This window comes from Cryptomeria japonica, chromosome 3 (assembly GCF_030272615.1).
Source record: "Cryptomeria japonica chromosome 3, Sugi_1.0, whole genome shotgun sequence".
Lineage (NCBI taxonomy): Eukaryota > Viridiplantae > Streptophyta > Pinopsida > Cupressales > Cupressaceae > Cryptomeria > Cryptomeria japonica.
The window spans coordinates 230,861,724-230,933,812 of record NC_081407.1 but is presented as its reverse complement, the minus strand read 5'-3'; the positions used below and the strand labels follow the sequence as shown (position 1 = coordinate 230,933,812).

The following is a 72,089-nucleotide window of genomic DNA, read 5'->3' as shown; positions in this document are numbered from 1 at the left end:
GCCTGAGTATTGTAGACACATGGTTCACCTTCAGCTTCAGCCTGAAATTCTTTGCACAAGAAGGTATCGACCAACATGGCAGTATTAACCTTATTGGGTTCATCATTGGAACAATCTTTTGGCTGAGAGTCCGCTTGAGCAATTCTTATGATCTTCTCGAACTGAGCACAATTAACCTCAGAATGCGCAACTGTATCATGCAACCTACACCAATTTGTTAGCAAATTCATATCCACAAGGTTAACACTTTGTGTGTGGTTTGGGTTATCTCGTGCGTCAGGGTGATCATGATTCACCCCACAATTATTCAGACCCGTATTCCACTGCCTATTATAAGGTTTGTTGTTATACCTTTGATTTTGGTTCTGGTTATTGTAGTTCAGATGATTATTATATGGTTGGGATTGATTATACCCTTCTGGAGGATTCATTTTTAGCTAGCTCAAGTCCGAAGTAACTTGTGAGATCATTTTCTTTAAGGCTTCTACTTCAATAGATATATGAGATCCTTGATTCTCAGGCGCCGTAGTTGGAGGTTGGTTTGTTGTGTTAGTATTACCAAATTGTTGACTTCCCCCTTGCGTTTGACCAACATATTGCATTTGAGTGGGGGCGGTATTGGTATTATTTTGCCAAGTAAAAGCTTGGGGAGAAAATTATTGATTCGCATGAGGTTGGGGTTCATAGATTGGCATCGGGTTCATTGTTGGGGCAACTACAGATAGAGGCGAGGGTACGCCTAGGAGTTGGTTGTAGTTCCCTTGATTCACCTTTATAGGTAGATTATATCTGATCCCTCCTGGGGTTTGATTCAACTCATGGTTCATACTAATTGCTAGCGCAAAGACTTTTGCCAAAGTGTCCCTTTGATCTTGGGGAACCCTCTTCTTAATAAACATAACAGTCCAAGGGTCGATAACTCTTAGATATGAGTTGATGGCTACATTAGGTGCTACCTAGTAAGGATCTTGTATCCTCTTGAATTCCCTTTGGAAGCTAGTATTAAAAGTTGTTAATGGCTCATTTGGTGACTTCTTAAGAGAAGCGAACTGATGCTATAGTGTTCCGGGATATACGTACACTCAAAATTGATCGATGAAAGCCTTCTCCAAGACGTCCCAGCCTGTGATAGAATTTGCAGGTAAGGTTAAGTACTAATTGTATTCATTCTCCCCAAGTGAATATGGGAAGATTCTACATACTACATCTTGGTGTTCAATATGGTTATGAACGACTGCATCTTTGAATGCTTCAATATGTTTATCAGCCGTTCATCCCCCCAAATAATAAAATTTGCTGCAAAATTTATCCAGGTTTCTAGGTAGGTCATGTATACCCCTTGGTATGGTTCCTAGTGGTGTGGTGTCTTGGTTAAATTAAGCCATTGAAGGTGGTGACGGTGGACGTTGAGTCACAAAAGGTGCAGCGATAGGCTAAGGATGAGGAATTAGTTGATCTTCTATGTTGAGTATGGATGACTGTACTGGTGAGGCTATTGAGGGTTGTTTCTTAGCTTTGTTCCTCTTTCTCCTAGTGGCAGGTCCTAACTCTACTAAGTCAGATGGTGAAGAACTACTCCTAAGGACTCGATGGAATCTCTCGGGAGAGAAAGATGATATACGATCTAGCTTAGTACCTCAACTCTCTGGTTGAGGAGGTGGTTGTGGATTTTCTTGTGGATTCTCCTAAGGATTAAGTTGTCTTTGTTCCTCTGCTTCTATATGTATAGCCTTTTGTCTCTCATTTTCCAAGACTTGTCATGCTCGTAACCAATCATTATAACCTCTTGTACTATCCCAACCAAAATCGTATAGTTGGGTAAGAATGTCGTCTTGCTCGTTGTTGAGGTTAGGTTGGGTAAAGGGCATCAATCCATCTCTTGGAAGTACCATATGTGGTTAACCAGCGAGGGGACTAGTCTAGGCCCTCCTTCTAACGCCAATTTTTGTTGACGACTGTTTTGATACACCCGCCAACAGTCAGGTAGCCAATGTGAACACTCACCACCTCTCCTGAAAAGAAATGAATTTGGGAAAACTCACTACCCAAGGTCTCTATAGTCAGGTCATGACAGTGATGGGAAGCCCAATGGTTGATGTGGTTGTACCTGTAAAGGGGGCTTGCTGGTTGAAACTAAATCTCGCTAGTAGTGAATGGTTGAACTTCCTTTTTTTTTGTATTTTATGATTTAAGATTCTTTGGAAAATAAAATACGAAGAGTAAAAGGGAACAAGAAAATAATAATAAAGCAATTACAATAACAACTTAATGAACTACTCAGTTAATTCCCTGCAATCCAAAAAATTATCAAATATTATCAGAGTTAGCAATTCAACAACGGACCTCAAGAAAACCTGCAAAATCATCAATTTCACAGACTTATGGAAATAAAATCATCAACAATATGACCTATCACAATAATTCTCATACACCACTGACATGCGCAATATGATTCATAAAGTGATAAAAAAAAGATCAAACCACTTTGCTAACTCCAAATAATAGACATTACCAGATTACACAGAACAATTTAGTAGAATATAGACGTAGATTAGACAATCTACAAGCTACTTCTTATATTAATCTCAATGAATGTATAACAAAATAACTCAAATTCTTAACAATCTGCAAAATATTCTAAAATCTCTAAATGGGCCACAAATCATCAATTTGGGGACCCTTACAAATGAATCCAACTTCTCAATTTATAGAAGTTTGCTGCCCTATTATCTAGGAAATAAATCTAACCTAAATTAAGAATTGAAACTAGGAGTCACAGTTAACTTGCAAGTTTTTGCCTTTGATTTCCCAATTAACTACTATGAAATGGGGGTTGCATGAGCACTACAAAGACCATGCTGGATGAGCCACATTTTTGTAGTCATGCAAAATTTTACTCAAAATTGGAACCTGAGTTGGAGCTGTAACTTGAAAATACAAAATTGGGGTCATGCAAAAACCTGCTATTTTTAGTACCTGTATGTTCATCCTTCACTTTTTAATAAAATCTCTATAATTATCCACTATGCATGCGACTGCTTGGACATGAGGATCAGCTACGTGTTTAATTCTAAATTATACTTCTTCACAACTTCATCTGCATGCTTCTTTCCTTTCTCTAGCTCCCCTATTGTCTCTGCCACCTCTTGACACTGAGTGATCAAGTATGTGTACCTGTCCATGAGGGCGACATCAAACTGGGCTGAAGGTCCTAAGCGTTGAGCCTCGTATGCATCCCACTGATTCAAAACTTGTTGTTGCTCCATTATTCCAGTACTAGTTAATCCTAAACCGAAGGCTCCAAGCATATGTTTTACAAAATTCTCACATGACAAAATTTCTCTGAGGAGAGAGACCCAAATCTCTGCCATATCCTTCATATACTGTTGAAAAATTTCAATCTTCAACTCCAAAATGTACACATAGGACTGCAAGTTTTCACAATTGTCCCCTCCTAAAAGGTCTCCCTCCATTATTGTCTCTTCCCCTAACCGCAATACTTTATTCAAAATTCGGAACTGCTTGTTAAAAATGCTTAGCTTCCATTCCCATTGCGTAGAACAAGAAGCTAAAGCTCTGCTTGCTTGTACTACCCTCCGGTATATCCTCATAGTATCCTACAGAAATAATCTAATCTTAGCTACATTTACTTGGTTCCATGATTTGGCTGCAGCGACCACCCGTCTCATCTCCACTAGTGCCTTCACTTCTCCTTCTAGCAGTGATGAGGTCGAAGGTAGGTTATCGGTGCCACAAGAGTCTAGAGGTTTTCTCATTTCAATTAGGATTTTCTTGTATTGCCCTAGTTGAGCTTTGAGTTCCATGTTTGAAGTTTGCTATTTTTCAACACACCCCCTGACAACACTTGTGGCTAGCTCCAAAGTATCTAGCTCTCCCCACTTGGTTTGTTTACCCAAATTTACCTAGGATATTTGATACTTGGGGGAAGCTTGTCCCTCAACTTGGAGTGAAACTGCCACATCTTCAATCACTTCACCGGAGCCTGTTTTTGATAAATGATGAATGGTTTTTAACTTCTTAGCCTTTTGTGGCTCCTCGGTGATTACTTGCTGCAAAGTGACCTTAGGAAGCTCTGCTTTTCTCTTTTTCTTCTCAAAAGTGAACTCAAGCCATTGCGGTATATATTCATCCTTGTCACCTTGATGTGACATTATATCTACGGTTATAACATGGACGTCCACCTGCTCCGCTGCTTCATCTCTTTCCTCTGCCTCTGTTCGCCCGAGATCTTGAGGTGAGGTAACTTGGCAGGCTAGATTGGTTTGGAGAGCCTGTTGCTTATGTAACTCTCCCAATTTGACACTGACCTCTTCATTGAATGTCATCTCTTCCTCACCTACCTCTATTTCACCTTGCTCAGCTGCTATATCCTTGAGAAGGTCCTCTTGATCTTGAGGGGTTAGAAATAGTCTTTCATTCAATAGATCCTCTGCCTCATCCCCTTCTTTCTCACCTTCTAGCAACTAATGTTGCTCAAGATCCTCTTCTTCCTGATCTAAATCAGATTCAATGTTCCTAACTTTTATTCATTCGGTGGTAGACCTGAAGACTTGCACTTCAGGTTGCCCTGCGGGTATATTAACTGGTGGTGGTGCAGGAACATTGGTACCTAGATCCTGTGTGGCATTTGTTGAAGGTGGTTGAGTAGGTATATCTTTAGTAATTTCTATTTCTTCTTCCTGCTCTTGGGTACCCTCTCCTGCAGTCTGCCCTATAGCTATCCTTGGTGGGAGGACTTTAGCCAGTGGTAATGCTCCTAATCCATCGGCCACTCTGAGATCCGTTGCCTTCTTTAACAACTTAGACTCCTTCATCTTCTCTTGGAGTTTCTTCAACAAGTCCTCAGTGCTTTCTTGAGGTTTCTCCCCCTCATCAGGATTGGTGGACATATTTTGTCTTGAGCTTGACCACGTCTTCCGAGCACACTCCTTGTAACCCCTTGATTGGGGTACCCCTAAAGTGGATTCCTTGTGTTTTGCCTTTGAGGCACTCGACCTTACCCTCTAGATTAGCCATTGCTTGGTCCTATTGATAACCACTTGAGAAACCTTTTCAATATTCACATCCTTATTTGCGGACCACCTTATTGGGGAGAGGGGCTTCTTATCAATTTCTAATCCTTTATAAGCCACATCGAGTAGGTCTCCATCATCCTTGAGGTCTTTAGGGAGATTGGTCTAAATTTCGAAATCTCTTATCTGTGGCACAGATAACCTGTTATAGTTCTTCTCTCTGACCTCAAAACTGTCCTAGAGGTTGGCCCAAAAATCCTCCAGTCTCAGCCTGTGTCCCTCATATGCCTTAGGCATAGCTTGTTTGAGCTTCCCGTAGGGATCGTAAAGCTCCCTAGCATAATCATACTCTTTCAAGTTCAAATCTTGAAGCTCTGGCTTTGCTAGCTTTGTAACCTGTATCTTAGAACATGAGAAGTATCCAATGGATATTGAAAAATCAATGCCTATTTTATGTTTTGAAGATAAGAGAGATTGAAGGCCCAATAGTTGCCTTACATATTCCAATAAGATTACTCTATCATTGCAGTATCTGGGAAGCAAGATTGGGTTCCTCGTGAATCCACTGACCCTAATGTAGGTAGAGCATGGGTTCTGGATAAACCAACATGCTCACTCTCGGATAATAGCCATGACCTCTAGGCTAATCCAGTATCCTATGTCTCCTGTCAATTTAATTATTACTAGAAAAATGAAGGCATCATTAATTCTTTTGAAATGAGCCTTTGCATTGGCTAGGGGGAGTTGGGAATAATATTCCCATACCTTCTTCTATCCTTCCTCATCCCCTAGATGACCCTCTACTTGTAGTCTCAGAAACTTTCCAGCTATGGTAGCCACCTAGATGACATAAGATGTGAAAAAGAACTTTTGAGTATGGTGGACTTCCTTCATTTGTTTGCAAATGTTGTCAGAGAGGATCTACGACCAATCAAAATATTGTTTTCCAGTTAGGATAGTGATCATAAACTGGAACATCCTTGAATTAGGCTTGCCAAAGGCCCTGCTCAGCATAATAATCAAGTCTCTTTGAGGATCCTTGAATTCTGCTCTCAGGATCTTTGTTGCCTTGAGACCTATTTTCCTCTCTTCTTCTAGCCAATTTTCATTCATGTGCCTTTTATTTGCTGCAATTTTGTCATTTCATGCCTTCAAGGCCTCCTGTTTAGCTGAGAGGAATATCTCTTCTCTGGTTGGGATACCAAACATGAATCCCAACATATCAGGAGACAAGTCTATAACTGTCCTTCCCTGTGCGTCAGTACACTTTCTAGTGTTTGGGTTGTAGAATTGAGCAATTGTCATTATAAATTTGGGTGCTTGCACTGATTGTGGAAAAATAGTTGTCTCCACTAAGCCTGATCTTTTGATTCTCCTGTGTAGGGCCTCTAGTTTGGGCTTATTTAACTAGGTTCTGGTATCTTCAATTTTAATATGGCCAATCTCCATGTCGGTAACCCATTTGACTTGATCATCCAACTTTGAAGAGTAGACTTGACTTTGATAGTGGTACTTCATGGTAGGAAGAAGTCTATCAATATCTTTGCTTCTTTTGCTAGAAGATGATTCCATCTAAGTACCTGAACCTGTGAGAAGAAAACGAGGATCAATTTTTTACAAAAAACATAAAAAGTTCCTTCACTTCGGGACTTCGGACTTCCGGAGTATGGAGTTTTTCTTTTTTTTAAACAGTGTCTGGGGTTCCGGGGTAGGTACTCATGGATGTAGTCCGGAACTCCAGGGTTCTGTGGTTCCGGGTTGGGTAGATAGCACTTGATTCTGGAACTCCAAGGTTCCAGGGTAAATGATAGGGCTCCCTCGTAAAGAAGTAATCTGGAACTTTGGGATTCCAAGGTTCTAGGGTAGGGAAGAGAAAACCACCCGGAACTCCGAGGTTTCAGGCCAAGTAAATTAGGGCACGCGGGATATGTGAAAGACACAAAAAGGAAAAGAGAAGAAAACAAATAAAAAACAACAGAAACAACAAAGAAAGAAAATCTAACCTAAAAATGATGAAAAGGGCAAGAAAAATCACCTACTTGGTGGATAAAAAATGCCCAAGAACACAAAAGGAAGCTCAACAGTTCAGAGGCTCGCGGTTAGGAGGCAAGGAAGAAGGAGCTCTGAATGCACAAATGAATTTTTAAAATTTCATCATTCCTATTTATACCCCCTCCCAAAACCTGTCCGTACGAGTGATTTAAACAGGACCTCGGGACTCCGGGGTCCCGAGGTTTTGAGCTCAACAAATAAAACACCAAACAAAACATCCTACCTCGAGACTCCGGGGTAGGAAGGAAAGCAAACCAAGATCCACTTTAGGACTCCAGGACTCCGGGGTTCTGGGCCGGATCAGACACACATACCTCGGGACTCCGAGACTCTAGGGTTTCAGGGTAAAGAACTCACACACATACCTCAGGACTCCGGGGGTCCAAAGTTCTGAGGTAAAGGATTCAAACACACATAAGACACATACCTTGGGACTCTAGAATTTTGGAGTTCCAAGGTAAAGAACAAGCAAACAAAAGACACACCTCGGGACTCCGAAATCTCGGAGTTCTGAGGTAAAGAACAAGCAAACAAAAGACATAAAGAGGGAGACCAAACTTGGGACTCCGAGGGTCTGAAGTTCCAAGGTTAGTGAAAGCAAAAGAACAAAAGAGAGACCTCGAGACTCCAGGACTTTGGAGTTCCAAGGTAAGAACAAAAAGGAAAAAGAACAAAACAAAAGCGAGCAACAACAGGGGACCCATATTGTAACACAAGGAAACTAATGGGGAACAGATATGCAAGGCATAAGAGAAAGGTGGGGAATATTGTAACAAAGTCAAAGTCATAAATCCCTACATAACCATTAAGAGATTCCCACTTTAAGAAATTTGTAGTTACATTAAATTAAAGTGGGGAATCTTGTAACAAAATCAAAGCTATAAACCCACCTATTCATTACGAGAAGGGATTAATTTTTTTGTTTTCAAATATTATTTTAATATTCTAATAATTCAAGAGCAGCAACATCAATAGAGAAGGCGTTGTATTTAATTTTAACAAAGGTAAATGTCATTTGTAAATAAAATTCTTCCTTCTATTTTTAATATTGTTAATCTTGTTGAATTCAATTTTAGTAAAGATAAATAAAGATATATTTTAATTTTATATTAAATATAAAATTATTTATAAATATTATATAATTTGTATATTTGTGAAAGAGAATAATTTTTTTAAAATTTAATTTAGAATTGAATATTTAAGGTGAATGTTATTGTGTAATTAAAATATAATTTGTTTGTTTAAATAATATGAAAATTAATTTAATTAATTATCTATTTTTTTTATGAGATATATTAAATTAGTAGTTTCATGTATAAGGATTTATTTTATGACATTTGAAAATACTTTTCATTTTTTAAAGTTTAAGATAGTGAAATTTATTTAATTTTAGAATGATATTTGTAATATTACATGTTAAAAATAATTTCTATCTTTTTTAATTTTGAGATAGTGAAGTTTATTTACTTTTAGAATGACATTTTTAATTTCATTAAAAAAATTATGTGATTTGTATATTTGTAACAAAAATTGTTTTTAAAACAAAATTATTTTATAATAATTTAATATATTATTATGTAGTGTTACTGTACTATGGGAAGTGAACACTTACTAATTTCCAAAATAGGTATCATGTAAAAATCTTGGTCACTCTTTTTGTCATGCGTTAGACATGAAACAAGACCCTTGATTTGAACCCATATGCGATGCTGAGGTAAAATGGTGGTTAAAGAGAGAGCAGGCATGTGGTTGGCCTAAAATATTTCAAATATAGTAATATTTCTTCATTCTAAAATAGAATATGATGATGTTTTCTATCTTAACAAAAAATAATATAAATTGTTCCTTTTTAAACAAAATAGCATATGTATAACAGAAAATCATATTTAAAATGCATACTCTGTCTTTTGTAAAATAGAATAATATACTTTAATTTTAGAAAAAAAAAAAATAAAAATTTATTTTCATACATATAAAAAGGGAATCTTTACAAAGCAACCTTCTCTTCAACTTATTCATATAAAAAAGATATTTTCCTTTTCAACCAAATTTGCAATTCTTTACAATTATACCAACTTACACATGAACACAAAACTCTACAGAGGTCATTGGATTCTCACCTACCAACTAAAAAACCTACTCATAGGCCACCCTCGAGCTAGAAGATCTCCAAGGAAAATGATTTACACACAAGCTAACACATATCTTGCAAACAAAATAAAAATGAACACTTCACACACATATAATCTAAAAAAGATTCACTAAGGGGTGGGGAGTGGTTACTCTCCAAATGAGAAGATACAATTTATATTTCTCAATAAACCCTTCTTTTACCACAACAAAATTTATACTTCCAATTTTTCGCTCCACACCAATCACACAACCACATACAATATGATTACTCATAGCTAACAATTCTCTCCTTCTCTAAAGAGGAAAATTACTTCCTAAGGAGGATCCTACCCCTCTCACCCCATACAGTAATATTTCCCTTTCCATAAGGGTGAGCTTGAACTTCACAACCCATACCCATATAAACTATACACAACAATATTATAACCAAAACAATGCACATAATACAATACCCACAACAAATAATTTTGCATAATTTAGTTTTAAACATATACAATATATAAGTCGGGAAGGATTACCTTCTCAAGACTTCAACAATGGTGACAATTACTCGAGGATGACCCCAACCATAATTCCTTCCTCAAATTTCCTTCCTAAGCTCTTCTTTGCTTGAATGCAAATGTTATGTAAGTGGAATATATGATACCTTTCAATTTCAATACTTCACTTTTGAAATTTCCTTCTTGTGTTGCTACATTGGTTGGAGTATGGAATTCTATTCCTAAGAATAAAGAAGGTGATTCTTATAGGGTTTGGTGGTCGAAAACTATATCTCAATGTGACACTTTTTATGATCTTTTGGTAAAAGAATGATTTGGCAACAAAGATATAAAGACAACAAACTCCCACTCAGCACAAAAACTAGCTTCCCCAGTAGACGAAACCAAAAACAAGCAAGGGGACATAGCACACCCAACACCAAGGCCACGAAAGGAAGAGAAACTCTGCCAGAGCCAACAATGGAGACAAGGCCCATATCAATGAGAAAGTCCCTCCACCACCACACCAACACTGACAAGAACAATAAGGAAAAAACAAAGCTCTTCTACAACTAACGATCTAACCAAGCAACAACAACATGAAAAAAGAAATGCAACACCACATAAAACCCATTATGCATCAAAAAGATAATAGGAAAAAATAATAGAGAACACTCTACCATGATAAAGATCATCTGCTTCTGGGTCATCCTCTCCCTCAGCATCACCAAACACTCCAAAAACCCCACCCCTTGCATCTACGCTCTAACTCCCGCCCCTCTGCCTCATTTCAAATTTTTGTATTCCTTTTGGTTATAGTAAGTGGGAAACTTAATTTTCCAAAAAAAAAAATTACATATTTTTATACATTCAAATTATTAATTAAAATGTTGGTGAAATGACATCTCTCAATGAAGAATATGATCACAAATTTACTGTAGTATAGATCGAGTATTGTAATTATCTTGCATTGGAAAAATACATTTTTGACTCCTGTTTCAAGAAGACAACCTACTTAGGTTAGATAAAAAAATGCCTTGAGCATAAATATCACGATCCTCCAAAAAAAAAAAAAAGTAAAATTAAAATACTATTTAAATTAAGAGTGATTATTTCATCATGTACAATTAATTAAGATATAAAGTAGAATTTTCTTGGTTTTCTTTTTTAATCTCATATGATTAATTTTAGTGTTAATCCAAATTGTTCATCTATCCAATATCTTAATTTTAATTATAATTGATATATATAATTCAATAAATCAAATCTTCTAAACATAAAATTTAATATCATAGAACAATGTAGACATTATCTAGATATTTAAATTGATGACCAATAATTTTATAGTAATATAAATTAGAATGCATCACTCTAAAAATTAATTTATAAATTTTTAATTGATTTTTTTTACTATTCATAAATATGGAATGTAATATATTTAGAGGAGGTGTGACCACTCAAAGACATGTCACAACAAAGAATATTATTAGTATGTATAATTGAAGAAATAAAAAAGACCATAATAAAATCTTAAATACTTTTATTTATTAAACTTGATGAAAAGCATATCTTCTATTATTCTTTCTAAATTTTGTAAGTGACCTAGATTATGACTAGGTACACATCCCTTTATAGTAAATATATTTATGTAATTTCTAGTTCAAATACTTATATTCTAATAAAAATGTAATAGAAATATGTTCAAAAATATTTTATGTCTCATTGTAACTATCTATAAACACATATATATTAATTGGACGACTTTATAGTGCAATCATTCAAGGAATAGTAGCTTCTAATTACATGAAACAATCATAACATTATTTAGTTTTCAAGCAATTGAATTTTTCTTATGAACAATATCATTTTTCTATTGTCATAGTTTCTTATTTCATAATTGTAGTATTTTTTGATGTGACTTTTTATATAAGACTCTCATAAATTTCTCTAAATAGTGCGATTAATATAGAACATGATAAAAATATGATTTTTACATTTTTTGTTTAATTTTCATATGTATTTTTGTATTTTATTTCTATTTTTAAACTTGAACTTCACAATAAATATCATAAACTAAATGATAGAAATTTTATTTTAATTTTTACAATCAACATAATATTGCAATTGTGTTGCTTGATAATGTGTCCCAAATTATTTAATATCTTCTTCCATTTCTTTATAATAGTAATATACTTAAAAAAGCATAAAAAATACTAGAATTATACTCAACCCTCGAACTCCCATATCTTAATATTGTATGCAAATCCATAGAAATATTAATTATTTTTATATATAATTTGAAAAAAAAAAATTTCTATTGTATTGACATAGATGTCTTAAGTATATTTATGTAAAAGGTATCTAAAAATACATATCTTTTTACAGTTTTTATAATAAATTTGATAGTTATTTATACAACAAAATATTAATATTTAAAATTTTATTTAAGCAAAAAAATAAATAAAATATTTTTAAATATAAAAGTTAAACTTGTAGCTTTAATAATATTAATATAATTCATTTTTAAAAATAATTTTATTTGTTACACAATTTTAATTTTCTAAATTTAATGTTTAAATTAATTTAATTATATTTATGTTCAATTTAATAGTTATTTTATTTGTTTTATTTTCATCTCTCTCTCTCTCTCTCTCTCTCTCTCTCTCTCTCTCTCTCTCTCTCTCTCTCTCTCTCTCTCTCTTTCCCTCTATATATTTATCTCATACATCTTTTATGTCCCTTTGTCCTCTGTCTCTCCATATCTCCCTTCATCTCCATCTTCATATCTCTACTTTTCCCTCTAACTATTGACAGGAACTTGACGCATTATGTCCCTTGTTTCATATATAGAGTACTTCATCTTGGCCAAGTTTGTATTGCCCACTATTACTCCTCTTAATATTCTCTCAGTGTATGGGGAGCTTCTATTTTTAAATACAACATTGGAGTTGTTTTCTTCTATTTTGATGGTTTTAGCCTTGTTATATGTACTATTTTCATAGAGTTCCTGTTAGAGTAAAGTAATTAATTAACTTTACTCTCCTCTTAAGATTTCTCTTTATGCTACATTAGTCATTTAATAATTAATATTTAATTATTAAATGCTCACACCTTAGGGTTAGGTTTTCCTTTCGGTGTTGATCTCCTTTATAAGGATTGATCTCTTGTATTATTGTTATTCTCTTGATTCATTTTTTTCTCTGATAATAAATCTTTCTCTTTGTTAGAGCCAAAACCCTTGTATTCGTTCTCTCTCTCTCTTTCTCTGTGACAGGTTTCTTTGGGTTCCGTGGATTTGTATTTCTCAAATCCTACATGGTATCAGAGCCAGATCTGCTGTAGCTTGTTCAAATTTTTTGAAAGATTTTGAGATCCAGGTTTTGGTTGCATCAGATCTGTGTTTGTCTTCTATTTTTTATTTTGGAATAGGGGTATTTTTTTTCGGTGCACTTTGAGCCCAAACGGACCTCACCGTTGAGCTCGTAGCACCCAAAAACCCCTATTTCCATATAAAATTCATCCGATTTGGACATAGTTGCTCCAGAAGGCAAATTTTTTTTATGCCCCTAGGCCGTAAGGCCCTAGGGCACGCAGAACGAGGCAAAAATTCAAAAAAAAAAACAAACAAAAAAAAACGCAGTTTTTTTGTTTTACGGCAGGCGCAGCCAGTTCATTACCAGCGCGCTGCCGGCGCGCAGCCCGGCGGCCATTGCCCGACCACCGCCGCCGCGCCGCCCGCGCGCCGCCCACGCGCCGCCCGCGCGCCGCCTGCGCGCCCCCCGTCCTCCACCGCCGCCCTTGCGCCGCCCCCTCGCCGCCAGCCCCTGCAATAGCTCTTGGTCGCCCAACGGACCAGGGGCTTATTTTTTTAAGCCCTTGAGGGCTATAAGGGCCTATTTGGGCTCTTTTGGAGCTGTTTTACAAAATCGGGCATAACTTGGGCGTCCGATCTCTGTTTTTTGAAAACAAATAGGCATTGGAAAGCTGACTCTGAGCCCGTTCTAATGGTGGATAAATTTTTTCAAATTTCTCTATTTTAATTACATTTTTTCGCAGTCAAAGTCTGAAGAGCCTTTTTGCACTCCGAGGGGCATAACTTGCTCGTTTTTGCTCCATTTTTTGAAAGAGAATAGGCGTCAGAAAGGTGGTTCTATGCTCTTTCCAAATCTATAGTCTATTTCATCAGTAAAATTCTTCAGGTGCTCCAAATTTTGTCTCAACCCTTTATTGCTTTCTATCATTTTCTGGCTTTTAGTTTGTACTGGGGATTAGTTTTTTGCATTGTGGGGGGGTGTTTTTCTCTTGATTTCTATTATTTACATCAGAAAACTAGAATATACAAACACCAATACAAAACAATCAAACCCCTTCTACATCTTCTGTCTAGTTCTGAAAGACCACTTAATCATAATTAAAACATTCAGAGCAGTTGAGACACAAATCATAGGATGGTCGACAAACCTATTGACTCTCTCACACTGCATAATTACCACACTTGGAAGGGTCACATGATGACTCTTCTCTAGTCTAGAGGGTTATGGTCCTGTTTGGATGAGATTCAACCTCAGTTGACACGTCCCTTTGAGGTTATGCAGCATAGGAACAATATGGATCAGGCTATGGGATTGATGGCTTTACACATTTCTGACAGTCTTCAGTTTCATCTTGAGGGTTGTCTCACTCCTCGAGCCATTTGGACCAAGTTTGAAGGACTTTTTGGCACAGTCAACGAGTTCAGAGCTTTGCAGCTTGAGGCAGAGTTAACTTCCTTGGTACCTGATTCGTTTCCCTCTATTGAGGACTTTTTGATGAAGTTCAAACAACAAAGATCTATCTTGCAGGGTTGTGGTAAGACTAAGATTGATACAAAGTGCATTTTCCTGATCCTCTCCAAGCTTTGGGGTCCATTTCAGATCTTCTCTTCGACCTTCTATTCCACCATGGATGCCTTGGGTGCTCGACATGTCATGCCTTCTTTTGAGGTCTTTTGTGATCGTCTGACTCGTGAGCAAGCTAAGCTTAAGCAGTTGGATTCACTTTCAGGTTCACAGAACCAAGCATTGGTAGCTCAGTCCTCCAAAGGAAAATAGAAGCAGAAACCGAAGCCTAAGAAAGATTCAGAGGCTAGTGAGAATCCCTCCAAGCCACCACCTAAGTTTGATTCAAAACCACAGTCCAATTCTAAATAGGGCAAATCTTCAAAGTCTGGTGAGTCTTCCTCCAAGACTAAGAAGAAATCTAATGATCCTTGCAGTTTTTGTGGCAAGGAAGGACATCCCATTTCCAGGTGTTGGAAACATTTAGAGGCTTTGGAGGAAGCCATGCAGCAACATAATATCAGTGCACCACAGCCTCCTTCACAGCCCACAAGGAAAGGTCATGCTCTTTCTGCATGAGCATTGTCCTCCGCATCCACTTGGATTCTAGATTCTGGTGCCTCTCACCATATGACACACACAGAGGATTTGGTCACCGCTCTTGCCCCTACTGGCACTAGACATATTGCAGTTGGTGACTCAGCACAACTTTCCGTTCAGGGTTCTGGTACTGTTTCATTGGATGGTGGTTGTCTTCAGGATGTGCTTTTGGTTCCTGACATTTCGACAAACCTTCTATCCGTTTATCAGATTTGCCACTCTGGCTCTGGTAAGACAGTTGAGTTCTCACCTCATGATATGGTTATTCGAGATCTTCATGATCCTGACTTGGTTGTGGCTACTGGGAGTGTGGATTCTGCATCTCACTTATATAGTTTTGATGGCTTTGAGAGTTCAGACACTGTTGGTTCCTCTCTTATAGCACATGCAGATTTCATGAGCAGGCTTTGGCATGAGCATTTTGGCCATGTCAATTACACATATATACAACAGATGAGTACATAGGCACTTGTGATTGGGCTTCCACAGATTTCTTGTACGGATGGTGTATGTCGTGGTTGTGTCCTTGGCAAACATCATCGAGATCCTTTTCCTAAGGGTCGAGCCTCTCGTGCTAGGGCAGCCCTAGAGTTGGTACACAGTGATCTTATGTCCTTTCTGACTCCTTCCTTTTCAGGGGCCCGTTATGTACTCACTTTTATTGATGACTTCTCCAGACGTACATGGGTGTACTTTCTTAAGTACAAGTCTGATGTCTTTGACTCATTCAAGATTTTAAGACATTTATGGAGAAGCAATCTGGACTTTCTATCAGGCGGATACGCACAGATAATGGGGGGGAGTATGTAAATCAGGCTTTCAGAGATTTTTGCATTGAGCATGGTTTACAGCATCAGTTTACAGTTCCTTACACCCCTCAGCAGAATGGTGTTGTTGAGAGAAAGAACAAAACCTTACGGGAGATGGCAAATTGTATGATACAGTCTCGAGCTATGAGTTCCTCATTTGGGCTGAGGCAGTCAATTGTGCCAATTATATTCAGAATCGGATGCCTCATAAGGCATTGCGACATATGACTCCTGAGGAGGCTTGGACCCATGTCAAGCCTGATGTTTCTACATTCTGAGTTTTTGGTAGTGAGGCTTGGGCATTTATTCCTGATGCTCAGCGGAATGTCATGGAGAGGAAGAGCCGACCACTCATATTTGTTGGCCACTGTGAGGATGTTAAGGCATACAGGTTGTTTGATCCTAATTCCAGAGAGGTCTTGTTTCAGTGGGATGTCCAGTTTGATGAGTGCTATCCTCTGATGGATTCTCCATCACCAGCTTCTCCCTCATTGCCTACTCCTTCCTCTTCATCTCTTGAGGATTACTTATCTCTTGAGGATGATGTAGATGATGATCCACCATCTCCACCACCACCAGTTGCTCTGTCTTTACCAAAGTGGGCCCGTGATACTGTTGATGCAGCTGGTTCTTTGGCAGGTGATCCTTCAGATACTCGTCGCACTTGTGCTCAGACATCTGGTTCTAGTCTTTTGAGTCATGCCCTTTCAGATGATCCTCAAAAGTTTTCAGAGGCGACAGGACACCTTGAGTGGGATAGGGCCATGGATGAGGAGTATTCTTCTTTGATGAAGAATCATACTTGGGATCTTTGTCCTCTTCCTAAGGGAAGAAAGTTGGTTCGGTGCAAGTGGGTGTATCGTACCAAGTATGCTGTAGATGGTTCTATTGATAAGTATAAGGCCCGTCTTGTTGCGAAGGGGTTTTCTCAGGTAGAGGGTATTGACTACTCTGAAACCTTTGCTCCTGTCGCCAAGATGAATTCTATACGCTTGGTACTTTCACTTGCAGCTTCACAGGGATGGACAGTGTTTCAGATGGATGTGAAGAGTGCCTTCTTGCATGGAGACCTACATGAGGAGATCTATATGGAGTAGCCTCAGGGTTTTGTGCAAGACACTTCTTTGGTTTGCAGACTTCGACATTCATTGTATGGTCTCAAACAAGCCCCTCGGGCTTGGTATGAGAAGATGGACTCTTTTTTGCTTTCCTCTCACTTCACACGCTGTCATTCTGATCACACAGTGTATATTCAGCATCAGGAGGGTGATCTTTTGATTCTTGTGCTATATGTAGATGATCTCATCATTATAGGTAGCTCCTCCTCCATGATTCAGAGTGTTCAGAGAGCTTTGATGGAGCAATTTGAGATGACAGATCTTGGTCTCTTGCACTTCTTTTTGGGTCTACAGGTTATTCAATCTTCGGATGGGATTTCCATATTTCAGGAGAAGTATGCTCTTGATATGCTTCACCGATTTGGCATGCTTGATTGCAAGTCTGCCCCCACTCCATTTCAATCAGGTGTTTTTTTGTCTTCCACTTGCTCTACTCCTTCAGTAGACCCCACTTTATACAGGCAGTTGGTTGGCAGTATGTTGTACCTGACACATTCTCGTCCTGATCTTTCCTTTGCGGTTGGCCTTGTCTCTCGGTTCTCCCATGATCCTCATGAGAGCCATTGGCAAGCAGCCAAATGTATTTTGAGGTACATTCGGGGCACCACACATTATGGCATTCACTACACTTCAGGATCCCCTCACATCATTGGCTTCACTGACTCCGATTGGGCTGGTGATGTCAATGATCGGAAGTCTACTTCTGGCTTCATTTTTTGCCTTGGTTCTGGTCCTATTACATGGTCTTGCAAGAAGCAGTCTGCTATTGCATTATCATCTACAGAGGCTGAGTACCGTGCAACAGTGTTAGCCAGTCAGGAGGTTTTATGGCTTCGGCAGTCGATGACAGAGTTTGGGTTTCCTCCAGATTGTCCCACTACTCTTTGGTGCGACAATCAGAGTGCCATTCATATTTCTCGCAACCCAGTGGAGCATCAACAGACAAAGCATATTGAAATCCACATGCACTTCATCAGACAGTTGATTCAGGATGGTTCTCTCATCTTGGAGTATATTCCTACAAAGGAGCAGGTTGCAGACATCTTCACTAAACCTTTGGCATCTCCGCGCTATCTTCAGTTGCGTTCCATGCTTGGGGTGAAGGAAGTTGTCCTTGGGGGGTCTCAGTGAGGCCTTCCTTCATGTTTTCTTTTCAGCATGTTTTTGTATCTCTTTTTGGAGAGGAGTTTTTTCCCACTGGGTTTTCTCCTTTACTCCGCTTTATAGAGATTTTCTTGTATTCGGGTACCTGATCAGGCCTTGTTGCCGGGACCCTCATTTGCATTGTAGTTCCTTTGCTTTCTTCTGCATTGTTTGTAGCTGCATTGTAGCTCATCTTAAGGGGGGGTGTTAGAGTAAAGTAATTAATTAACTTTACTCTCCTCTTAAGATTTCTCTTTATGCTACATTAGTCATTTAATAATTAATATTTAATTATTAAATGCTCACACCTCAGGGTTAGGTTTTCCTTTCGGTGTTGATCTCCTTTATAAGGATTGATCTCTTGTATTATTGTTATTCTCTTGATTCATTTTTTTCTCTGATAATAAATCTTTCTCTTTGTCAGAGCCAAAACCCTTGTATTCGTTCTCTCTCTTTCTCTGTGACAGGTTTCTTGCATGCAGGTTTCTTTGGGTTCTGTGGATTTGTATTTCTCAAATCCTACAGTTCCTTTGCTACTTTGATGTGTGAATATAATTATAATATTTATTATTGTTGTTCTTTTAACACTATTAACTATTATTGCCTTTAAGATGTTGTTGTTATCAGGTGATCCCACAATACTGGGTTATACTTTTTGGTACATACCGATTATTGCTGAAATCATACATTTTTTAGAAAATATAATAATTTAAGCTTTAGAGGTCCCATTTGAAGTAATTAATTGAGGAGAGTTAGATCAAAGGTTCTCAGATCAAGGAGTTCACCCCATAGTGCAACGGTATTGCTGCAAGCCTCCTTCAATGGAGGTTGTGAGTTCATTGCACATGACTTGGCCCCTCTCCACCCTACCATTCAACACCATCTGTTGTTGCACCAGTTTGTTGACTTGGTAGACAACCAGATAGAGGTCTTCTTTGGCCGGAGAGGTAGCTCATTGTTGGTGCACGCCGAGGAGTGATTGATAAATTTGGGAGCGTGCTCTTGTTCCCCCCAATGCTCGCTGGTCGATTGCTCTTTGTTATTTGGCTAGAGAATTGATAGTTGTGCTCTCAGGCTATGTAGGGTGCTTCAAAGAGGATTCTTTGGCCCTTGATTTGGAGATGAGGTCCTCCTTGTGATCTTACTGATTCATAGCTCCAGTTAAAAACGCTTGCCAAAAAAAAAAAAAAAAAGGTTCTCAGATCAAAATTTCATGGATAGAACCTCTCTACTTCTAAATCATACCTGCAATGTATTCTCCTTCACACCTATCAAAATTCTAATTAAAAACCACTTTTACATTATCTTTTGGGGGATCAAATGAATTCATTTAGAAGTTTTTTTTTTTGGTATTTAGTTCTTAATATAAGCTTTCCAAATTGTATAATTTTAAATATATTTAATTGCATTAATACATTTATGTTTTATTTCTTATGAATGTAGGTTTTTCTTCAAACATTAAAGATTATGTTTCACACATGTGGAAAATTTGAAAAAGAGAAATTTTTTTGTAAAAAATATCTTTTCCCTAAGTATTGATATCCTCATTTCAACACAAAAAGAAGAAGTTAATTCAAATGCACAAAAAAATGTTATACATTACAGAGTACACCTCTATTTTAATTACAATTACTTTTTCTTCAAAAGTTAACTAAAAAAATATATGTAACAAAAAATTATGAAAAAATATTCATTCATTAGATATTGGTTGATAGTTCTATATTTCAAAAATTAGAATTTCCTTCTTGCTATAAAAAATGTTATGCATTACCAAATAAATTTCACTTATGAAAAATGTTGATTACTATAAATATTGATTTATTAATAGTTAAATAATAATATCGACAATTAATTTCTAATTATTTAAAAAGAAAAAATTTAGAATCTATATGAAAAATCTCACAAATCAGTAGTTTACTTCATCTTCAAAATGTTAATGGTTTAGCTACTATAGGTTTTAGAAAGCAAAGATCTGATGCAAAATGTTGATTTTAGTGTCAAGTTTGGTCAAAAAGTGTAAACCAGTATTATGGGATCACCCCCTTGTCAATTATATTACTACTTATAAACTATTTTCTTTTGCACGTTGGTTGTTACACACACACACACACACACACACACACACACATATCCATATGTACGTGCATGCATTCATGCATGCATACACACATATATACTTGTATAAACTTTGGAGTTGCTTTCTTCTACTTTGATGGTCTTAATGGTTATATATGTTTTTTTGTCAAAGTTCTTTTGTCACATTAATGTGCTAATATAACTATAATATTTTTTATTATCATTCTTTCAGAATTATGAATTATTATTATTTTCTTTAAGGTGTTATTGCTATCCTTGTTAATTACATTATTAGAAAATAACTATTTTCTTTTGTAGCTTGATTGATATCTATTTATATGCACATGTATATGTGTTTAGCTATTAAATATTTCATTTGTAACTTGGTTGATATTTATATTTATATGCATGTGTGCACATACAAACACAATACATAGATGTGTATACATTGGAGTTACTTTCTTCTATTTTGATGGTTTTGGTGATTGTATGTTTTGTTGTCATAGAATTCCTTTGCCACTTTGATGTATTAATACAACTATAATATTTCTTATTATTTTTTTAGCACTAATAACTATTATTGTAGTCTTTAATAGGCTGGTATCCTTGTTAATTATATTACTATCTATAAACTGTTTTCTTTTGCATCTTGATGTTTTATATATATCTTAAATAATTTGAAATTTCTAAACAACACGAAGAACACCAAGAAAACAAAGCAATACTTATACATATAACTATAAGAATATTAAAAGACAAACGATTATATAATATTCCATCCTTGTCAAAACACAAATAATGTCCTATTTGATCAAACTTTTTATGAATTTGTAATTTTCTATGATCTCACCATTTCCTTCATAAGAACAAGAGATGCATAGCGTCAAGTTCTTGCCCAAAGTGTAAAGAGATAGAAGGGAAGATGAGGAGGGAGAGAAATAGAGAAAGGGATAGAGAGAGGTCGATGAAAAAATAAAAACAAAGAGATAGATATAAAAAGATAGACAAATAGAAAGGAAGAGTTAAAGAGAGATGAAGAGATAGATAAGTATATAGGGAGAGGGAGAGATAAATGAAGAGATAGATAGATATAGAGAGAGAGGGAGAGGGGAAAAATAAAAAACATACATATGATGATGATGAAATTATGATTATGTTAACTACTTAAGACTTGAGACTTCATAAAACATAATTCAAGACAATAAGTGTCAAAGTGACCTAGTGGAAGAACTAGGTTAATGTAAGAGCTACTATGACATACAAAATATTAATTTTGAACTCTTTAGTTCTCTTTGTGATAGATAAGTTGTCTTAAAATGATGGATGGGTAGGATTTTTTACTTTATTAAAACATTCTAGAGTGATGTCTATTTTTAAATGTCTCAGGCTTACAATTTTAAAGTTCCGACGTAAGAGTTAGTGAGTTATAGTTAGCTATAAAAGAATCAAATTGGACCTATTAGTAAATTAAATTTTTGTAAAAAGTGAACCAATCAATCCCATATGACTTAAAATTTATTTAAGACTCAACTCCCAACCTTATTCTAGTAAAGGCCTTGATATGCTAGAATATGAAAATTGTTTGAATAAAGGTTAAATTTTATTTTTGAATGTCAAAATAAAAATGTGAGGTTAAGAGAATCAAATCAATAGAAATTATAAACTAAGCCAAAACATCTAAACATATCTAAAATAATCACCTAACATAAATTAAAAAATTCCCAAAATCATTTTGTATACATGTATAAAAATAAAGTTAACAATCTTATATTTATTATTTTAATAAATTTTAAATATATAAATTATTTATATATTTCTTCCATTAGTCAATATGTGAGTTTACAATTAGGAGGTTGGTTAGATTAGTCATTTTTTTCTAACTCTAAAATTATAGTTAACTATAACTACCTAATCTTATCTTTAAAAATATTTAATTAAATATTTGAAATAATAATTAAATTTATAATAATATTCAATTAGAATCACAATAATAATATATTTGATTAAATTTTTTATAAATGTTTTACGATCATTTTAAATTTTTAAAGAAGAATAATATTTTGTTTATATTACAATTTTAAAATTAAATAATTGTATACTAAAATAATTTATATAATTTAATTTTTATTTTGCATTTTAGTTTGAAAAAATAAAAGTTAATCGAATATAATTCTAATTTAAATTTAATTAAAATATTATAATGATAATATAATCTACAAAATTATAATTAAAAAAATAAAATATAAAAATAAAACTACCTCTAAATATAATATAAACTTATAACTCAAATATTAATAAAATGAAATATATTAACTTATTATTAAATTTATCATTTTAAATAATTTTAAATTTGAATAAATTTTCATTACATTTATCAAAAAGGTCAAATTAAAGTGATTGTACATTGGAGTTAAAAACAAGCGCCATGTAGTGGCGAGTACTTGTCATGATAGTATTATAATAAAAATATTTGTTCTAATTTTTAATTATTATAATTTTGAATCATTATTATTTTAAAATTATATTAGTATAATTATATTTATGTAATATCAACTATAAATCTTATTTTAATAAAATAATATAAATAATTATAATATTAATTTAAAAAAAAGTATAATCCTAATTTAATTTAGAAAATTATATGATTATAATTATAATAATAAAATTAACCTTAGAAGACTTGAACCATTATATTTTACAAAAAATATGTGATTTCAAGTAAAAATCAAGATGTCCCGATTTGAACAATCATTTTTTAATTGGGGATGATTAGAGTTCTACTAAAGAGGGGAGGATGGCGTTGCGTGTGGGTTGTGGTCGAGATAGGGCAGACATGCCCTAGCACATTCTCATTTCTGTTCTACTCTTCGTGCTCGGGGGGGTTGTGTGCTCAACCATGTGGGGGTGTGGGTGTTTTGCAGACTGTGGGTGTCATGGACACTATGTGGGTTAGGGGTTGCAAACCCTTGGCCCTTGGGTGAATGGGTGCTTGGAGAGATCTCAAGGTCACCTAGTTTCAGTTATACAACCTGAACAAGTTTCAGATGATGTTGACTATTGGTGCCATCATGCACTCATTTGCAAGTTCATGGGTCTTCGTCTCTCTTTATCTATGTTGGAATCGTGGGGGCGTCGAGTATGGAATCAAGAGGGAGATATGGAGATACTTTTGGCGGCTAATAGCTATTTTTTGGTAATTTTCACTAATATGTCGGACAGGAATAGGGTGTTTGAAGGGGGCCCTTATTTCTTCAATCAAGTGGGACTCTTTATCAACCTTGGCATATTGGTTTTAATTTCGCTAAGGAGATCCCTTCTCGTGTGCCTCTTTGGGTTCGACTACCGAGGCTGTCGTTGGCGTTTTGGAGGGAGGACATTATTCACTCAATTTCTCTACTTCTGGGCAAACCTATGGGTTTGGCTACACAAACTCAAGATCAAAATGTAATTTCTTATGCTCACATTTGTGTTGAATTTGATTTAAGTAACCCTTTTCCAGACTCTATAGAAATCTGTTTAGGAACATCGTCTTGGGTCCAATAGTTGGACTATGAGACCTTGCCATTTAGATGCAGAACTTGTCATGAGTATTGACATTTATAGAGAAGATGTCCTCGAAATAAACCTCCCCCTTCAGTAGTTTCTGGCCCTCCTCACTCCGCCTCTAGGGAGAATAAGGGGAAAGCTCCTATGTCGGAGGGTCATGCTGACAAGGAGGGATTTACTCTTGTTAAGCCCTGTAATAAGGGTAAAGGAAAGAAGAGAACTTGGATGGACAAACATAATGATGACACTTTTAACAAGTTTGATGTTTAAGAGGACTTGGTCCAGGAGAAAGGAATCCTAGTTGAGATTTCTTCTAGGACTAAGGTTCAAGGAGGCTTGCAGGATGGTAATACAAAGAGAGAGGACTGAGCTTCATCTGTAGAAAACCAACAGGATAGACAAATAGTCACATATTTGATCTCTCAAAGTCAAGGTATCCGAGAGCCCAACGAGGCACAGGTTCCAGATGGTGAGGTGGTGGTGACTTCTGCTCCCCCTTCTTCTAAGGTGCCTTCTGATTCTGTGTAAAGTACCAAAGCTTTTCCTGCCTTAGGCCTACAGAAAAACCTCTGAAAAAGGGACCCTTAGACAAGTCCTTAAATAGTGGGAGGAAGACTGACTAGGAGAAGGTCAAGATCGTTGGTGACACATTGATTGATTCGGGCTCTATGAAGCATATTGATTCCCATTTCTCTTAACCTCATAAATGATTGTTATTTCATGGAATGTAAGGGGGTTGAAGAACACCCCTAGACAAATGGTTGTTCATAGATTAATTGAATTTTAGTCTCCTAATATATTCTGTATTCAGGAGACCAAGCTTACAATGGATGGTTTAGCCAGCTGTGCTCCTCGTATTTGGCCCCAGGGTCTTTGGAAAGGTGTGGGTGCTCATGGTAGTTTAGGCAGCGTTGTGTGCTTCTTGAACGCAAGGAAGATTACTCCCTTATGGTGGATTTCTAGCTACTCTTCTATTTCTATGGCCGCTTCTTATTTTGAAATTGGAGAAAGGTTCTTTTCTCTAAAATTTATGCTCCTACTGATCTCCCAGGCAAGTCTCATCTTTGGTCTCACATTAATTTAGTTTGGTTTCTAGATCCTTTTCTCCCTTGGATTTTGGTAGGGGATTTTAATGTTGTTACTAGTTTGGAAGAGAAATGTGGCCAATTAGTCAAGTTGGACCTTGCTTCAAATTTGCTCAGAGATAATATTGGCTTCCTGAACATCATTGATGTGAAGCCAACTAATGGTGCCTTTACTTGGAATAATAGAAGAAGTGGTGATGAGGCTATTTCAGAAAGGCTTGATAGATTATTGGTATCTTGTTATTGGGTGAATGACAGGTGGTCTACTAGTTCAAAAACTCTTGATTGGAGAGGTTCTGATCATTGGCCAGTCAAGTTTACTGCTATCTCTTATAGAGTTTCTAAGAACCCTTCTTTCAAATTTTAATTGATGTGGTTACGGGACCAATCTCTATAGGATCTTATGGCGGTTTGGTGGCATGAAGGGATGCCTTCTCACAATAGGTCCATGTATGCTTTTGGGAAAAGGCTACAGCATGTGAAATACATGCTCAAGAAGTGGAATAAATAATGTTTTGGTAACTTGCACGCTTAGAAGTTTGTTGCCCAGTCTCAATTGATTACTATCACTTGTAAGACTCAGGATCAAGGGATGTCTCCTGATCTTAGCAAAGTTGAGTCCTTAGCCCTTAAGGAGTTAGAAGAGTGGGAGTTGTGTGAGGAGATTTTTTGGAAGCAAAAGTCTCGTGTGGATTGACTTCAGGAGGGAGATAGAAACACGAGTTTTTTTCATAACTCTATTAAGGCTCGATGGTATGGTAACTTTACTACTTCTCTCATCTCTTCAGGAGGGGCTCAACTCTCTTCTAGGGAAGATATTGCCAGGGAAGTTGTTAGTTACTTTTCGAATTTGTTCACCAAGGAGGATACCATAGCTATGGTGGAGGAGAGGGCCATTCTGGATTGTATCCCCTCTCTAGTCTTAGGTGAGATAAATGGTTCTCTCTTACATCCCATTCTATTGCTTGAATTGGAGGAAGTTGTGTTTCATATGAAAAAGGGTAAGGCTCCTAGCCAGGATGGGTTCCCAATTAAATTTTTCCAAGAATTTTGGGAGATCAGAAAATTTGATCTTTTAGCTATGGTTCAGGAGTCTCACAAGAATAAGCAGTTTCTTAAGTCTATGGATTCTACCTTTTTGGCTCTTATTCCTAAGAAAGAGGAGGCTAAAAGTTTGGATCAGTTCAAGCCTATTGCATTATGTAATGTGATCTACAAGATCATCACTAAATTGATTGCTTAATAAGGTGTTTTGATCTCTATGGAACAAGGTGGTTTTGTGGGTGGTAGACAGATCTTCGAAGGTGTTGTGATAGCAATGGAGGCTATTCATTGTATGGAAACTTCTAAGGAGAAAGCTATGTTCATTAAACTTGACATGGCCAAAGCCTATGATCGGGTGAGTTGGGACTTCTTACAGAAAATCCTCTTGGCCTTTGGGTTTGAGGAGGAGTGGGTGAATTGGGTTCTTGGCTGTGTGACTTCTTCCTCCTTCTCAGTTCTTATTAATGGAGAACAATCTAAGTTATTTAGAGCTTCCTGTGGACTTCGGCAAGGGGATACTTTATCCCCCTATTTATTCATCATAATGGTTGAGGGTCTTGGTAGAATTATTAAATCTCAGGTGAGGTGGGGTCTTATTCAGGGATGGAGTTGGAACAATGAGCTTCCTCCCTATTCTAATCTTCAGTTTGTGGACGACATTGGTTTGATGGGTAGGGCTATAATCAACAAGGCAGTGAATTTTAGGAGAGCCTTGGACATCTATTTGATAGCCTTAGGTCAGATAATTAATGAAGATAAATCTTCCATTTATTTCTTTAATACTCCTCGGCTTATATAGTGTAGGATTGCTAGGATTCTTAGATTTCAGATTGGTTCTCTTCCCCTGATGTACCTTGGGGTTCCTTTGGCTTTGGGATCTCAGTGTCGAGACTTTTGGTAGGATATTTTGGACAAATTTTGAAGTAATGTCAGTCATTGGACTTTTAGGTGGCTATCTTTTGCTGGGAGAGTGACTCTTCTATAGTTTGTGGTGCGGGCTCTCCCCTTATATTGGTGTTTTGTGCATGTTCCCCCCTCTAGCTTTTTGAGGGAATTTGATCCCCTCTCTCGCTAGTTTCTATGGTTTGGCTTCTTCTAAGTGGAGTTTAGTAAATTGGGAGTCTGCCTGTAGACTGAAGCATACTGGGGGACTTGGTCTTCGATCAATTGCTCTTGTTAGCAAGGCTTTGGCGGTCAAGTTGTATTGGAGGTGATAAAACAGTCAAGATTAGGACTGAGTAAGATTCTAACCTGCAAGTACTTTCCTGGTGCTGATAGTCGGGATGTGTCGCGTCTTTCTTTGACGGGAAGGGGATATGAGACACTCTAAAAAAGGGAGCTCAACTTATTAAGGATGGCCTTTTCTGGATTTGTAATGGAGGCTCAAATGCTATTTTTTTGGCAAGTCTCTTGGGATGATCACCCTCCCATTCTTGCTAGTTTCCCTTAGCTTCAATCCTTGTACAACTTTTTTATGAATGTTGGGTGGGTTAAGGTGGATAATTTTAAAACAGTCAGACGTACAGGACATGTAGAGAGTACTTGTTGGAAGGACCCACAAGAGTGCCCCCTGGGTGGCTCTGTTGAGGATCACACTCTATTGGCTAAAATCTTGTAGGGTAGACTATGCAGTTCTCTAAATGAGAAAGACACTTTGGCTTGGGGGCCCAACCCAAAAGGTAAATTTACTGTTGCGACAGGCTATGTTATGTTAGACAAGCAATTGCATGGCTTGGTTGATGTACCTTGGTGGAAAAAGGTTTGGAATAGTTCTTCTTGGCCCAAATGTATTTTTTTCTTATGGTTGGTTGCTCAGAGGAAATGCCTTACTTGGGAGAATCTTTGCAAGAGATGTTTCCAAGGGCCATCTATTTTCTTTCTATGTTTTCACAGTGAGGAAAATAGCTCCCATTTGTTTTTTCTTTGCCCTTTTTCTAGGGAGATTTGGCACAGGTGGTGGGGGGCTTGGCAACATGCTTGTATTCATGCAACCTCCTTAATTGATTTTTGGGTGAGTTTGGGTAGGCCTCATGTGAGGACATTCTTCCTTCAAGTCGCTTGGGCTATTGGGCCTTCTTTTATTATATGGAACCTTTGGTTGGAAATGAACTGGAGGGTGTTTTGTGATAACAAGCTGGAGGGTCCTCAATTGTGGCAGAGTATAATTTGCAGGCTTTGAGAGTCTATTGTTGCAAAGTGTGATTTGGCTAAAAGTGTTGATCCTAGTGACTTTGTAATTGTTCAGAATTTGAACTTGGGAGATAGCAGAGGGGATTGCCCTACTGGTAAAATAACCCGACATGTCAAGCAGAGGATTTGTAGAGATGGGAGGTGGATACCTCCTCCTTTGGGGTTCTAAAGATTAATACTGATGGATCCTCTCGTGGGAACCCATGACATGTTGGTATTGGTGGTATAGGTAGAGGTAGTGATGGTAGTGTTGTTTTTTTATTTTCTTCTTATAAAGAACGTCACTCTAATAATTTGATGGAAGCTCTTGCTATCAAGATTGTAGTTGAGAGAGGTTACTCTCTAGGTTGGAGGAGGATTATCTATGAATCAGATTCCCAGATTGTTGTAGATATGCTTGGCGAAGTGGGCTTTTGAGAATGTAGATGGCTGGGATATTGGAGGGAAGGATGGGTTGTCTCTTGATTATCTTGCGACCTTGGAGAGGTTATTGTTAGAGGATAGAGGTATCTGATGTTGTGGTTGGTGGGTTCTGTTGGATTTTTTTGTTCCTTTCTTAGTGGGCTTGTGGCCTTTGCTTCGTACTTTTGCTTAGATTAATAAATTTTTACCCCTTTTTCAAAAAAAAATAAAATTAACCTCAATTTTTTATTTATTTATTTGTAGTGTAATGTTATATTATTTTAATTATATTTATGTAATATTAATTATAATTGGTCTTAATAAAATAACGATTAATATTTATAAAAGTGAACATAGACATTTTTGGAATAACTTAATGAAAAATATTTAAACTTATGATTACAAGTTATTAAATTATTTTGTATATCTTAAAATGATTAAAGAATTTATGATTTTTAAAAAGTATTAAATAATAGAATGATTTCAAAAAGATATATAAAATGCAATCATAAAGAATACATATAACAATTAAGTTTATTTTTTAATAAAAATATTTGTATTTAATTTTTTATGTAATTTAATTTAAACTAATCAAATCCTTAAATTGATTTTATTATCTATATTTTGAGATTAAAAAAATTTATTAAAATTTATATTTTATTTACAATATTCTAAATAATAAAAAATAAAATACTATTTAAAATAAACATTTATTTTTTTAAATGCAAAAAAATCCCCAAAAAACATTAAAAATCTATCATTCCTAAAAATTTGCTCCTAGAACACCAAAGTTTTAAAACCAATCATAGTGTAGATAAATAATTTTTACAATATCTTAAATTTAAAAATATAAATCTCAACTTTACAAAAACCAAGTTTATTTTGAAAGAAAAAATAATAATCACTTTTGATTGGTGCAAACTAGTTGATTAGTTGTGCTTCAGTGAATACAATAGTATTGCCTACGACAAGTTGTAAATAGTTTTCAATATTTTTTCATTGTTAACTGGTGACAATGGATAAATGTGGTATTAAATAAAAAAACATATTGTATGTACGAAAATGGAAAGTATATATAGAGGAGGCTTCCATACTTCGCACACAATTCCTTGACTTCACAAATCTTCATGGTCTTACATTGAGTAAACACCACAAAGAGACCCTATTGGATGGTGGACATGGCATGGGAGGGATACACCACAATTGAAATTTCTTGCCACTCGCCTTTCACAAATTGTTAGTTCCTCTAATATTACATATGTCAGTACTAGTATTATATAAAAAATGATTATAAAGATATTTTTTATTGTCATGATTTGACATTAATTTTACATTTGATTAATGGAAGAGATAAATTTTATATTTTTTGTTGACAAAAATTAAATTTTATGCCCATGAAAATTAATATAAACCAATCACATCACAAGAGAGATAAATTATTTTTTAAATAACTTTTGTTAAAAAAATTACATGTTAACTTTTGAAAGGATAAAAATTTATTTTAGTTGTAAAAACTGATTGATTCACAAATACAATGACTAATAACTATTTAAGACAAAAACTAATAAATGCCAACATGAAATATCTATTTCAAAAAGAGTGGCGTAAGGAAAAGTCAGCAAAAAATGTGTGAAAGTCAATTGTTTTTATCGGCACGACTTGACTTTGTTATAAAGCTCACATAATAAGTTCTTTGTTAGCGATGGAAATGGACTGTCGGTGTCCCCACAATGCAAATCTGAGAAAGTGGAGTCAGATGTCACGCCGACGACACAAATATACGCGAGGAGGAGGAAAAAAATATGGTTTCAGGATTTTTCGTGACCACAGCGCATCCAAATTGCCAGAGTGATGACCACAACCATTGTAAATGAATATTGACTTTTGTGGGAGAGAGAACGGAGAATTGAGAAGCACGATCGTAAAAGACCCCACGGAGTTTTCTGTACAATTACTTCATATTTTCGGTCTCCCCGCTTTCATTGAATTTTACAAGTGAAAACGAAATGTTTTGGTGCGTTTCGTAGAAGGAGATGAGGATAAAGACGTCTAAAGACTCTTGCAATTTGGATGTTCAGCCGACGTCTGACTCCACTTGATTAGATTTGCATTGCTTATTTCTTTTTCTTTTCCTTGTTATTGTTACAAGGTAGATAACGCGAAAGCCATTGTGTCGTATCGCTGGGAAAGCACGTCGAAATGTAAGCAGTCGTGTTAGACTGAATATGTAGCGTGCCAGTAACGCTACAATCGGATGAAAGGTTTCATAGTTTCTGCAGTTTTATCAAATCCAGCCCAGTCTGGATTAGTTTTTCCATCCATCTTTGGCACTTGAGTTCATGGGGTCTTCCTACTCATCTCAGAGAGATTCTTTTAGTGGATTTGAAAGAGAAACGTTCACTGTATCAAATAAATTATATGATGCATTCATCAACCACCGAGGCCCTGACGTGAAAGGTACTGTGGCTTTTGCACTTTACGATTCACTCGAGGAAAAGGGATTTTGGACATTTCTTGATGATCAGGAATTACAATTGGGAGATTTAATTGAGTCTGTTATAGATAAAGCCATATACTCTTCTAAAGTGCAAATCGCCATATTCTCACCAGGATATGCGCACTCCCCTTGGTGTCTAAATGAGCTGGTTGACATGTTGAAAACCAAGGCTCTGTTTATTCCTGTATTTTGTGATGTCAAGCCTTCTGACCTTCGCTACCCTCACAAGGGAGTTTATAAGGATGCATTCGCTAAGCATGAGGAAAAGGGGAGATTCAGCAAAAAGAAGATTCGCGAGTGGAAAGAAGCCCTCCGGTATTCTTCATACATCTCTGGCCACGAATTCAGCACATCTAATGAGTAAGGCGTACCTTACTTTTGATAATTAGATTTTTACTATTTTATTTTGGTCGTTTGCTTTCTGTTAGCGCAATCAACTTAGGTTTTTGTTTTTGTTGGTTTAATTATCCCCTGCTTTTGTAGATAGTTGCCGTTTTATCCATGATTTAGGGAAAAATCTTGTTGTTGTTCTGTTTTTTTTTAAGGTAATTAGGAGAAGAGCAAAAGCAGTCGAGGATGAATGAATTGTTGTAGGGTTGTTGATATGTTTGTTTCAATAATGATACAAATAAAAAAATATTGCTTGAAACATAAAATATCAATTTTTGTGTTGCATTAATAGTTGTGACTTTTAAGTTGTTATTGCCAGTATCATTAGTTGTAAAAAACAGCTGCACAAGTATAGGAGCCTCTTTTGCACTCTTATTGGTCTCATTTTTTTGGGGCTATTTTGGACACCTTGACAAAAAACATGCTGATGTGGCACCATACTTGATGATGTGGCCCTAAAACATTAATTATAAGCAAAGGAATTGCGAAGTAATCTACTGTAAAAAAAAATTTGGGACTGATTTGAAATTTTCACATAAGATTTTGAGGAGTGCGAAGTTAGGATGGACAACTACTAGATCCTCTCCCCTAAGCAATATTTTTTTATTTTCAGTTTTATTCTCTTTTTTTCTGTTTTACTTTGACTAATATTATATCTTTGTAATTTCATTAATTTATTATTAATGAAACAGTTTACTCTTTCTAATTCTTTATTCTAATTGTTTTCCCTTTCATCTGTAAGTTCTGATCTTTTTGTTAGAATAATGTTTATTTAATACATACTACAGTGCTGGCAGGTGAATATTTAGTATAGACTTTTCCAGAATTCCCCAGCCAACGCATGTTTCCTTTTCTAGATTTTTTGTCTTCTAGAACTCTCTTCACGGTAGACTTTGCAGATAAGATCAGAGTGTTCTGGAAGTCTGCATACAGACTTTAAATACAGCATCCTCCCTTAACATTTGTAACGTAATGTGTGTATGAATATAACAGCATCATGCTGTGAAATATATGAATTTAATTTTAGTGTTGTGATGCTCTGTTTTTCTGTGCAAGTGTATTTCATGTTCTGTTTTCTTCACTGCAAATTCTTTTGTCTGTTAATACTTTTCAGCTAGATCTATATTGTGAATTGCAAATTTCAGTTCATTATCATTCACTCTCTTAATTTTGTTTCTCTTTACCTTCTCCGTATTGATTTTGAATTCTCATTTTCTTCAAATTGTCAGTAATGTCGAGATACTTTGTTCAAAGATTGCCTCGGCCGTGCAACAAAAGGTTGGAAAGACTAAGGACTTCCCAAGATACGTGGAAATTGCAAATCATGAGATCGGTCTTCATGCAGAGGCAGCAGCGACAAGTACATCAGTACAGGTGAAAAAATCGAGTCTTCTGCCAAGAGATTCACATCCAGTGGGCATCGATTCCAAAGTTGAAGAAATGGTAGACTTGTTGGAAGACCCAAAAAATAAAGTTATAGCCGTTGTTGGAATGGGTGGCTCGGGAAAGACATTTCTTCTACAAAATGTATACAATGCCTTAAAATCAAGGTATCATTATTCAATTTGGCTCTCTATATCCAGATCTTATTCTGTCAAGAATTTGCTGCATGATATAGCCTTCCACACAGGTTTAGAAAGGAAAATTGTGGATTTAGAAAGGAAAATTGTGGATGGTACCATATCTGAAGAGACAGTGGCTAAATTGATTCATAACTGTCTCCAAGGGAAAAAATGTCTAATTGTGTTGGATGATCTGTGGACGTTGTCCACAGAAGATAATCTCTTAGATAAACTTGGTCTGCCAGCTGATGAAGATTGTAAAGTTTTGGTGAGCACAAGAAATAGAAAGGTTGCTGTAGATTTAGGTGCTCAAGTTTATGAGATGAAAATTTTGTCAGATGAAGAAAGTTGGAGCTTGTTTTGTTCTTATGCATTCGCAAAATGTGAGGGAAATAGAGCGCCACCGCACATGGAAGAGGAGGGTTGGAAGATTGTACGGCAATGTGGAAATTTACCTCTCGCTATCAAAACGATAGCAGCATCTCTGGCAAACACAACACTTCTCAGCAAATGGGAATCCAAGCTCCGTCAGCTCGAAAGGGCTGCTGCTCCCATTGACCATGACCCTGTCATGGATATATTAAAGTTGAGTTACGATTCCTTGCCAGAGCATCTTAAAGTCTGTTTTGCTTATTTTTCTTTCTTCCCTGAGGATTGCCAGATAGACTGTGAATATCTGATATATCTATGGATAGGAGAGGGATTCATCCCAGCAGGAGCAGGAGAAGAGCAGTGGGATATGGCCTGGGATTGGTTAGATCAACTTGCCCAGTTGTGTCTGCTTCAACTTTGGGAAGCTAAAGAGGAAGCAAGGCTAACCAAATATTGTAAAGTTCATGATCTGTTGCATGATTTGGCCATACAAATATCGCGGCAAAATAAATGTGCTTTTTCTGTTGAGGAAGCCTGTACACATACAAGTGCCTCTGGCTGGTGTCGGATTTTACTAGCCAAGAAAGATATACAAGTCAATGACATCTCAGAGAGCTGTCCTACTTACCTCCGTACAATCTCACTATCTCAGAATGGGTGGCATTTGAATCACGTTCCGACAAATTTGTTTACCTCTATGAGAGGACTGCGCGTTCTGGATTTAAGCTCAACAAGGATCTCTACATTGCCAGCGTCCGTTGGAAAAATGATACTTCTTAAAGTCCTCAATTTAAGGGATACACAGATAAAGGAGGTACCGGAGTGTGTGAAGAATCTGAAAAGTCTCTTGTTTTTAGCACTGCCTGTGTTAAGATCTAAAAACTTACCAGTATTGATGAGTGAACTTAAATGTCTTCAGCATTTAGAAAGCAACATGTTTCTTTCTGATCGCATGCCAAAGGTAATATCAAAGCTCGCCTCTTTGAGAACACTGCGAGCAGAAGTGGACCTGTCCATAGAAGACGATGAATTCATGAGGTTAGAGGATTTGATCAATATGACTCAGCTTCAGGAATTATGGTTAAGATTTAACCATCACATGGAGATGAGGAAGATAGGAAGGATCCTAGCGCAGTTGGTGAACATGCGTCGTTTGTTAATCCGGAACGACACTGGAATTGAGTTTCCGCGGTTTCCCAAGAAAATAAGGGCAATGAAACTTCTGGAAAGTCTTGCATTAACCAGCTTTGCGGTGCCACGTTGGATATGTGATTTGGCAAATCTGAGAGAATTGGAGTTAACAGGCTGTGATTGTAGTAACTACCCAGAGTTGCAAAGAATGCCCAATCTAGTGAGGTTGGAGTTGTATGAGAATAAGAAATGTATAGAATTACCAAAGGCATTTGGGAAGTCGGGAGGTTTTCCAAGCCTCCGTTTCTTGACAATTAATTATTTTTCTATATTAGAGGAGCTCCCAGAATTGGAGGAGGGAGCCATGGTTTTTCTTGAGGAATTCCGTTTGTGGAATTGTATGAAAGTGAAGAAAGTGGGAGAAGGATTGGAGCGGTTGAAAAGATTGAAGGAGTTCAAATATTATGGCTCAGGGACAAATGAAGTGAGGGAGGTATTAAAGGAAGGAGGAGAATATTGGAGTAAAATTATAGGCAACAACCCTCACGTGACAATCCAAGGACAATATATTTTAAGATGAATGTGATTAATATTTTTTTTTTTTTTTAAAATTTTATTTCATTATTGTAATAATTGAAGAGCAATACATACTGACAACAACAATAACAGCAACCGTGCAAAACATAGAACTGATATTATTCGTAACTAATATTTTTTTCTTATTTGGGTTATATTAAAGTTCTATTTTTTATGAGATAGTCTTTATAAAAGAAAAAAAAAAATTCTTATGTTTCGTAAGCATGAATTTTATTTTGGAAATGCATACATACATAGGTGTTAAAAGTAGGGGTTGGGTCTAAGGGTTAGGAATCATTATTTTTGTTTTTGATGAGGCTACCAAAGATATTAGTTGTGATATTTTTGTAGGAATTGTATGTGAATTTATTTTCCCATAAGTGAATGAGATGATGAAGGTGATTGTATAATATATTAGAAGAGTTACATGTTTGATTTAAAGAAAGGATTCAACATATGTACACCTCTCTACAAAGTATATATATCTTAAATTTTTTGATATTTTTGATAATTTGATGTTTAATATTTCACTGTCTTTCAAAAATTTGTATTAAGGATAAATTAATATCTACTCAACAAAGACAATAATTCAAGGATAATTTCAAACTTTGATATGCATTTGAAATGTTCTGAGATTGTAAACAACAATAAAAACTACCCCATCAAGTGAATAAGGATAATTATAACTATTAAAAATAAAATAAAATGGCCCAAAGTACAATAGTTTGATGAAAATTTTCATATTGTAGGCACCTGGATGGTGTTGAGTTCAAATATTCTCCATTAAAAACAAAAAATTGTTAAAGAAATGTGTGATGAATTGTATAGATAGAAAAATATTTGAATATAATTCTACTAATTATTTTCTTTAACCACAACTATAACATCGAATAAATCTTGATCATACATATTGCATGACTCAAACATCCATTTGTAGAGTTCATGAACTTACTAATAAAAACTTAAATTATATTTTAAATTATTAAATCATTTGAATTTTACGAGACAATTTTCATTTCTCCATCTAATCTAATACTCCATCCTAATAATTGCACAAATATTATTTCCTATTTAATTAAATCTATTGTGAATTTTATAATATTCCTTTGATTTCACATAAGGGAAGAGCGTCCGTTACTACCCATGTTCCAATTATCATTCATTCCGTGCTCACCCAACTCTCCAATTACCAAATTTAAAGAAACAAAAAAAAAATATAACTAAAAGCCCATTAATTATTTTCAAATGTATATATAGCTGCCCCTTTACCCCTAGCAGTTAGAAATTTTGGATTTTAATTGGAGCTGTGAAACTTTATCGGTACCAATAGGTATGACTATTGGGACATTTGTGCGTGCATAAGTATTGGCCATTTTTGAGGTGGTTGTAGTGTACAGTTATTGGGGCATCTTAAAGTAAGTATCAAGCGACACTTTAAAATTACTTCTTTTTTATCCTTATAAGACACTTTGAAATGACAAAATTTTGATCCTTGTGTGCATAAATGAATCCTATGACGTGTGTCATAACTACCCAAAAGCAATTAATTCCCTTATAAGACAACAAAAAAATTGTTGAAATTTAATAAAATGCTTAAGATCCATAAATATACAAAATTAACTATAACAATTACTGATATATTGCACTCTCTTCTTTGTATGTGAATGCTCAAATATCTTTTTCAAATAATAGCGTTATGAAAAAGTCACAAGGAAAACTTTATCAGTAAAATGGAATAAGTACTCGTTCATTTTTTTTGTGCATGACTTGATTTTGTTTCAGAGCTCAAGGTCTCACCTAACAACGTGACCAAAACGCATCCAACTTGCCACTTTATTTTTGTTTTGTAGGAAGTTTTCATTTATGAACCGACAAGGAAGGGTTCCCACGTGATTTTCTTTATTCACTTTCTCTCCTTCCATTGAATCTCACAAGAGAAAACAAAATTATTGAATAATTTAGACGTAGCTGGCATGGCATGTTGTTATGTGGATTATACCTACAGCATTTTTATTCTTTCTCTACCAAAATCCAATTCAAACTGGATTGCTCTGGTGATGATCTACTTTGAGTGGGTCCCATTACATTGATAAACTTCGTGTGAGGCTGATAAACAAAGTCAAGTAGTGCATAGAAAAAAGGTAATTAAGTTGATTTCTATAATATTTTTGTCGATAATGTTTTCTTTTGTCACGACATTGCTGTATTGAAGGGATTGAAATATAAATAAACAATATCTAAGTAGTCTCCATCTTTTTCCTTGAAATTTCATACTGAAGATTTTGTTCTATTACAATTTTTTTTCTTTTTATATAATTTTAACAATTTCAAAGCTGAATGTATGAGTTTTTCACAATCTATGAAATTGACTTTTATGTTTTTTGGATAATTGTGTATGAATTTTTTGCATCAACATTTTGAATCACTTTTCGTGATTCATCATTAGAATGAAAGAGTGCAATCATAGTAAGAATAAGAAAAGAGCATCTACTTGAGAAATATAAAAAGCGGGGGGAGAAGGAGGTCACACAAAACACGAGGATGGAAGGAACAAACTAAAGGCCTACACAAAGAGAATAAAAAGAACCTTAATAAGAAGAAAGATAAAAAATCGACCCAATAAAGATTGAAAAATAAAAGAAGAATAAAATAAAAAGCCCATAAAATAGAGGAAAAATACAAAAAGAATACCAAGGAAAAGAAAAGGAGGAAAGGAAAAGACTAAAAGAAAATTCAAGAACAAAGAGAAAGCAAAAAAAAAAATCCCCAATGTAGGCATCATAAAATTGCACCCCTTGCAATTTTGACCGCGTTTTAGGCCCCTTACCTTGGCGATATCATCTCCCACGCTTGATCGGGACCCATCTATGCCTCCACCATGGAATTGGGCCTCATTTCCACACTTTATAATGTGTTTAGACCCTGTTTCAGGCCCCAAAAATGGGCAGGACCAGGGCGTGGTGCCTTGGTCCTCCTTAGGACAGGGGTGTGGCGCCCTTGTCCACCCTCTTTATGTGGCCCCAAAATGGGTCCATCTGACCCTTGACCCTAATTTGCTCTTCGAGATTTAATCTCCTCTATATCGGCCTTTGGTGAGATGAAAATTATCCTCCTAGGCAAGTATAAAAAGGGATTTAGTCTTCTCATTTGCATAAAGAGGAAATTCAGCAGGAGGCCTTCATTATCGTCATCAAGCATTCAAGTCTTCAAGCATCCATCAAGTATTTTTCTTCACGTGTCTTCTTCATTCATCCATTGGAGCAACATTACAACATTCATTTGCAAGCATGTGTGTGTATTAGGGTTTTGTCATGTTACATGCCATTTCATGCAACACTTGTGATTACATTCAAGAAGCAAAGCAATCGTCATCAACAAATTGCAAATCTACAAGGTATACGTTTCCATCATTTACATTTAAGCATTTGCAATTACTTTCTTTCAAGGTTGATTCCTCAACCAGGGTTTGACTAAGGCAAACCCCTATCAACAACCCTTCTTCCCTTCTTTTCTGTGTGTAGGTCATAGGTGCGCGACTGTAATTGCAAGTTTAGGCTTCATTTTCAGAGACGAAAAACACTTTTCGACATGCAGATTTTTAGGAGGATCGGGTGCAACTTCAACTCGGTCCCGACAACTTTCTCCAAATTTGCAGGGCAGGTCCGGGTATCAGTCTAAATACCTCAGATCTGAAGTTACAACGCGATCCCAAACCAATAGCTCCTTATTTCATCCATTTTGTCTCCCTTTTCTACATAGTCAACAAGTCAACTCTTCTACTTACAAAAGAGGGTAAATTGCATTGCACCCTTGCAATTCACTTATTATTCAGATCCTTATTCACTCTAGGGTTTGGATCTAGTGAATTCAACCCCTCTTTTGAATGTAAAGTATCTCCCAAGTGAAAATCATCCTGGTGATTTCCTTTCTCTCTCCTAGGTGGGGAATCACTAGGGTTCAATTTTCCACTTTACATTTTGGTGAACCCGACGTCTTACATGCTTGTATTTTGTAAAAAATGCTCTTTTTTGTCTTAGATCTGAAAATTACATTGCTTATCAGATTCAATTCTTTCATTGTCTTGTTCAATTTGCAAATCAAACTTACAAAAATAAGTGGTTAATTGTCAAAACCCTAATTTTTAAACATCAACTTGAACTTGTGCAAAAATTGGATTTACATTTAATTTTCAGATTTGTGATTATTTTCAAACTTTCTTTCTTGCCTAAAATTCAAATGTTCAATTTCCCTCCTTTTCCCAAAATTCCAAATTTTAAAATTTAGTGTTTAGGTCCTAAAACCCTAATTTTCAAATTTAATTGGATTTTGTGCAAATTTCAACCAATCTCAACCAATTTCGGTTCTCTAAATATTATTTAAGGTGGCCCTATCCATTAGATTTGACCTTTTTAAAAATTGCAATTCAATTTCTTATCTTTTTCAAAACCCTAATAGGGTCCAATTTCGACATTCAAACCTTAATTTCACCTATCTAGAGATTGTAAAACCAATCAATTTTGGGGGATTAGCTCTCAAATCATCATAGCTTACATCCCTGAAAATTTTCAAAAAAGTTGGGAGGACAGAGTGCACTTTCAACTTGGTCCCTGTCTTTTTTCCCGAAATTTTAGGAGACTGTTATGATTGTATTTAATTGCTTAAATCCAGAAAATTGGTCGATTTTGTCAAATTTTGATCCCTGAAAAATTTCTGAAAAAGTTGGGAGGACCGGATGCACTTTCAACCTAGTCCGTGGTTTTTTCTCGAAATTTTGGGAGACTGTTATGATTGTATTTAATTTCTTAAATTTAGAAAATTCGCTGATTTTGTTGAATTTTGATCCCTGAAAATTTCCAAAAAAGTTGGGAGGATCGGGTGTGCTTTCAACCAGGTCCTTGGCTTTTTTCCTGAAATTTCAAGAGACTGTTATGACTGTATTTAATTGTTTAAATCCAAAAAATTGGCTGATTTTCTAGGGTTAGATTCCAACTGATGGAGGGTGGCAACTTTGGTAGGGTTTTGGGTGGAGGCGATGGAGGAGATGAAGTAGAGGCTATAGATACAACTACTATGGATGGGGATGGTGGGCTAGAAGGTGGTTGTTTTGGTTTGGCTACTCCTCATAGGCTCCTTCCCCTTCTCTAGGCCTACTTTCTTGGGGTTTTTGTTTCCTTTTTTAGCTATTTCGGTGTCTTCCTTGATGGTGGGCCTTTGTTATTTATGTTTCTGGGAGCTCATTTTTCTGTCATCTTGTCTTACAATGGTTATTTGGTTACTATGTTGTTTGGTGTCTACTTGCCCTCCTCTTTGGATGTCTCTACCCTGCCCCTATTTCTCTTTGCGTGTGCTCTTCTTGTGTGGGATCATTTGGTGATGTTTGCTGCCCCATTCATTTGGGGTTTTGACTTGGAGCTGCTTTCTTTCCTTGCGTTGATTTTCTTCAATTTATGGAATCATATTGTGGGTTTCATGGTCTTTGCCTTTGTTTGGAGTTTTCTTTACTCCGCTCTTCTATTTTTCTTGGCTCTTCTTTTGTGCAGATGTTTCAATGTTTGGGATTTTGTGGGCTTTGTTCTTCTAGTTGGTCAAGTAGTTGCTGAATGTTTTCAAGGGCCTAGGCTGACCATGGCTTGATTTTGGTTAGAGATTCATCCTCTTGAGTTAAGTTAGCCCCTGTTGTAGCCTGATGGTTGATGTTTTTTCTTCTCATGTGGGCTTTTTTTTTTTAATCTTGGTTTGGTTTTTTCCCATGTGGCTCTTATTGAGGTGGAGTCTTCTCTAATGGCCATGGAGAGTGTTTCATGTATTTATTGTCTTCTTCCTCTTTCATAGTTCCTATTGAGGTGGTGGCAATACCTATGGAGTTGGTCTTTATCCTAGTGAGAGGGTTTTTGTTTCTCTTTGTGGCCAACTTTTGTCTCTCGCTGCTTGGTTGTAGGACTAATTTGCATTATGCTCTTCTTATGGTTGGCTTGTTTCTCTTCTTCTCCTATTGAGGTGGGTCCCTTTTCTATTGAGGTGGAGAGGGGTTTTGTTGGAGGAGAGATGACTTTCAGTCTAAGTTTTGTTATTGGTTTCAGCTTGGTGGTTTTGGGAGCCATGTCAAAACTCATTTGGAAGGTTAAGGGTGCCTTGCCTAAACCCTTGGTTCTTGTATCTAGCCTATTCTTTGAAGCATCTCGCTCTTTGGATGCTTTTGTCATCTGGTGCATGTTGTTCATGGGTTTCATGGGTAAACCCTTTGTGAATAGGTTATGGAGTATTGTCAAAACCCTTGTTTTAGGTTAAGGGAGCCTTGCAAAACCCTTTTGTTGTTGTTGACATCTCTTGTCTGAGTGTTTAGGCTTGGTGGGTGTCTTGTCTTGTTCTTTTCTACCTTTATAGATGTTTAGTTGACGTTTGGATGTTGTCTATCTTTGTAATGTATCATGTTGTAGTGTTCTCTTTGTGGGTTTTGGATTCTCATTTAGTTCCAAAGGGTTTAGGCTCCCTTCAAAACCTGTTGTAATGGGTTTCGGGTCTCCTCAAAACCTATTTGATCTCTAATAGAAAACAATACAACTATATTGCTTCTCAATAATCTGCATAACATAAATATTGATTAAATTACTGAAGAACTTGCAACTTGAATGAAGAGGTACTAGAATGAAGAAGACAAGATCTTTCCCAAACGCACACAAATGAGTCCACCTATCCTCAATGGAAGTTGGAAACAACCACCTTACCATGTGAAACCCTCAGGTCCACCCCACCATTCTCAAGAGATAGAGACAAGGCCCCAAACACATAAGCAAACAAGGAAGAGAAACAAGGTCTACCCTTAAGAAAAATATCAACATCCAAGGGAACATAAGGTATACACAAACATATAAAGAACATACAAGGAGAAGTATGAAATATCATGAGAATCCACCAGAAGCTTCTACTCACAACCACACAAGATAGGCTACTAGAGTACAAGAAGTAAAGAGTACAAGATAGGACATTAGAGACAACTCATGTAGAACAAAATAGTCCTTTCATGAAGACAAGGAGATTTGATTATGCTAGATCCACACCTATTAGATGGCTAGGTTTTCCCACTCCCATACTTAGTATGTACAAGCGCACAAGGCTATGGGTGGGGCACCATATTATATTGTTAATGTCTTTTACTCTACTTTATTAATTATGTTATCACTTGATTAAGAAACTCACCAATGAGTTACTTTGGAAGCCTATTTAGGGCCTTGACCCCCATTTAGAGACACTCCCCTTTAATGCATCTAGTTACCCATACCCTAAGGTTCAATTCAAGGAATCATAAAGTTGTAAAGCATATACGTCTCATATTCAACATCCATGAATCATTTTTTGAAAGATTGAACATTTAATCAAAATTAGGACTTTCACAAGACCCTTACATTTAGGGGTTGGTCCTAAAACAATATATCAATGCAGAATTAACTGATTTCTTCCACCACAAGACATAGGAATGGGCATATGATCACCAAATTACCTTAATTCAGATCAGTCAAACCCAAAATCACTAGCAAAATGGAGTACAAGACCTAATTGAGCCTCTGCGATGTCCCGGGAATAAAAATAAGGCCAAATAGAAAATTTATGTTGAACTATTGTAGCCTGTTGTTGCAAAGTTGCAACCCAAAGCTATGCACTTGCAGCTGGATTCTATGTTGTTGTAGTCACTTACTATGCAATTTTAGCCCATAAACTGTGCACTTGCATCTTGTTGCTACATAGTTGCATGGGTTGACTTTGGACATTCAGTAGGGAAAATTAATGAAATAAGAGATAGAACTAGAGAACAATCCATTTGAGAAGTGCCTGATTACCTTCTAGGAACACAATTTGATCAGATCCCCAAAATAATTACAAAGAAAACAAGAATAAAATACCATATTTGAACCCAAACTATCCATTTCATCCCAGTATTGAATTCTAAGCACATTTCAACCCAAACTATCCATTCAACCCAGTATTGAAATTAAATTTCTGAACTAATACAAATGGTAACAACAACATCACAATGCCATTGCATGAAATTCAAAGGAAATATGAGAAAAAGAAGGTTCCTACCTCAAATTTGAAGATCAAGGGAAATGTAGAAGCCTGCACACTAAAATACTCCAGCCAAAACCTATTAGAACAACAACAAAGTAATTCAACTCCAAGAAATCCCTCTCAAAATCCAAGCCCCAATAGTTTCCAAGCATTCCCTACCAAAAATCTCTACAAATCCGATCTAGAAGTTGTTGGAAGAATCCCTCCTAAAATTTCCAATCCAAACAATCAAAATTGCTTCCCAAAACATGTACAGGAAGAAAACCAACCAAATAACCAAAATATAACAAAAGATAGATTTTTTGATAAATAATTTGTTAATTAAATCCTCTAGAATATAATTAACTCCCAAATATACTAATATTTATTTATTCACTTATCACACCATTTGAACATAAATAGACATGTACATTACTATAGTGCTCCCCACTTATATAATAAACACAAATAAATAAATAATAATCATAGATGCAATCATATCATTAAGGGTGAAAATATTATAAGATAAAGGTGGACGCCAAATAATATTAATAACATAAAATACCACTAATAAAATATGTCATAAATAACAATAATAATAACCATGACAAATCCACCCAAAATCACACAACCATCAACCACTAACTTCAGATGTTGCCTTCATGACAACCCAAGAAGGTATACTAAAGACCAAGATAATCTCCCTATTTCAGGATGATGGCTAGGGTTAGCTCAAATGGGGTTTAATTTTATCACCATGTAAACCACCATAGAGGGTTATATAGGCACACTTAAACCTATGAAGCCAAGTGGAGTCGATGCCTTGTATCTACATAAGCCAAAACACAAAACACTTGTACAACATAAATATACATATACAAATACACCTAACATGATATATACATAAAAATGTTAGAAACCATAATCAATTCTCCAATAAGATCACTTGTAACACATGTTAGTACATCGTGATCCATCATAATCACAATACATCATTTTCATGTCAGAGATATTAAGAAATCATAAGCAATAAACCCTAATATCATCAATATCATCTTCAAGTCCTAAAATATAGAGTCATCATGAATAGTCCAGCATCATAGATCAAATAAGTATGTCCATACATACACCTAATAGGATATGACACACATATAGAGTCAATCATAAGTCCAACAGACAAAAAAGGAGAAAGAAGTCATGGAAGTTGTTACATACCCCCCCCAGAATTAGGCTTACTCTCAGAAGCCTACAAATAGATAGAGGCACAACTCTCACATCCTTGAAGCATCCTTCCATGTTGTTGAAACCTCAACATTTGGTTTCCATTTGACCCTTACCTTCTCGATATCACAACCCCTAAGGTTTAGTCTTCGATGTTGTAGAATGCACATAGACTCCAAAGAAAGGTATTCGTCCTCAACCTAGAAAGCATTCTAATCTAGAACATGGGTCACATCGGGGATATACTGCTTAAACACAAAAACATGAAACACATTATGGATACGAGATAGGCTTGGCAACAAAAGAAGATGGTAGGCAACGAAACCAATCCTCTCCAAGATCTCAAAAGGTTTGACAAAATTTGGCGCCAACTTAGAATCCTTTCCATAACACATTAGACTCTTTTATGGGTGCACTCTCAAAAAACACATAGCCTCCTACTGAGACATGGTGATCCATTCTATGAGCATTTGTATACTTCTTCTGACAATCCTGAATTGCAACAAATTTTGATGAAAAAAATATACTTCTTGTAATCAGTTTTGATAAAAAAAAGTAGAGAATATTTAAACAATCTCCATCTCCCCTTCCCTCCAATGACTTTTTAATAATCTTCTTATCTTTAGGGGTCTTTATCCTCAATCTCCTTATAGAGCACACCAAAACAATCTTGTTTTCTCTTGTAAAATTCAAAGACAGCGGAATAACCGCGTAAAGAAGCGTAAAGTTCGAAAATGAGAAGTTGTACAGAAAATTTTGTGGGGTCCTTAACGATGGTGCCTCTCAATTCTCAGTTGTCTGTCACAATACCTTTCTTCGACTATATGAAGGCGGAGAAACTGCGTAAAGAAAAGTAAACTCGAAAATATGAGAAGTTGTACAGAAAGTTAGCTTGCCTTTTTTGCGATGGTGCTTGTCAATTTTCAGTTCTCTCTCACACAAAATTAAACATTCGTAATTATAATTCACACTTAAAAGTTATCTAATCAGTATAAATACAATAAACTGCCTATAGTTTAAACTCGACGAAAGCATGTTAAAAGTTAAATAACAAGGAAAGCGTGTTAGAGAGAATAATGCAGCGTGCTTCTCACGCATACTCCTGCTTTAGAACTTTCAAACTTTCTGTAGTTTTATCCAATCCAGTCCAGACTCCTCTCTCAGTTATTTTTCCATTCATTTTTAGCACTCGATTTCATGGCGTCTACATCCTTCTCTCACAAACGTTCTTTCAGTGAATTTGAAAGGGAAACGCTCATTGTACCCAAAAAATTATATGATGCGTTCATCAATCACCGAGGCTCTGACACAAAAGATACTGTGGCTTTTGCACTTTACGATTCACTCGAGGAAATGGGATTTGGACATTTCTTGATGATCAAGAATTACAATTGGGAGATTCAATTGAGCCTGCCATACGAAATGCCATATACTCTTCCTCTGTGCAAATCGCCATCTTCTCCCCAAGATATGCGGAGTCCCCTTGGTATCTAAATGAGCTGGTTCACATGCTGAAAACCAGGGCTCTGTTCATTCCTGTATTTTGTGATGTCAACCCTTCCGAGCTTCGCTACCCTCACAAGGGAATTTATGCATTCGCTAAGCATGAAGAAAATGGGAGATTCAGTAAGAAGAAGCTTCAACAGTGGAAAGAAGCTCTCCGCTCTTCTTCACTGGTCTCTGGCTACGAATTCAGCACATCTAATGAGTAAGGCTCAGTTTATTTTGTTTCGATTGTTTGCTTTGAATCCATTATGATTCAGTCATTTAATTTTTTTTCTAAATACCGCCTCCATATTGATTTTGAACGCTTTTGTCAGTAATGTCGAGGAGCTGCGTACAAAGGTTGCCTTGGCTGTGCAACAAAGGGTTGGAAAGAAGGGCTTCCCAAGTTATGCGGAAGTTGCAAAACATCAGATTGTTCTTAAAGCAGACGCAGAAGCGTCAACGAGTAGGTCAGCAGAGGTGTACAAGAAATCTAGCCTTCTGCCCAGAGATTCACATCCAGTGGGGATAGATTCCAAAGTTGAAGACATGCTCAGGTTGCTACAAGATCCACAGGTTCCAGTTATAGCAGTCGTTGGTATGGGTGGCTCGGGAAAGACGTTTCTTCTCCAAAATGTCTACAAAGCCTTAAAATCCAGGTTTGACAATTCTATTTGGCTCTCTATTTCCAAATCATATGCAGTCAAGAATTTGCAACATGATATAGCCTTCCGCAAAGGTTTAAAAAAGGAAATTCTGGATGTTGAAATATCTGAAGAGACAGCGGCTGAATTAATTCATGACCGTCTCCAAGGGAAGAAATCCCTTATTGTGCTGGATGATCTGTGGACGTTGTCAACAGAAGATAATCTCTTAGATAAACTTGGTCTTCCAGCTGATAAAGATTGTAAAGTGGTGGTGACCACAAGAAATAAGGAGGTTGCTCGAAATTCAAAAGCTCATATTTATGAGATGGAAAATTTGTCGGATGAAGACAGTTGGAAGCTGTTCTGCGTCTACGCATTTCTGGGTCATGGAGAAAACAGAGTGCCATCGCACTTGGAAGAGGTGGGTCGTAAGATTGTAAAGCAATGTGGAAATTTGCCTCTGGCTATCAAAACGACAGCAGCATCTCTAGCCAGCACCACAGATCTTAGAAAATGGGAGTCCAAGCGCCGTCAGCTTGAAAGGGCAGTTATTCCCATTGGGGACCATGATCCTGTCATGGATATATTAAAATTGAGTTACGATTCCTTGCCACCACATCTTAAACCCTGTTTTGCTTATCTTTCTTTCTTCCCTGAGGATGAGGAGATAGACCCTGAATATCTAGTATATCTATGGATAGCAGAGGGATTCGTCCCAACAGGAGCAGGAGACGAGCAGTGGGATACTGCATGGGATTGGTTAGATCAACTTGCCCAGCTGTGTCTGCTTCAACTATGCGAAGATCGAAAAGGTGCTGCTGATGATTCTTATGAATGGTTAAACAAATATTGCAAAGTTCATGATCTGTTGCATGATTTGGCCATATGAAGAAGCCTCTACACATACAAGTGGTGCCTCTGGCTGGTGTCGGATTTTACTAGCCAAGAAAGATATAAATGATAATGCCCTCTCACACAGCCGTCCTGCTTATCTCCGCACGCTCTCAATGTCTCAGAATTGGGAGATCGAAACCATTCCAGAATATTTGTTTACCGCAATGAGAGGACTGCGCGTTCTGGATTTGAGCTACACACGGATCTTAACATTGCTTGCGTCTGTTGGAAAGATGGTACTTCTGAAGGTCCTGAATTTAAGGGGTACAGAGATAAGGGAGGTACCGGAGTGTGAGATATCTGAAAAGTCTCTTGTTTCTAGCAATGCCCAGTTATTTTTTTGATATACCAGTATGGATAAGTGAACTTAAAAATCTTCAGCATTTAGAATGCAGGGATGTTTCTCGCATGCCGAAGGGAATATCAGATATGGTTTCTTTGAGAACACTCCGAGTAGGATGCTTGAAGCTCTCCATAGAAGAGGACGAATTCATGAGGTTGGAGGATTTGGCCAAGATGACTCAGCTTCAGGAATTACATTTACTACTAAAGCATGAGATGGAGTTGGAGAGGATGGGAGAAGGGATTCTTGCGCAGCTCATCAAGATGCGTCGTCTAAATATCGGAAGTATGCGAGTGCGCAGTTTTCAGAGAAAATGAGAGCAATGAGAGATCTGGAAAGTCTTGAATTATACAGCTCGTAGTGCCAGGTTGGATATGTGATTTGGCAAATCTGAGGGAATTGGAATTAAGTTATTGTCCCTGTATTTATTATCCGGAGTTGCAAAGAATGCCCAATCTAGTGAGGTTGGTGTTGCGTGGGGATGATTGTTGCAGAGAATTGCCAAAGGCGTTTGGAAAGTCGGGAGGTTTCCTACATCTCCGCTTCTTCACAATTCAACTGTTTTTAAAATTAGAAGAGTTCCCAAAATTGGAGGAGGGGGCAATGGCATGTCTTGAGGAGCGGTTGAAAAGATTGAAGGTGTTCGATTACACTGATTCAGGGACATATGAAGTAAGAGAGGCATTAAAGAAAGGCGGAGAATATTGGAATAAAATCGAAGCCAATAATTCCAGCGTAACTATTACAGCATCTGAATTTGAATCTGAATATGAGTATGACTCTGAATCTGCAAATGAATCTGAAAATGAATTTGAATCTGAATCTGTGTCAGAATCAGAATCAGAATCAGACTCAGAATCAGAATCAAAATCGGAATAAGAATAGATTTTGTTTTTAAATTTATTTTTATTATTGTAATAATTCAAGAACATTGCAGACTAACAGCAACAGTAACCATGGAAAGGTATAAATTTAACTAAGGCCATACACTATTTGTAAGTATAACAAGTATTTGCTTTCTGTTTGATGAAATGTTGATGCAAAAAAAGATACACAATCAAATTCAGAAGCAAATACTTGTTAAATTTATGGATTGTGGAAATTTGATGAAATTATTTGTAAGTAATTTTTTTTTCTGTTTAGATTACATTATTTAGATGATTTTTGAAAATGTCTCTTATTTATATTAGTTTTATAGAATATTTTGAGATATAAAATATTTTTTCTAAATTTAAAGATTGTAAAAATCATCTAATTTTTAAATAATATTTTTTATAAAATTATTTTTAAATGTTAATTAAGTTGTATATTTGTGAAATTTTTTTTTTTAAAAAGTTTAATCTAAAATTGATTTGCACTTTAGTGAAAGTGGATGCTATTGTCTCATTAAAAATTTTCTTTCTATTTTAATTTTATTTATAATTGTAGTGAGACCTTTAATTTGATAGATCGATTGAAAAGATGGAAGAAAATTTATCAATTTATGGAACTATTTTTTCTTCTTCAGACTTAAAGTCTTTATTAAACTTTAAAATGATATTTTAATTTTATATGGAATGTAAAATTATTTGAAAATGTCACATTATTTGTAGTTTTGTAAGAGAAAATATTTTTTCCTATATTTTATTTAGTTAATTTAATGTTCGTGTATTTTGAGTATTGACATAGTATGATGGTTAATTTGTGGTGGTGTTGTTCTTTCCATCAAGGTTTAAACCCTACTAGAATGTTTTACTTGTTTTTTTATATTGGGGATGTGGTCCCCCTGTGACCTCACCAATTCATAGTTCTAGGTCAAAAGTATTTACCCTTTTAAAAAAAATTAATATTGTACAGGTATAGCTTAATTTAGATTAAATATTGATAGTTTTTATGGACAATGTAAATTAATATTATTTTAAGAAATTAGATGTAAATAGTAAGGGTATTTGTCTTAATAATTCTTGATGAATAACTTTGATGACTACTTTAGAATGGTTATATCTTTTTTTTTGGAATACTTACTCTCTATTTGTATATCACCTCAATTTTTGTGTATGACATTCATATATGTCTTAGGTTGATTCCACAACTTTGGATCACTTGTTTTTATAGACTTATCCTTTGTTATGCATAACTAATCATATTGTCATTGTTCTTATGTTCTTTGATTTATCAAAGTAATATTTGTTTTCTTTATAATATTATGAATATATTTATCTTTACAGCATTATAAAAATTTCTAAGGGGTAATTCTTTATGAGAATCCACAATTTTTTTTATTTTTTTATAACTAGTCAGTTTTGTATTTTGATAGAGTTCATAAATGCATCAACTACATATTCATTGGAAGTTGTCCTTGAAGAGGCCAACAATATTATAATGTGAGCTCAAATTCTTATTTACACAGTCATTCCTTTGAGGGATATCAATTAGGTAAATTAAATGATTAATTTGGGTTAAATGTATGTTATCTTAGAAATTAATTCCCCCTAAAATTTTCACCTTTGAAGAGGAGGCTTGAAATTGTTTTACATACGAGCAATAGTAACTTTTTCAATAATTTAGCCAAAGTCTAAATTAATTAATTGTTCAACTTTAGTAGGAATAATAAATATTAAGTTTCCTTATTTGTATAAAATAGGCATAGATCATAAGTTATGGTCCATTGTGAAACAAGCTTACGAGATGAAGAGCGTTTTCTTATTATCTAATCTTGAGATTTTACAAATATATATTGATGATTTGGGGGTTTTCACTACAGGGGAGGGTTTAACCCTATGGACTTTAGCATATTCCATAATAATCATTATTAAACCCTCGTGCAGAGCAAGGTTGTCACTATTCTTGGCATGATTTTCTAAACTATGCTCCAGTGATGAAAGCAAATAAAAGGGCAATGATATTCTTATCTCATGCCTAAAGTGGTTCAAAGATCATAAAGTGATAAGAAAATACACTAGCAAAGTGATCATCTAGGGTTATGTAACTCATAATGACTTCAGCCATGTCCACCCAAAGTGACAACAAGTCTTTCCTATTATAGCCTACATTCACCATTTTTTGCACTCTGCCCCTTTCACTTTGCTAGTCGAAAAAGATTGAGAGGGCTTCCTCTGTTTCTTTTCTCTCCCTGTAGAACTTCTTGCCAACCATCTGCAAACTTGTGATCTCAGTAATGAAGGCCTTGTCAATTATGAATTCATCCCCAAAAGATGTAAGGATGTCTTTGTTCCAACCATTAACAAAATCGTTTGTCATTTTTGGGTCTTGACCGTGAAGTTTCTTGAGATAGGGCACAAGACCACCATCTATAATCTTCATCCATAATTCCCTCTTCTTTTCCCATTTATCATAGGAAGTAGTTTCCATCCTATACTTACCCCCCCTCATGAAAATGATCCTTTGCAAATTTGGATATGGCCACCAAACTCAAACTAGGAGGTAAAAAACCAGACGGTAAAGAAAACTCTAGAAACCTTAGTATTCAATTTTGACTGTAAATCCCACAAAAGTCCTTAAATACTTGGCAGGCTGTCATCATTAAAATGTGATAATTGGGAAAGATTATCAACGTCCTTTCTTGTCAATTCACACAAGTGAATGGGGAAATTTTCCTTTGTCATCCACCACCTTGTATTCGCATATGCCCCGCTTAGGTTCACCACATAGTTAGCCGACATACTACCTTCCCAATACACATGGGAGATTTTAAATTCATCAAATTTAGTCATCATGATATGACATTCTTAAATTAAATGATTGATAGTCCAGCTGGGATCCATCTATCTACTCAGACATCTAATGATGTTTAGCGAATCACTCTCAAGATAGACTTTTTTAAAACTCTCTCAGATAGCCATTTGTAACCCAATGTAGGCAGCATTTGCCTCAACAAAATGGTTTGTCTGGGTACCCAATGGGAGTGCCACTACTGAGACAAGCCTACCATTATGATCACATGCAACTCCCCCACAACCAGTCGGCCCAAGATTACCTTTAGTCACCCCATAAACATTTGTTTTGATCGACCCCCTTGAAGGAGCAACCCAAACAACATTAACTCTTGTTTGTTTTATCTTAACAGTAGGCTTGGATATATCCCAGCTGATCTGCCATCTGTTAATAATTTCCCAATCTTGGTCCAAGGTAGGAATAGTAGGGTCAAGCCTACGAGACAGACAACAAGAAGCAAAATTCTCCTTAATAGCATTCTGGATACTATGAGCAACATAAAAAATAGAACTCTCTTTGTCCCTAAAGATACAATTGTTTCTTTCTTTCCAAATGCCCCAAGCCACATGGGGTAGCATGAAGCTCCATAAAACTTTAAGTGAGGGGTTATCTGAGGGAGATCTCCAATGGGATCGACAATCCAAAAGACTCAGGGGGAAACACCACATGACTCCCAAAGGTCAAAAAATGGGCCCAAATATTTGTTGAAAAGGAACAATGGAGTAGCAAATGTGTAACATCTTTAGCATTCTCCTTACACAAGAAGCATCTATTAGGAATAGACATACGTCTCTTGCATAAGTTATCAATGGAAAGAATCTTATTCTGCATGAAAAGCCAAAAGAAGATATTAATTTTAGGCACCAACAACTTGTTTCAGATACAAGACCAGAAAGGTGTGGGAGTGAAGGATCTCATCAAAAGATTAAAGGCTTGGGAGATAGAAAAAACTCTAGAGGTAGATCCATTCCACACCAAAGTATCATCAACAAAAAAAGAAGGAATATGAATGTTAGCTAGCTTCATCTGGATTAGTTTCAACAGGGGATTCATACTGATTAGGTTAATCCACTCTCCCTCTCTGATGTAATCGACAACCTAACAACCAAACTGCTCCACGCACATGTCTTTAAACTGAGAAGCCCAATGATATTCAGGTAGAGGACCATCACCAGCCCACCAATCATACCAGAAATAAATTTTCCTCCCATTACAAAGGATCCATCTCATTCCCTTAAGAATGTTCTAACCTCCTTGTTATTATAATAGAATTATGATTTTATTCATGCTAGAAATTGGATGAATAGAATAATATGACTAACTATTGTATACCGTGAAAATGGAATGAGAAATTATAGTAAAACCATAAAAGATCCACCCACATAAAACCCTAGTTCTATAATAAAAGATCCACCATACATCAATTAATAACCTAAAACATGCAAAACATCAAAATAGAAAGATTATACCATTCACATGCTTGGTAGGGTTTGATCTCCATTGTCTCCTATCTCTATTGATCTTATTTATTATGGTTGCTCTTAGGTTTTATGTGTGCATAAGAGCTCAACAAAGAAAGGATTGTGGTTGTGTATATGCTTGATTGCTTGATCACATGAAGATTATTGGATTAGTTAGATTAGTTAGGATTGATAAGGATTAAGGAATCCCCTTATATAGAGAACACCTTAGAAAATGGAGGGATAAAATTAAGAGGTGAAAGGATAATTGGTCGAGTAGGATTAAAGAGTAGGTGGAGAAAATAATAAAAATGATGAGGGGTAGTTAGGATAAATGAAAAGATAAATGACAACTGTCATGGAGGGAAAAAGATAATGAATTAATTAAATAAATAAAGATATATTTAATTAATAGAGTAAGTGGGATCAATTAAATAAATAAAATATTTATTTAATTTAGGGAAAGGACAATTTAAATAAATAAAAATATTTATTTAAAATAGGGAAGGCTAGAAGAGGATAAATGAATTAAATAAATAAATAAATATCTATTTAATTAATAGAAGGCTTAGGATAACATAATTAAATAAATAAAAACACTTATTTAATTAAGACATGACAATTTTAGGTGTTTACAACTATATTTAGAACACAAATGAAATCCTATTTTTATTTATTTACTTTATTCATTTTAATTATCAAAATTTAGTACATTAAGGTGTAAAACTTTATACATATAATACAAATAAAGGCTTGTACTTTAAATGTTTTACTTTCTGGATCTTGATAAATTCCTCTTGTATATATACATCAAGTATGCAATTCCTAGTCATTTTTAAGTGAACACCTCCAAAGTGACTACCTTCTTCATCATGTACAACAAAGAATGCCTTGACTTCATTTGTCAACATTCATTTACAAAATTATGAATAAAGCCACTTTTCAACTAGACATAATAGTCCCTAGCTTATGTAGCCCTTGAATAGGAAAATAAAATGAAATTCATCTTAAAATGCAAAAAGAAAAAATTAAATCAAATGAGACCATCACTATATACTCTCTATAGTTCAAATTAATTTAAGTAGCACTTGTAATTTGATTAACCCAAGACTAGGCAAACAATCATAATTTTTTTCTACCTCTATTATAACTTTTAAGTAGTGATTTTCAAAGTAGGAATCTCATCTTAAAATTTGGGAAATCATTGACATGTTCACATTGTCATGTGGGACGACACTCTCAAATTCGACAAGAACTACCCTTTAAATTTGTTGGCCTTATTAAGACTCATTGCTTGAAAATTTTACTAAAATATCTCATTGGGTTATAGTGTAACTTTCTAATATTTAGCTTAATCACTCTCATGTCTTAAAGCTACCCATAGATATCCAAGATATTTTAAATAACCATTTAGTGGTCTTTCTGGAACCAACCACCTTATATGTGATCATATAATATGTGTGCCACTTTTTGGTTTAAATGGGACATCGAAATTAAAAAGGAAAAACCAAAAATTGACTTTCTATAGCTTATAAGAAGTAAATCATTAAGAATTTAAAGATTATGTGTACTATTGACTATTTATAATAAAAATGAATTTTTATCTTATCTAACAAATATTTATTAAAAACCTATGTTATTATTATTCTTTGTAGTATTTTCAATGAGTGATATTTATCCCATATTTTTTTTATAAATATTATAAATTTATTTAATTTCCTAAACATAGAACATGGCGATTGGTATCTATTAAATACATATTTGTTATTGCATAATTTATTTATTATTAATGTTTAATTTAAATTAAGGATATTGTTATAGTAACCTTATTCCATAATCCATAAAAAATTTGTATACATCTAATTTTATCTTTGTTGTAATGACATCAATATGAAATGCAAACACATTTTTAATTTTTTTTTGGTTCTTTAGAAATCTATGTACATTGAATAAAGACCTTTATGCTTGGTTACAATATTGGTTCACTAGAAAATAGAAAAATATAATAATTAATAAATATAATAAAAATAGTCATTTTGAAAAGTTTACTCAAAGAGCTATAATTTTGAAAAATATCATGTTTTGGATGGTCCACTCTTTATTTCGAACAAAATTTTATTTAAAAATTCTGTGTATCCATGAAAATTATCACTAAATAAGGGTACCTTTGATTCCAAGCTATTCCTTGAATTCAAAGGTCTCCTTAAAAAAGGAATTTTAAAGAGGATACACTTAAAAATAGAAAAGGACCTTCAATTAAAGGTCATTAAGATGTCACCTTTAATGATTCAATTCCTTCATTAAAGGGTATATGTCAATTTGAATGTGTTTAATATTTATTGGTAGCATGGATTCATATTTTTATCCCATCCCATAACTAGTACAAACTAATATAGGATCATTTTTACCACCAATTTGCATTAAAAATAATGCCATCTAGCTATTGTCTAGATTCATACCTCCAAATATATAGCCTTATATGTACCCATTATTGTTAAATTAATGAGGTCAAGAATTTAATCTAAGAATTTTTATGCATAGGGGTTATTAGGCCAAGTATTAGTCTTTACTCCTTAATTCTATCAATGTGTAATAAAGATGGGTACTAGTTACTTTACACTAATTTTCAATAGAAAAAAATTATCATAAAATAGAAATTTCCCATTCTACTTATCAATAAGCTCTTAGACGAACTCCATGGTGCCTACTTATTCATGTTTGTTTTAGCCATTAGGTTAATATTTTAAAAATGTACATCAAATAAGAGGACATTATAAGAACAATCTTCTACATTGATGATGATAGTCATTATGAGCCTTTTATTTAATTCTAGTTGACCTCACCAATACATCATCTACCTATCAAAGTGTGAAAATAAGATGTTGTGCCAACTACTACATTATTTCACCTTAATATACTTTGATAATATTCTTATTTATTGTCAGACATCGGTAAAGAGCCTATTACACTAGGATTGAACCCTTCAAATTCTTCTTATTAGCAACCTATATTTTCTTAATGCTTTAAATGCTCTTTTGGCTAGACATAGATTGAATATCTAGAGGACATTATTTCTAAACATGGAGTTAAGGTGGATACATAAATATTTTTGTGGATGCATAAATATTTATACCATGAAAAATTGGCATTAAAAAAAATATTGAATAAGTCAACAAAAAACATTCATACCTTATAAAAAGTCACTTCCACCTTAAAAATGGTAATTGTAGTTGTTAATTGCATTTTGGACCTACTAATATGTTTTGAAGAGCAACAAAAGTGGGTCACGAAGTTGTTGGATTATGAATACGAAATAAATTATAAAAAATACAAGATAAATACTATGGTAGAATTATTTTTATGTTAATATTTTGCATCGTAGAAGTATTTAAACAATAAAAATATGTGAACAATATTTTCTATAATTTAGGTTTTAAATTTTTATGGCCCTTAAAAACTTTGTTTTGGGATAAATATATATATATATATATATATATATATAGATAGCAGCATCTCTGGCCAGCAACACAGATCTTAGAAAATGGGAGACTAACTGCCGTCAGCTAGAAAAGGCAGTTATTCTCATTGATGAGCATGCCCCTGTCATGGATATATTAAAATTGAGTTATGATTCTTTGCCAGCACATCTTAAAGCATGTTTTGCTTATTTTTCTGTCTTCGCTGAGGATGAAAACATAAACTGTGAATATCTGGTAAACCTATGGATAGGTGAGGGTTTCATTCCAGCAGGAGAGCAGCAGTGGGATATGGCCTGGGATTGGTTGGATCAACTTGCACAGCTCTGTCTGCTTCAACTATGGGAAAATAAAGAATATAATCTTAATGATGAACCAAGGTTAATCAAATATTGTAACATTCATGATTTATCGCATGATTTGTCCATACACATATCCAGAGAAAATAAATGTATTTTTTCTGTTGAGGAAGTCTCTACGCATACAAGTGGTGTCTCTGGCTGGTGTCGGATTTTACTAGCCAAGAAAGATATGAAAGATAATGCCATCTCCTCCATCTCACACAGCTGTCCTGTTTATCTCCGTACATTGTCACTAACTAAGAATATGGAGATTACAAGCATTCCAGCAAACTTGTTCACCGCTATGAGAGGACTTCGCATCTTGGATTTGAGCTTCACAAGCATTTCTACATTGCCTTCGTCCATTGGAAAAATGATACTGCTTAAGGTCTTGAATTTAAGGCGTACAAAGATAAAGGAGGTACCGGAGTGTTTGAGACATCTGAAGAGTCTCATGTTTCTTGCTATCCATTGGGACTGCAAGTCATTGGGATAAGTGAGCTTACGTGTCTTCAGCTTTTAGAATGCGAGTGTATTATTCGCATGCCGACGGGAATATCAAAGTTGGCCTCTTTGAGAACGCTGAGATCAAGATGGTTGGACCTGTCCAATAAAGTAGACGAGTTCATGACGTTAGAGGATTTGGCCAATATGACTCAGCTTCAGGAACTATGGTTAAACATTAATCATGAGATGGAGTTGAGGAGGATGGAAGAAGGGATACTTGTGCAGTTGACCAAAATGCGTCATCTCAGAATCTCATTGAATATGACAGGGCAATTTCCCCAATTTCCAGAGCAAACGAGGGCAATGAGAGATCTGGAAAGTCTTACATTGTACAGATCTCCTCATTTTTTGTGTATGACATGCATATATCGTATTGGTATTGTTCACGTCAATTTTGATTTGCTAAATTAAGTTTATTTGCTTTTCTATTTCGATCAATAATATCACATATATATTTATCTTACAAATTGGTGGGGGACACATTATTTGTTAAGACTTACAAATTCTAACTATTTCTTTCTAATTAATTACTTTTGTATTAATATAGAATTCATTGAAGACCAAGTTTGTGAAGAAGACCAATTTCAAGGAAATATTTTGTGGTATTTCTTGCTCATTTATGTTTGCTATATTGTATCATTCTAATATCAAATTTGTAGATGTTTTCATCAGCATATGTTGCTACAAATCAATTTAATTTTAGTAATGGTTTGTTACTATATCAATTCGAGAGTTTTTGAATGAGAAGTTAGCCATTTCTTGCAAATTTTTGTTTTATTTCAAGCATTTTATGAGTTGCATTGTATGTTGTGAGGTTGTGATTAAGAGTTTCCATTCTCTTGCACTGATGGTCAAATTCGAGGTAGTTTGCACCAAGGCCTTAGGGTGGAGTGTGTGAGTTTTATTGCATGTGTATGTGCAACTTGCAAGAGATGCAACATAGAGAGTTTGTGAACAAAGGTGCTTGAGAGTGTAAAAGAATCATCAAAATGAGGCAATTTACACCAAAACCCGAAGGTATTGATAAGATGATTTTTGAGAAGTTGAAAGTGGAAAAGTGAAAGAAGAAAAGGCATTCTTTTTATTGGATGGATTCTAGTAATTTCAAGACTTGAGGAAATCAAAGAAAGATTTTGAAAAGTTAGAAGAGAGAGAGCAAGAAGGAATAAAAGTCAGAATGATAAAGTTGCAGTAGCAAGTGGATGAAATAAGAGAAAAGATTGAAAGAAGAAAAGTAAAGAAGAATAAAGGTGAGGGTAAAACAAGTAATTTGGCTATCATAGTCTCAAGTGCTCAAATTTATGAGATGAAAATTTGTTAGATGAAGATAGTTGGAGATTGTTTTGTGTCTTAGGCATTTCTTAATTTTAAGGAAAATAAAATACACTTGGAAGAGGTGGGTCTTAAGATTGTAAAGAAATGTGAGAATTTTCCACTAGCTATCAAAACAATAGTAGCATCTTTGGATAGCAACAAATATATTAGAAAATGGGAGTACAACCTCCATTAGGTGGAAAAGGAGGTTATTCTCATTGGTGATCATGACCTTGTCATGGATATATTAAAATTGAGTTATGATTCTTTGCCAACACATCTTAAAGCCTATTTTGCTTATTTTTCTTGCTTCCTTGAGGATGAAAACATAAACTATTAATATTTGGTAAACCTATGGATAGATGAGGGATTCATTCTATCAAGAGAGGAGAAGTGGGATATGGCGTTGGATTGGTTAGGTAGCTACTGTATTTGACTCCAATCTCCAATGAATGTTTGGTGACATAGAGACAAAATATTATCAATTTATCGACGAAACCTTGATTTGAATTTTGTCATTGGAATTTCATTTCTATAATGATGTTTTTTTTTCTCGTCGAAACGATGACCAATAATCATCGGTCAGCGAAAAAGGAAATGTTTGCAGTGTTCGTCACAAATTTTCATCCATCTGTCAATGAAAAAAACCACAGAACTTTGCAAAACACCTGTTTGAAATCATCAAAAATACACAGAACTGTCATCTATTTTTTGATGAGGTGGAGAAAACTTTCAATCTTATTTTGATGAAATCAACGTCGCATGTACAACAACCTCGTCGAAAATGTTTGTGGTTCGTCGAGCTCTGTACGTCGAAGGTTCGATGACAATAAATGATCGGAATAACTTTTAGAATCATTGTACCCCTTTCAAGTTATCTCGACAGTATTAGCATGGCCGATGAGTTATTGTTCGGGATAGCTATTATGATTCTATGTTTTTGGAATTGACTTGCGTTGTCGGGAGATAGAACTATCCTTTTGGTGACTGGTATAGCTATGTTGAAAAGCTTATCTTTGAGGATTTTTGTTTATCGGTTTAAGATATGACGATATCTATTTTCGTCAAAATTGCGATGAAACACAACAATTTAAAAAAAAATTAATTCGATAAAAAATTATTCTGGACTCAATGGAAGAATATTGGGATAATTTACTGATGGTTAGTTTTGGGCTTGACAAGATTTATCAAGATAGCTTAGCCAATGACCAGGTGATCGGAATAGTTTCTATCGTCGATTTAAAGTTTTTGTACTATTCCAATACTATAAATCTGGCCGAGAGTCTTGATCAATAAATCTATGTCGATAGTGTTCCGAGGTGCATTTTCAGAATAAGTCTTTTTTTTGGTTTGTCCTTTTTGTGCAATTTTGATAGTGTTGGGGATTCTGATGGGATTGCATTTCAGGATACCAATGCCGATAGAGGAGAATTGACAATATGTCATCGAAATGACTTATACTGTCATTTTAGTTGGTTTTTGTTATGTCGATAGTGTAATAGTACACTTCCATATGATGGAAGCTAAGAGAAACATCATTAATTTGCAGTAATAGGAAAATGTAATGAAAGCAACAACAACTTAGTGCTCAATAATTAAGAATCAAAAGTAAAGAGTCAAAAGTATCTAAGTATTTATATGTACTTCAAGATAACATGAATAATGAACATTGATATCACTAATACATAAAGTTGCAAAACCGTATGATAGTTGGTCATCCTATTACCAAAACTTCATTTCCTTATACTTCCTCCTTTTGAAATTGGACTCTGATGAATGGAAAGACATTTATCAACATGCCTTGTTATATATAAGACTATTTGAAACCAAATAACATTATATCCTTGGAGTACTGCTATCACGGAGATCTGAAACATGAAGGAAAATGACAAATTTAATTAGTTTTGATTATCAAATCTCCTTACCAACCTCCACACTTTCCATCTCCAATCATATAACATTAATCATTCATTCATATAACATTAATCATATAACATTCATTCATTAACATATTCACATTCATTCATTAACATATGACATTCATTCTTTCAGTTTTTATATATTATAAAAAATATCAGTTTTTAACATTCATTAACATATTATCAAAAATATGGTTGTCATAATATGATTACAATATTTTTTTTTGGTTTCTTTTTTGCAGCTAAATTGAGAAGAAGTGGAGTATCATTTTCTAAATCATCTATCCCCCCTTCATCTTTTTTTACCTCTTCTCATGATCTTACTATATGCCTAGTCGTGCTCATGATGTGGAGGCTACTGCAAGGGGGGGGTCTGTTGCAATAATAAAGAAATGTTAAATTGATAAGTTTTATTGTTATTGTTACAAGTATTTCACTAATTAAAAGAACATTAGAGGGGTGCTCTTTACCTAATGGGCCCACATTGTGTTCCTAATCTTGTCTTATAGCCTCATGCTCAACATGCTGAACACCCTCTAAATCCTCTAGAGTTGAAAAAATGAAGCTTGCATTAATTAATACACTAATTGCAATTAAATATATATGTTTAAAAGAACATTAGAATGGTGATCTTTACCCGTTGGGCCAACATCATGTTCCTGATCTTGTCTTATAGCCTCATGATCAACATGTTGAACACCCTCTAAATCCTCTGCAGTTGAAACACGAAAGGTTATATTAATTAAAACACCAATTGTAATTAAATATATATGTTAAAAAGAACATTAGAGTGTCCTTGTGGCAGAGTGTTGCGAGATCATAATGAAAATCTTGTTTCAACAGTGGCGCTCCCCTTGGGAATTCAGACTAACCACCGTGCTGAAGCCATACGAGCATACCAAAGACTCAATTTAGCTAAAAACCATAACTACAAGCTTGTGTGGGTGGAGGGTGAATCCAAAAATATTATTAACTATCTTAAAGGTATATCGAAGCCCTCTTGGAATGTCGAAGTCTGGATTAATAAGGCTAGGTCAATTATTAACTCTTTTGATCAATGTTTCATATCCCATGTTTTTAGGGAGTCCAACTGTGTGGTCGACTACTTAGCTAATAAGGAAGTGAGAAGTACTTGCCAAATCAGCTAGACCAATGAGGATAAATCTGACATTGAACTCTATATGCTTTCTCTTCATGACAGAAGTCGAGACAACTAATTTTATGATTACTTTTTCTATCATATAACTAGATATGTATCTAGAAAGATCGACCCCTTCTTGCATATGAGATCTGTTTATAGTGGTCAGTGTCATTATTGTATAATTAATTTGTATTCTTTGTGGGTTGATATTGGCTTCATTTGGGTTTTCTTTCTCAATCTAAAAGCTATGAGTTTCTTTAATCATAGAGTGAAGAGAAGAATGGGTGGGGCTAGGAAGAGATTTGAAACTTCAAGTTGTGTGCATCTCAAGAAGGACAAGAAAATATGGAGGCTCCTGGAGAAAGGGGGTGTCACTCTATATATTGAGAGGTTACAGGGGAGAAATAAGGATGTGACGACCTATTTTGAGAAGCATTGGAAAGATGAAACTATCACTCTGTATAGGTGCAAGGTGATAATTAATGAGAGTTTGATTGCATTGGTCACTTGCCTCTCAACTGATAGGATGAAATATTATAGGGACATAAACTATACAGAGATGGTGGTGCAAAACATCCCTAAAAATGATAAATAATTTGCCTATTTTTCGGCATCATGGGCATGATTTTTCATTGGCATGATTTTCAAGGCATGAAAATCCGTATGACCGTACCTAACCTAGGTCAGAAATTTTTTGGCCAAAAAAATTATTTTTTTTAAGGGATTTTGATTTTTGGCTACTGATGTCACCATGACATCATGCTAATGTCAGCAGTACAAACTGCATATTGGCCCTTTTTTAGACCCTCTTTGTGCCCTAAAAGAGGGGTTTTTTCTCATTTGACCATAACTTGGGCATACAATATCATTTTTTAGAAAATAAGATATAGTTGGAAAGTTGGTTTTGTCTACTTTGTATATTTGTGGGTTTCATCACCTGGTTTTGATGTTGGTACATTCTACAACTATTTGAAGTTAGAGGTATTGTTTTTAGTCCCGAGTTCATAACTTTTCACCAATTTCTCTATTTTTCGCGATTCCAGTGGCGTTGGGATGGTGCTTCAGAGCTCTTCATAGCCATCTATGCACTTTTTCTAGATTTTACTCCAGGTACATTTTATTCAGTTTTTTGTGTTTTCACACTCTAGTGAATTAGTTGGACATATGAGCTCATGGAAACTTCTAATTTGGGTGGGATGACTTGTTGTTGGTTATTCTTCGTGTATTTCTAGTCATTTTTTGACATTCTAAGCTTTCATTGTAAGCACTTGTGATTTTGCAAATGCATTGAGATAAAGTGCCACTATGAATTGCCTGCTTGGGATCTTGCACATCTTGTGCCTTATTTTACTTGCACTCCATTATAAAGTGCCATGGGGGGTTGATGTTTACCTTTATTTTCCATCTATATTTTTTGCATGAGTATTCCTTCCACGACATTAGCCTCATGATGTGTGTCAAGTGATTTTTCCTTCCACGACACTAGCCTTTATATGTGTTTGTACTTTCTGTTGTACTCTCAATGTTCTTGGTTCTTCGTGATGCAGTTCTTTTTGGCATTTAGTTTTAGTGTACTTGTCACCTCTCCCTTGTCAGCATTATGGGGGATTCTACTATTGGTGCTAATGCTTTCTTGGTTCGTTGGAGTAAGCTATGTATTCAGTATTTGTTCCTATGTACTAGGCAGATGCAGTGGCTTGTTACCTATGCATTTTGGTGAGATGGATCATTTACCATATGGACCAAGAAAAGAACTCTGTAAACACTAAAAAGATAACAATCTATTGATTTTAATATTGTTTAGAAATTCCAACAAAAATTCTCTATGCAACATGACGCTGGTCCCTAAAGCCTCTTATTTTCTTTTTAGCCAACTCTTGCAAAACTCTCAACTTGAAAAGTTTGAAAAGTTTAGTTCAATATTGGAAGTGAAGTTACAACCTGGTTTGAATTGACAGTAGATCTCATTAGATGATTTAAAATATTACAATCTTGCTATGCGTAGATCAACTTGTGTTCTTGTAATAAGAAAGAAAGATGAGCTCTTCGAAATACACAAAGACATTGTTTAATTTATTTAAAATTATTCCCATCTAATCTACCCATCTACCTGAATTTAACCAGACGGCTTAAACATCACACCTTCTCCATGCAAAAGGTATCTCCTACCACTTTTCCAATATGTCATAGAATTTGTCATAGGCTGACACTTATCAAAATCCACAAAGTGAAATGCCTATCTCCACGTGTGCAACATATGTGTCATACAATCATCGCCAAGTAGGATGCCACCAAGCCTGTGGGTACCATTAGATGACTAGACATATGTTGGCAATTAATAAATAAAAATAATAAATACATAAAACAAAATCAATGTTAGGATAATTTGAAAAGTTGGAGATAGCTTAATCCCAACAAGATTTTTGATTGAAAACAAGAAGCATGAGGATAGTTCTTTTTCTCAATTGAGTATTTATGAAGAAAAAAAATTCCAAATGAGGGAGATATTATGGAATTGAGAAGAAAAGGAGACTTCGAAGAGAAAGCTCACAAAATTTGGTAAACTTGTTTTGAAACTATTCAAGAAGAAAACAATGATGTAGCAATAATTTTTTATTTGGGTATTGGAAGTTTAGTTGTTGTTATTTTGATAGGAATTCTACACAGAGAAGTCATATCTACACACAAAATAAATTTCTACACATGGAAGTCATTTCTAGTAATGTCAAGCATGTTTGGATAAAAGATTGTAAACACATAGAATTTGCGAATTATAACCAAACAAGAAATTTGGTTTTAGGTATCAATATATGCATGATTTTGAGATAGTAACCATGACAAAAATAGTTAATGCAGTCTCATCATCTTATCCACAATAATCTTTTCAATCATACATGACATCAATGACCACAACAATCAACGACAACATGCATTGTCAGACATTAGGTTGACATTAATGACAGCCAATATTACTAAAACACTTCTCTCTTCTCCCCTTCAATTGATATTTCTCTTTCTCTCATTCACTATCTACTTCTTCCATTCTCTCTCTCTCTCTCTCTCTCTCTCTTCCCTTGCCACTTCTCTCACCTGTCACTATCCCCTGTCTCCCTCTATCCTTAAATATCATATCCTTAAATATCATTTCCTACCTCTCCCTATCTATCCCTCTCTTCCTACATCTATCCCTCCTTATCTCTTTGTCTATCTCTCTCTCTTCTTTACTCTCTACTTATCTATATCTACTCTTTCTATCTATCTCTCTCAACATGCTTATCCCTCCCTCTATCTCTCTCTTTCTCTCCCTCTATCTCTATCTCACTCTATCCCATTTTCCCTTTCTAATCCTCTCTATTCCATAGAAGGACATAAGGAAGGAGAGGGGGTATAGAGATAAGTAGAGATGAAAGGAGAGAGAGAAATAGAAGTAGGGAGGGAAAGGTATATGGAGATAGGGAGAGAAAAATGGAGATAGAGATAAGTAGAGAGGGAAGGAGAGAGAGGTTGAGAGAGGAGAGAGAGAGGTGAAATAGAGAGAAGTGGAGAGAGGAGGGGGAGAGGTATGTGCATGAAGGTGTGAGATAGAGATAAGTAGAGAGTGAAAAAGAGAGAGAGGTGAGATAGAGAGAGGAAGAGATAAATAGAGTCAACTAAAGAGGGAATGAAGGAGAAAGAGGTATGTAGAAAAATAGAGTAGGGAGGGAGGGAGAGGTAGGCAGATATAGAGGGAAGGAGAGAGAGGATAAGGGAGATAGAGATACGTAGAGAGGGGGGGAAAGGAGGGATAAAGGTAGGTTGAGAGAGAGAGAGAGAGAGAGAGAGAGAGAGAGAGAGAGAGAGAGAGAGAGAGAGAGAGAGAGAGAGAGAGAGAGAGAGAGAGAGAGAGAGAGAGAGAGAGGAGGGGGGTGAGGGAGAGAGAAGGGCGGGGGAGAGGTACATAGAGAGAGATGGGAGGAGGGAGATAGATATAATTAGAGAGGGGGATGAAATGAGTCAGAGGTAGGTAGAGAGATGGGTAGGGATGGAGAAAGAGGGATAGGTATAGAAAGGGAGAGAGAGAGAGAGAGAGAGAGAGAGAGAGAGAGAGAGAGAGAGAGAGAGAGAGAGAGAGGGTGGGAGGGAGAGGGAGAGGGATATGTATATAGAGAAATGGAGCTAGGGAAGGGGGAAGGAGGGAAAGGGAGAGAGATGGAGGGATAGGTATGTAGACAGAGAGGGGGGGAGGGGAGATATAAATAAGTAGAGAGGGAAGATGTGGAGAGAAGTGAAGATGGAAGGAGGAACAAAGGTAGAGAAAGGGAGAGAGAAAGAGGGAGAGGTATGTATAGAAGTAGAGGTAAGGAGGGAAGAGAGGGGGAGGCATGTAAAGAGAGTGACTAGATGGGAGGTAGAAATAAGTAGGGAGAGAGGTGAGATAGAGAGGATAGAGAGTATTTGTGAGGTAGGTAGAGGGAGGGAGAGGGGAAACATAAAGTAGAGAGTGAAGGGTTAGATAGAGCTAGAGAGATAGGTCTAGAGCTTGGGGGAGAGAGGAGAGAGTGAGATAGAGAGATAGAGAGGCAGAGAGAGAGGTGGGAGAGGGAGAGTTATAGGGAGAGAGATGGTTATAGAGATTTGGGGAGACTTAAAGAGACTGAGAGAAACTGAAGATACGAGCCTTCTTATTATTAAAGTTTGAATATCTTAGAAGAATAATTAAATTTAGAGCTTGGAGGAGAGAGGATAAAGTGAGATAGAGAGAGGTAGAGAGAGGAGTGGTGAGTGAGAGTGATAGGGAGAGAGATAGTTCTAGAGATCAAGGGAGATAGATAGAGAGAGTGAGAGAATGATGATGAAAGCCTATTGATTACTAAAATTTGACTATGTCTATAAACTTATAAGCTCTTCTAAAACCTAGAGTATGCATTATATCTCCTAGAGATCTTAAACCGCTCTCAAAGATCTTGCCAAAATATACATGATATATAGCTTAGAGTATAAGAACGCGTTAAAAATCACATTTAGATGTCAATTATCAATTGTTATATTTCATGTATATAGTTTGATTAAGAGAAAAAATTTGAGATATCTAAGTAGAAAGATGGAAGAGAGAGGAGGTTTTTCTTCAAAATGCATTCACCGAAGCTTGACCACTACTATTCCATAACATGAGCATGTTTTAATGTTAAAAAATTCTCAAGTTATGACTTGGATGGGACCAAAAAGTGGTGTGGCAACCTTTTGGTCCCCCATATTTCTACACTTACTCTTTACTAGCATATGAAACATATCTTATGTCCTCTAAATCCTTCCCAAACTTAAGACATTCATTCAAACTTAACTTTGTACCTGTAGTGTCAATATTTTTATACCCTTGCACATACACTTTTGTATCTACTCTAGTGTTCATTCCCCAAACATTTGTGTAATCTTATGTCATCCATTGCATCATCCATTCTCCTCTCATGATACTCGGGGTCCTTTTTAGTAGCTACCTTATTGCATCAAATTTGTGCCAACCATGTGTTTTTTCTTATCTCTTGTCTTTTTTTAGTGTCATTTGTATAGATGCTAACACCTAGCATAGATGTCTCCACATCATGCTAGTGTCCTATGTGATAATTTGTCATTCAAAAGGTGTTTCATATCATTTTCCAGTTGTCAACTTAACATGTCAGGGAAAATGAATCAAAATAATTTTGAAATAGCTCAATGACCCTTTCTTTCCCTCCTCTTCTCACTTTTAAATATATCTTTTCATTACACACAATCTCTCTATGGAAATATTTTGGAAAACTCTCTTGCTCAAACATTGCTCCCTATAGCTTGTTCTAACAATTTTACAACAACCTTACAACTCTCTCTCTCTCTAGCTTCCTCAACCCTTGTAGGTAATATCTATTTATTTCATATCCTTGAGAATCTTGGGATTTACCACATCCCTTATTTATCAAATCATTTATCATTGTATCTATTTACATTTTATCTATCTATCTATCTAGTTGTTGTGGAGGTGGAAACACCAAAATAGGGACTTGATTGAGGTATATCCCCCAATAGCCCAAAACATCTATTTTGTTCTTTATGCGTGCAAGTTTCTTGAAGGTATTTAACTACACAAAGGTTTGCTTGTAGTTATTAATTTTATTGTCATTTCCATTTAAATATTATAATTTGATTAGTTCCTTTAGTTTTTCTATTGTGTCTCTCACTTTTTGGTTTTGCAGGTTAGCTACAACATTAAGTACAGTTTTCACATTTTTGTGCATCTTTTTGTTCATGATCCATATGAGACTACAACACCACTGATGGATTTCTGTGAACTACATTGGAATCCTTGATTAAGATACTCAAATTTTGGCCAAAGACTCTCTATCCCATATATTTTCCATTCCTATTGTTAAAAAGTCATTTTTATTTATTTTTAAGCATTTTAATTAATTTAATCCATTGAGTGTATGTAGTGAAACTAGTTCTCAAGGGAACATAGTTTTTCTTTAGATAAAATCAAATTTTCTATGTTACAGTACCAACTAGTGAGATGTACTTAACAATTTATTGTTATGCATTTCAAACCAGCAAAAAATAGTCTCAAGATATTTCCCGTAATTTAGCCATAATTTTTTGGTAGCCCTATTTCTTTGAATTTTAATCCCAAGTATATATCTTGTAGCACCTAGGTACATTTTATCTCCAATAATTACTAGATAAATGATATTTAAAATTTCTTGAATTTAATATCTTATTATTATTTTAAATTATAGAAATGTCATGAATGTATAAAATAATGCTATTGATAATAAACTTGTTTATAACACACACAATGATCAACAATTCTCCTAGAAAAACATGATCCTAATACATATCAATTAAATTTCTAATTGCACATACGTGGTGATTGTCTCAACCTATATAGCTTAAGTCTTTAGTTTACAAGCTAGGTTCTCTTTACTATTTACATCAAATTATTCAAATTCTCTCATGGATATCCTATTTTAAATCAGAATAGAAGAATGTTGTTTGGACTTCTATCCACAATAACTCTAAATAATATATTGTGTAAACATCGATAACAAAATTCTAATGAAACTTGAGTTAGTTACTATTGAAAAGATCTCACCAAAGCCAATTCCATCAATTGAGGAATGCCATTTTCCCTCTAAATGCATCTTGCACTTGTCGAATGATCCATCTTTGTTGAAATTATTCTTGAATACTATTTGTATCCTATGGAATTCCTTCCTTTAAGGAAATCTACCAAGGACTCCTAAGTTTAACACTGCTCAATGTTAACATTTCCTTTTATATAATATTTTTTGAAGACTTCTTTTGCATAGACATGAAAAATTCTTCTATAGAACTTGGTTCATTATTAGCACATTTTAGAGAAAAAATATAACAAAATATGTTAGAGAAAAGGTATAACAAAATTTTTGTTGCCTTCTATACCTTTTGAAAATTAATAACAAACAGTCTCTTATCCAAATACACTCAATATTTTCCATTTGAATTTGGATGTAATACTGGTGGAAATGAAATTTCTAATTGAAGATATCAAGGGTATAAATAACTAAAGGTATAGTTGAAAAATAGACGCCTTTTAATAGGCATCTATAAGGCATTTTAATAGGAATTATGTAAAATGAAGTATTGGTATAATTAAAGGTTCCATTTGATATAATATAAACTTTATGAAGTGAGTCCCTTAGGATCAAAATAGACCTAGCATCTATAGTCTGTTTTAGAGTCCCAACTAAAATTGTATATTCTATTAGCAATGGTCCCATGTCATGGCCCAATGTGGATGTCGAATTTCTTGAATTTGAATCTTTCAACTTTTCATTAGCAATGTCCACAATGGTGGTCCCACTTAAATAAAACAAAAATGTTATGGATGGGACAAGTTTGAAAGTTAAAAGAAGGCCTTATTGACCTTAGGAGTTGTAACACTGTTAAATTGATGTAACACAAAAAATAAAAACTATCAATAAAGGAAATTGAATATGAATAATGTTATGTGAATAAGTACCCTCATAGATATTTTAATAGAAACCCTTTGTAGTATTACGTAAGAATCTCTACTAAAAGTGTAAAATCTAACTACATGTACTCTATGAGGAGCGTCGAAATAGATAGACTAATATAAGAAAGAAAAATATTTTCAGTTGATACAAAGTGGTTCTTAAGCTAGGGATGCTTGTGCATCATCAAATAGCTCACAAGAAGCTAGAATCTCTAAACATATGTGTGAAACTACAACACTACTAATTTACATCTTGATGACAATTTCTTTGTACTGATTTTGAGAGGGAAATGAAATTGAAATAATTTCTTGTGGCATTTTGAGCAAGTACATGATAAGTAATCCTTGAGACTTTAAAACAATATTGTTGTATAATGATGCTACTTAAATCACAAATTTTAGTATCTAAAATATTCAATATTCTTATATTCATTCAAAATTTTATTTTAGTAAAAATTAATATATATTTAACAAAGAAAAATAATTGAGAGAGAAACTTTAAATTGATGACATAGCTTAAATAATTTCTAAATTATAAACAATAAGTAGGAAACCTAGCATCACCCAGAAATATTAAAGACGAAATAGGAAGGCTCACACTGACAATAAATGTTGAAACTATCAAAGTCGCCTATCTAAGACATCAAGGCTTTTCGTGACCACAGGGCATCGAATATTCTAATTAAATTTTTTCTGATATTATCCTGGATTTATCGATAACTTCGAGTGGGTCCCATATTTTTCATTATCACACTAGTTGCATCTCACATGGAGGAGGGTCCCTTCATTTTTCATTATTAGTTCCTGCCGATAGGCAGAATAACTAATGCAATTATTCAATGCATTTCTTTTTTAAAGAAAGCCAATCATATGGCTATATTTTTTATATTTTTCAAGCACTTGTATAGTCAAATTGAAGGCGCCTTTTTTTAAAATTCTTTAAATACTTTTTTCCTCTTTTCCTATTGGTCCTTTCTGCAAACAATCATTGCAAAAAATGTATTTTTGCATTTAATTTATCTAGTTATTAGGCAAAATTGTATTGACAATAATTTTTTTTGTCTCCTCCATAATGTAAAAAGGTCGTTGAATTCTATAAAAATCTTCTCAAATCTTATTTCATTGAATGAAATCCACTAAAAAATAATTAAATATTATATGATGGGATGTATTTCATTGACAAATAGAATGCATATTTAATGTTTTTTTGACAATTGTGTGTATATTGAATGCATTCCACTATTCGTAGAAGTACAATACACATATTTTACCTTCTGCCATATCCACATTCAATGTATATTTAATTGATTTTTTTGACAAATTTCTATATATTAATTGCATTCTACTATTGAATTGTACGAAACTGTAATAAAATATACCAAAAATATAAGATATTATATTGTAAGATTTGTTCGTTGACAAATGAGATTTAATTCAGTGGAGATTTAATTGTATTTTTGACAAAAGTGGTTGTGTAGTTGGTCATCGTATTAATTATGGTTTGTCCAGTCTAGAATGTTCATTCATCTGCCTCTATCAGCTTCTGTGGCCTTTGTATTTGAGCACAACCACAGGTTGTTCTTTTTGTCTTCCCACTTTAGAAACCATCGAGTAGCAAACCTTGCTATGTGGTTTTTGCTGCAGATTTAGGTAAAATGATTTTCTTCTGAAGTTGTTCCTCTATGTATACCTCTGATTCATATGTGCTTGATAGGCTAAAGTAATATTGTCACATTTGCAGGCTTGTTGAGGACCCTGGGTATTGAGGACAGAGATATCAGTATTTGAAGATCAAAAAAGGTATGCTTTCAAAGTACTATGAAACCATATAGCAGATTTGTCTATATTTTGTTAGTTGTCCACAATATATTTACCTTTTGTTTTCCACTTTCTTTTTTTGTTGAGTTCTTCAACGTCTCGCTTGTCTGTTACAGATCTGGACAATCTGCTTATAGATCCCCTGTCTAGCAGCTAAATTTAATACATTTGTTTGTAATCTTTTGGGCAATGTTTAAATGATATGAAACACTTAATTTAGAATAGTGGACTTCATTTGATCCAACAATCCATCTGATAAAGCTAATCTTGTTTTCAAGTTCAAGTTGCAGTAATTTTTATTATCAAAACTCCACTAAAGAGGCTGGCTGCAGAATCTTCTTACAGATCTAAGGCATTTGTAACCTGTATATTGTGTCAATTTCCATGGCTATGCTCTGCTGCCCAAATGCTTAGGGGCGGGATAATGAGCTTGCTGTGTGCTTGTTTTTGTTGCTAAATTCGTTTAAGTTTGTTAATTTATGCAAAAATCGAACTCACGACCTCCTAGATGTTCTTTATCACTTGTTCTTTAGGGTCAAAAGTCTAATTTGTTTCTCCGACAATCGGACCCGTTCTGCTCTGATTGCTTCGATCGGATCTTGGGCTTTAGAGAGTTGGGATTTTCTCGACGAGAAGAAAGAAAGACAAGGATGGAGGCCCACCCCAACTATATCCGAATTTGACGTTGGGGAAGAATCGATCACTCCGG

At 35.2% G+C, this 72,089-nt stretch overlaps 3 protein-coding genes across 3 annotated transcripts; all 3 read left to right on the top strand.

The window, feature by feature from the left end:
• The first annotated feature begins 30,690 nt into the window (after window positions 1–30,690).
• Window positions 30,691–35,111, top strand: LOC131048759 (probable disease resistance protein At1g61300). The gene is made up of 2 exons (XM_057982826.2): window positions 30,691–31,384; window positions 32,644–35,111. The coding sequence occupies exons 1-2, from the start codon at window positions 30,867–30,869 to the stop codon at window positions 35,057–35,059; spliced, it is 2,934 nt and encodes a 977-aa protein (XP_057838809.2). The 5' UTR covers window positions 30,691–30,866; the 3' UTR covers window positions 35,060–35,111.
• Window positions 35,112–45,092: 9,981 nt separating this feature from the next.
• LOC131874055 (disease resistance RPP13-like protein 4) lies at window positions 45,093–47,340 on the top strand. The gene is made up of 3 exons (XM_059217273.1): window positions 45,093–45,172; window positions 45,842–46,027; window positions 46,140–47,340. Exons 1-3 carry the CDS (start codon window positions 45,093–45,095, stop codon window positions 47,338–47,340), a joined length of 1,467 nt encoding a protein of 488 aa, XP_059073256.1.
• A 9,127-nt stretch (window positions 47,341–56,467) lies between these two features.
• LOC131874054 (putative disease resistance protein At4g10780) lies at window positions 56,468–57,597 on the top strand. Its single transcript, XM_059217272.1, has 2 exons — window positions 56,468–57,100; window positions 57,196–57,597. Exons 1-2 carry the CDS (start codon window positions 56,468–56,470, stop codon window positions 57,595–57,597), a joined length of 1,035 nt encoding a protein of 344 aa, XP_059073255.1.
• Window positions 57,598–72,089: the final 14,492 nt, after the last annotated feature.

Coding starts and splice junctions, on each gene's coding strand:
- LOC131874055 (XM_059217273.1), top strand. CDS start 45,093: ATGGTGCCTCTCAATTCTCAGTTGTCTGTCACAATACCTTTCTTCGAC. Junction 45,173..45,841: donor GAGAAACTGCGTAAAGAAAA/GTAAACTCGAAA, acceptor GCTGAAAACCAG/GGCTCTGTTCATTCCTGTAT. Junction 46,028..46,139: donor GAATTCAGCACATCTAATGA/GTAAGGCTCAGT, acceptor CGCTTTTGTCAG/TAATGTCGAGGAGCTGCGTA.
- LOC131048759 (XM_057982826.2), top strand. CDS start 30,867: ATGGGGTCTTCCTACTCATCTCAGAGAGATTCTTTTAGTGGATTTGAA. Junction 31,385..32,643: donor GAATTCAGCACATCTAATGA/GTAAGGCGTACC, acceptor TCAAATTGTCAG/TAATGTCGAGATACTTTGTT.
- LOC131874054 (XM_059217272.1), top strand. CDS start 56,468: ATGGATATATTAAAATTGAGTTATGATTCTTTGCCAGCACATCTTAAA. Junction 57,101..57,195: donor GGCGTACAAAGATAAAGGAG/GTACCGGAGTGT, acceptor ACGTGTCTTCAG/CTTTTAGAATGCGAGTGTAT.